At 35.3% G+C, this 72,089-nt stretch overlaps 2 protein-coding genes and 1 pseudogene across 27 annotated transcripts; 2 read left to right on the top strand and 1 right to left on the bottom strand.

The window, feature by feature from the left end:
• Nucleotides 1–19,854: 19,854 nt before the first annotated feature.
• On the top strand, nt 19,855–23,676 carry LOC122291138 (annotated as a pseudogene).
• A 26,088-nt stretch (nt 23,677–49,764) lies between these two features.
• On the top strand, nt 49,765–53,717 carry LOC122291137 (putative disease resistance protein RGA3). Its single transcript, XM_043098781.1, has 3 exons — nt 49,765–52,912; nt 52,988–53,068; nt 53,167–53,717. The coding sequence occupies exons 1-2, from the start codon at nt 49,765–49,767 to the stop codon at nt 53,026–53,028; spliced, it is 3,189 nt and encodes a 1,062-aa protein (XP_042954715.1). The 3' UTR covers nt 53,029–53,068; nt 53,167–53,717.
• A 910-nt stretch (nt 53,718–54,627) lies between these two features.
• On the bottom strand, nt 54,628–71,677 carry LOC122291590 (probable NAD kinase 1). 26 transcript variants are annotated; one of them, XR_006236698.1, is made up of 12 exons: nt 71,262–71,676; nt 71,124–71,156; nt 69,369–69,516; nt 69,135–69,254; nt 64,787–65,046; nt 61,376–61,545; nt 60,855–60,968; nt 60,093–60,185; nt 59,033–59,261; nt 58,095–58,168; nt 55,744–55,897; nt 54,628–55,245 (listed from the first exon to the last, which is right to left on the bottom strand). XR_006236698.1 is itself a non-coding variant. In XM_043099394.1 (11 exons), exons 4-10 carry the CDS (start codon nt 69,145–69,147, stop codon nt 57,128–57,130), a joined length of 672 nt encoding a protein of 223 aa, XP_042955328.1. In that variant the 5' UTR covers nt 69,148–69,254; nt 69,369–69,516; nt 71,124–71,156; nt 71,262–71,676; the 3' UTR covers nt 54,628–55,245; nt 56,692–57,127. The 26 variants fall into 26 exon arrangements, 13 of the variants coding, with proteins under 13 accessions (XP_042955328.1, XP_042955319.1, XP_042955320.1 ...); XR_006236700.1 differs by lacking the exons at nt 55,744–55,897; nt 59,033–59,261 and adding an exon at nt 56,692–56,770; XR_006236696.1 differs by lacking the exon at nt 55,744–55,897 and having other exon boundaries at nt 71,262–71,674.
• Nucleotides 71,678–72,089: the final 412 nt, after the last annotated feature.

Raw genomic sequence — 72,089 nt, 5'->3', positions numbered from 1 at the left:
TACTAATTGCTTGATACAAAAATAGGTATATAATGAAACTTATATGTTATAATAAGAATGGATGGGGTCGAGGCTTTAATTTTCCTAATGGTGGGGACAGGAACCCCTTGTTATCCCCAAGCAGAAATAAGGCAGTTATAGGCATGGTTCAACTTCGCAGGTAAGGGATCGTTAGACCCGGCCCTGCCACGCACTCTATTCCCACTTCCATGAAGACACCTATGAGCTACTCTAACAGTCACTCAAAGAGTGCCATGCAGAGTTGAGAGAAGAGTGTAAAGGTGAGCAAATTGATAGATCAGTGGCAAAAGCCGCTGCTTTGACAAGTTAAATTAGTTGCAGAACCATAGCCTCTTATATGGAGAATAGTTGTGTACCTGCTTACTGCTTCGTTCTGCAGTTATTATATTCCCTCTTTCAAAAGAGACAATGTAATGTTTGTGCTGATCACTTTGTTCACCTTTGCAGCACCATGAAAGTTCAAATGAAGCCTGTCTCAGAAAAATAATTATATTATAGTTCAATCCTGAGATTGGAGGCGTTAGTTGTGCTGAAATATTGTTGATTACTATCAAATGATCTTTACATCTATATGACCATGGAACAAGGGAGAGAAAATGAATAACCAAATTAACTCTAATAAATAAGAACAAAAACATAAAAATTATTATTTTTTTTAGAAAAGTAAGAAGGACAAATACATAAAAATTATTACCACCATGAAAAAGTAGATTGGGTTAAACATTCTCCAGAGAGTCTGCAAAGCTTAAGGCACATTGAGAAGTAGTAATAAATTTTTTTTTTTGGATAGATAATATGGATTTTATTCATAGTAAATAGGCATTGCCCAAGTACACGGGTAGTATACAAGAGAATAAACCTAAGTACAATCTAAAACAGAAACAGAACTAAAGAAAAACATTACAAAAGTTGATATCCCTTAAAAGATTATTCGCCCAAAAGTTTAAAGTGTTGAAGAAAAAGTCCCTAAGTTCCATCCTTGTGCGTTCTCGATCTTCAAAACACCTCCCATTTCTCTCAAGCCATAGACACCAGAATAAGCACAGCGGGATCATTCTCCACTCCTCTATACTTCGCCTACTTCCAGCTGCTCCTTGCCAGCAAACCAAAAAATCCACCACTTGAAAAGGCATGACCCAAACGATGCCTAGTTTGACGAATAACTCATTCCACAAAGCCGTTGCCATTTCACAATGAAGAAACAAATGGTTGACAGATTCACCATCATTTTTACACATGGTGCACCAGTCCATCACATAAAAGCCCCTTTTCCTCAAATTATCGGTAGTTAAAACTTTCTCAAGCGACACCAACCAGCCAAAAAACGCAACTTTACTGGGCACTTTAGCTTTCCAAATACATTTTCAGGGAAAAGTTATATTACCAAGGCTAATTAAGATCTTGTAATAGGATTTCACAGAAAATCTGCTTTTAGAATCATGAGTCCACTGCAGCATATCATCCCTGGTCTGATCAATCTTAGAAGCATAAAGGATAGCATAGAAATCAGCAGCTTCACTCACTTCCCAGTCCTGTAAGTCTCTAGAGAAATCCACATTCCAGTTTAGCATGTTATTAGTGAACAAGTAAGAATCCGCCACAGCAGCCCCTTTACATGTAGCAATCCTGAATAGGCGAGGGAATGCTAATTTAAGAGCTAGATCACCACACCATACATCATGCCAAAAAGAGATGTTGAATCCCATCCCCACTTTGAGATTAGTGTTTCTGACAAGGTCCCCCCATCCCATACGAATAGACTTCCATAGACCCACCCCAAACACCCCTTTTATTTCATTAGTACACCAATTCCCCCAAATCCTTCCATATTTAGCATCAACAATCTGTTTCCACAAAGCAGTATACTGATTTTTTATACCTCCAAAGCCACTTCCCAAGAAGAGCTTTATTAAAAATTTTCAGATTCCGCACACCCAAACCTCCACAAGACACCGGAGTAGTAACCTTCTTCCAATTCACCAAGTGAAGTTTTCTTTCCCCCCCTTTTCCATCCCATAAGAAATTTCTAAAAATCCTCTCAATAAGATTTACCACTCTCATTGGAATAGGAAAAAGAGAGAGGAAATAAGTAGGTAAATTAGACAAGGTGCTTTTAATTAATGTAACTCTGCCCCCTTTGGATAAATAGATCTTTTTCCAGCCAGCTAATCTCCTTTCAATCTTTTCTATCACCCCATCCCAAATGGAGACAGAATTATGGGGAGCCCCCAAAGGTAAACCAAGGTATTTCATAGGTAGAGAAGAAACTTTGCAGCCCATAATATTAGCCAAATCATATATATTGCTGACTGAACCCACTGGAACGATTTCAGACTTATTTAGGTTTACTCTAAGTCCAGAAACAGCTTCATAACATAACAATAAAGCTCTCAAGGCCCGAAGATGATCCTGGTTAGCTTCACAGAAAAGTAAAGTGTCATCTGCGAAGAGAAGATGAGAAACAGTGATGCAGCCCCTAGCAGCATCTCCCACCTTAAAGCCCGCCATATAACCTCCATCAATTGCCGACTCAATCATACGACTCAAAGCGTCCATGACTAAGACAAAGAGAAAAGGAGACAAGGGATCTCCTTGCCTTAAGCCATGAGAACTACTGAAAAAACCAGCCGGACAGCCATTCACCAAAATAGAAAACTTGGTCGTCGAAATACAATGAGTTTTCCAAGAACACCATTTCTCCCCAAAACCAAATTTTTTAAGCAAATAAAGAAGAAAATCCCAATTTACATGGTCAAAAGCTTTTTCCATGTCTAATTTGACTAAGATTCCAGATTGACCTGTCCTTATTCTGTTTTCCAAACACTCATGAGCAATAAGAACCGAATCAAGAATTTGTCTTCCCTTCACAAACGCATTTTGAGGCTTTGTGATAATTTTATCCATAACCATGCTGAGGCGATTAGCTAACACCTTAGAGAGGATCTTATAAACCCCGTTGACCAAGCTGATTGGTCGAAAATCCCTTATTTCAACAGCACCTGCCTTCTTAGGGATAAGGGCTAAAAAAGTAGTATTAAAACTCTTTTCGAATTTGCTGAAGGAGTAAAATTCTTCAAAGACTTTCATAACATCATCCTTCAAAATATACCAACAAGCTTGGAAAAAAGCCATAGAGAAACCATCAGGACCCGGAGCTTTATCCTTAGACATGCCCCTAACCACATCTAGCACTTCATCTTCCTCAAAGGGCCTCTCCAGCCAAGTAGCAGTTTGATTATCTATGGAGTCAAAAACCAGCCCCTCTAACTTGGGCCTCCAAGAGAAATCTTCCCGAAAAAGTCGTTCTAAAGTCGTTCAACCCCCGAACATTCCAAGAAATAATTTTAGGTTTCATAAAGAACATTAACAGCCCTCTCCTTACCTTTATCTCTAAAGGTACTCCCACCCTTGGAATTGTAATTAACCGTGCATTCCAACCTCTTGAGCTCCCTTTCCTTCTTAATTGCAGACCTTGCCAGGGCAGGATGCCCAGCTTCAATAGCCGTGAGAAGAGCTCTGAATTGCTCTTCATAACCCTCACAAGAAATACCAAGAAAACTACTAAGGTCTTCTGCCTTTCTTACAACCCAATCAGAAGGATTACTAGACCAATCAATACCAGGGCTAAAAGAGCATAAAGGAGCTATATCAAGGTCTTCATCGGATTCTAGTAATTCACCAGCTTCACCTAATGTAGAAACATCCCCACCTAATACCAATTGCAGTTCGGAATTAGAAAACTTGGAGCAAGGAACCCATGTATATACAGACCCTATTTCTCCCTCGGTAACGGCATCAATAGCTTCAACAGCATCCCCATCTGTTGAAACAAAAGTGGACTTCACAATCTCCACCTCTAGTGTAGATCTCGACTCCCCTGAGGAAATGCCAGCCTCTTCCTCTTCATTCGAATCTGCTTGTACCCCTAGCTGTTCCTCAGAGACAGCCTCCCAACTCGCTAGCGCCAAACAGGGATGGTCACCCGAACCTATCGGCAAGTTCTGTGAAGACAGAAGTGTAGCCGAGGCATTATTTTCCTCTTCCCGACCCTGCTGCTCGAACCGAGATTCAGGAACCCTACTAACTGTAGGGGTTTGGGACGCCGGAAAGCCTCCAGAGGGTTCGCCTGCAACCGCCGGCGACGTCTGTGTCAGTGAAGAGGCCGGAGCAGCCATCGGGTCACCTGGTACCGGACTGAGGTTTGGAGATGCCGAAATATCGGCCTGTCTGAGAATCGGCTTGATAGGAGTAGCCCGTAACCGAGGTACGGGGCTTGTAGATGGGCTCGCAGCCTGTGGATTTGAGGCCCGTTGGCCTGAGCTGGGTGTATGGTCTAGTGGGATGGGGTCCCGTGGGCTTGACTAACAGATATCAGAATAAAATTATGCATTCCAAAACAAACGGTATATTATAAAAAGCCAGGACTCATTAGCTGGGGGAGTACTAAGAAACTACCATCCTGACCATCTTGGAATCAAAATCAGTTTCCCCATCTTGAAGAACTTCATGCGAGCAAAGTCCATTCCTCCCGCAGCACTTTCCAAATTGCTCATTGCTTCACTGCACCACACTGGTTGGTTGACCAAGTTCCCCATTCTTGCATAATCAACATCACTACCATGCTCTGTAGCACAAGCCAGAAAATTCCTTGAATAAGGAGAGAGGTTATAAATTTAACCCAAATGTCATGGAAAAATCAGTGCATCAAAAAGTATCCAGTGAAGTAGACACAGAGAAAGAGAGGGAAAATCTTAGTTGTGACAAGATACATGGTAAACAAAAACCAAAAGGAATCACCAAAATATCAATTTGGGTTTCTTTTTTTTCTTTTTTCTTTTTTTTATAGGTAAACTAAGATTTTATGATCAAGTAAATAGGCAAATCCCAAGTACACAGGAAGTATACATGGATAACACCTAGTTAAAAGTCAAAAACTAGATATGGATACAAGAAAATCATGGAATCTAGTCCCATTGAGGACAATCATAGAAGCCCACAAAAATAAAGTAGGGAAGAATAAACATCTGAGATCATCCAACATGCATTCTCAATCTTTAAAACTCCAACCATTCCTTTGCATCCAAATACATCGCATGAAACAGAAGGGAATCATATTCCACACTGCAGCAATTTGATGATTACCTTGAACGCCTCTCTAACTTGCAAGGAGATCCACCACCCTCCTAAGCATTGCCTGCGCAAGTCCAGTCCTACTAATAATCTTATTTCATAAGACCTTGGGCACCTCATAGTGAAGTAAAAATTATCCACTATTTCACCACTTCTTTTACACATATAGCACCAATCCATAACAACAAGCTCTCGCTTCCTCAGTTGTCCATGGTCAGGTTTTTCCCAAGAGAAGCAGCCCAAACAAAGAAGGCAACCTTGGGAGCCACCTTGCTGCTCCATATACGCTTTCAAGGAAAATGATTAAGGTTATAATTTGTCAAAACCTTGTACAAAGATCAAACAGTGAACTTCGTACTCTCTGAATGAATCCAAATCATCTTATCCACCTTGTCCCTACCAATACTGGAAGCAACAACAAGTGGGAAAGCTAAAAAATAGGCCCAATTTCCTAATCCCGATCCGCTCTAGTAAAACAAACATTCCACTGAAAGGAGTGACCAAAGCTATCCAAAACCACTGAGGCCAAGAAATGCAATCTTGAGAGCTCTATCACCACACCAACGTCATGCCAAAACCAACCCTCCAAGCACTCTCATGCTTAGAATCAACAACAGCCCTCCACAATGGCTCTCCTTCCTGATGATACTGCCATAACCACATGCCAGAGATCTGGGAGCAAATCTTATCCCAATTAACAAGGTGAAACTTGGCCTCATCCCTGATTCCACCCAACAAGAAAGCACAAGAAATCTTTCCCAATACAGTACAGCACACTATCCAGTCTCCATGTAAACCAACTTAAGGCTCAATAACTTCACCACTGACAGGATTTTCTTACACCCATTACAGCACCCATGATTGTCTAAAAGTCTCCATATCAGAAAAGCAAAAACAAATTCTTCTTTCCAAAAAACAGTTTATGCAACTGGTTGTCCGAAAGAGAGAAAGTTGCATAAATAAATTCAGTGTTTCCTAGCAGCTTGATCATTTGGTACCAATTGTTTTGCACAAGAAACCAGGGCAGGAAATCTTATGTTTGAATCCAAAGATCTCCCACCTGGTTTTAAAAATTCCATTTGCCAACACATGGATGAATGGTTGAAGCCCATACGCATGAGAGGGTGTTGAAATAAATAGATTTATATCTTAGTAACCACTTGTGCATTTCGAGTAATGATTCTCAACAGAAGAAAAATGGAGGTTTTCAAACTTATTATGATTGTGGTCCATAATAGAAGGGCCTTGAAGGAATACCACCCACCTCACACCAAAAAAACAAACCACTTGTTTAGAAAGTTTTGAAAGATAGAAGTGTTTTCAGCCTTTATAAAACTGGTCCAAAGCCTATTCTACCAACCTTGGGTCAACATTTAGATTAAAGTTTTAGGAAATCTTTGAACAACGCCTTCTTTTTAAACCTTATGCTACCTATTTCAAGAATTAAAACAAAAGAAGGAAAATAAGTCATGTAGTGGAATTTATATAAATGCCTTTTTAAAAAAAAAAATATATATATATATATATATATGTGTCCACTTGAGCATCTTTTGCTTGATTGCAAGGTAGCCAGTGCTTTGCAGAAAACCATTTTTGGATTGTTCGGTCCTAATTGGGTTATGCCGTATAGAGTGGTAGCCTATTTGGCATGTTGAAGAGGCGGTTTTATTTGCTCTGAAAAGGCTAGTTTATGGACGCCAAACCCATTTCTGTTATGTCATGCATTTGGAAGAAAAGGAAGGGTTGGACTTTTGAGGGTGGTGAGAAGATTGTGACAAAAGTCAGGATGTTTTCTTTGGAATGATTGCCCAATCTTGTTTTTCCTTTTCTAGTTATCAGGATGTTTTTACCACTTTTCTTATTTTCTCTTAGGTTGTATATCACATAACTCCTTGTGTACCAGGATTACATCCTTTTTTATTCTCAGTAAAGTTTAACTTTTCCAGTTAAAAAACAAATAACTCAGAATTTGAACTGCAGAATATATCTTAGGAAAAGGAAATCAAACAATCAGGTAGGATAAACTATATATATAAACAAATAATAAAAGATAAAAGAGGAGGAACTTCTAGAGGCAAAGAGAAAACAGGATAGATTGAATGAAATGAAAATTCAATAAGATTATGGAGACACACTTCAGGGGACACCCACCCCGCCAACACCCCCCCCCCCCCCCCCCCCAAAAAAAAAGAGAAAATTTTATTGCAGACTTAATTAGCTGTCCATGAAAGCTAGTAAAATATAAGCAAATTCATAAGGAATAGAAACAAGAAGTTCGCCGCAATTATCATAAAACAGGATACATACTTGTATAAAGTGAACATGGGACAGAAGGAGAGATAACTATGACCAGAAAAGTTTCCAGAAAATTCAAAACTTGAATAAAAACTTCCCAATAAGCAATTAGAGCAACCCCAGAAAGGTAACTAACAAAACCAACTAGACCCCTATCCATTCCTAATCTCTCTAGTCTTCCAGAGAGATGTCTATGGTTTGCTAACCGTCCATTGTCTAAGTTTTGTTTCTGAGTTCAAGAGAATTCACTTTTTTAGAACCATGCAGTAAAGTATCCATCTCAACATATTTATGTGATTGTATAAATGACAAATAAACATCCAAAATGTTTCTGTCACCTTAAATGTTTTGGTTTCGTGCCAGATGAAGCTTGGCATACACCGTTTTCAAGTTTTGGAATAAGGTAATTTGGGAATCTTGTCTTCTTGATAACCTGTCCATATTTCTTACATGAAAGTATGACAAGTGATTCTTTGCAAGTTAGAGCAAGCACCTTCGGAAAATCTACTGTCCTGCTCTTCTCAAATTTCCCAGAACACTAGAAGGAAAGCACCAATCCCACATTTCCCATTGCATTATCTAGGGATATTTCCACCATCTACAAAAAAGTTTAGAAAATTCATGCCTGATGGGAAAACACCCATAATCTGATGACAAAGAGCCCAGATTTCATAGCAAGCTCACTGATTGGAAACAAATTATCCAAGTTTTCACTAATTGGCTAGCTACAATAGAAGAATCTAGATGCCAAAGACCTAAAAGTTCTCTTCAGCACTGTTGGAATACATATTGTAATTAAATGTATAGTGTGAGGGTATAATGGTCACTACTTGTATATGTATAGTTGATTACTCATTAATAAAACACAACACAGTTTTCTCTCTCTCTCTTGTTTATCGACTACATGGTATCAGAGAGGTGAGTGGTCGGTTGTGGTTGTACAACGGGTTAGTGGTGTTTTTCCGGCGGGTGCTGGTGGTTGTAGTTGGTTGTTGGTGGTGCTGTGAAATTTTTGGCTGAAGTTTCAGCCGGTAGCCCCTTTCGAAGTGCTTTTCCGGTGACATAAGGGGTTATCTCCGGTAATGGACACCGGAATCGAGGTCGCCGGCGTCCTCTGTCCACTCCGGTGAATTTTCGTCTCCATCGGCTGCCGGAAGGACTGTGCATCGCCGGCCGGAGGAACAGTCCAGGTATGTTTGGCTGCAAGTTTTTGGCTGTTCCTGGTGTGTTTTGCTATCTTATCCGTGGTTGTGCATGCCCCCAATCTGGAATAAGAACCTATTCCTATTTGGAATAGCACTTGTTTGGTATCAGGGTTAGGAATAACTTATTCCGGGTTCGGAATAACTTATTCGCGTTTTCTGATTCATTCTTGAATCCGATACGCCCGAATCCGGTACAGTGCCGATACAGGCCGGTTCAGACCGATACAGGGCCGATACAGGCCGGTTCATACCGATACAGGGCCGAAACAGGCCGAAACAGGGCCGAAACAGGCCGAAACAGACCGAAACAGGGCCGATACAGGGCGGTTCAGACCCGAAACAGGCCGGTTCAGGTCCTAATTCTACTTTTCCAGACTGTTTTTGACCCGTACAGATCCGAGATTTGGGTTGTTAAGCTGGTTTCTATTTTTCCAGCGTGTATTTGTTCGTTTTTTGATCCATATTCTCGTATTTTCCTCCATGGAAGCTAAGTTTGAGTCATTATCTATTGCACCAAACGTTAACATGCCTATGACTACGGTGAAATTGAATGGAAAGAATTACATACTATGGTCAAAATCTGTTGAAATGTTCTTGAAAGGTACTCGTTAACATGCCAGAACCTATTCTCTCTCTCTCTTGTTTATCGACTACAAGCACAAAAGAGAATTCAAGTTTCTCTAAGCAGGAGAAATTCTCCTAATGAAACAGAACAAGAAATGAGCATTTCCAGAAAATCTTAATAAAGGATAATAATGTGAGGGAAAAAATGAGAAAAAAAAAAACTCTCCTCAACAACTTTGGATAAGAAAGATATCCTACATTAATTGAGAAATTAGTTTCCATATAATTACAAGAATAGCACAAGACTGGCAAATATGGCAAAACAAGAAACGTTTGGAAGATATATCGGATATGATAAAGATACATATAGGCATATGACAGCCTAAATTACATAGGAAGAATAAATGGACAGCCAAAACTTAATACAATACAAGGAAAGAAAATTGGCACTGGAATGATGTATGGTGCATTAATATTTTTTTTTTCTTTATGTCGGGGAATCTCTCGAAGGAAGGGCCCTTCGGACATATGGTGCATTAAATATGACAGCCTGAGTTGGAGAAATGGATGGAAAAATAGGCTATATATGGACATTATGTTTGGGATGATTTTATTGAGTCCAAGGGGCAAAGTTTTTTGTCTATAAGTGAGTCTAAAGGGAATAGTCTAATTCACGGTTCTAAATCAGAAATGTATTTACTTTCTTCTATCCCATTAAGGCTTGCAAGTACATTTATAACGATTGCATTAGTTTGGATAATTACATTACATAAAAGGAAGGCAAAAATAAGAAAAATAAATGCAGCATGAACAGACCAGAAAGCAACATTTAAGAGATGAAAAGAATATTAGCCATATTATATCAACAAATATGATGTCAAAGTGATCAGGCTTATGAAGGAACAAGTATTGGCAGCCACTACTTCTCTTAAAATCTGTGAAATCACCACTTGTCCCAAAAGCTTAAACTAATGGGAAGAGTTAGATTTTAATATTTATTTTATATTTTAACACCTCACATGTGAGCCAGACTCTCCCTTAATGGGTGGCCCAACACGTGAAATATTTAATTAAATGAAATAAAGTGTAGAGTCAGGATTTGAACTTAGGACCTCTACTATGATACCATGTGAAATCACCACTTGTCCCAAAAGTTTAATCTAATGGGAAAAGGTAGATTTTATTATTTATTTTATATCTTAACAAAATCCATAACCCATATATAGGCTCACCTAATTATTGTCATTGGATATGGTTCTAGGATTTGCTTCCGAAATTATTTTTATTGTTGCTATCCCATGTCACATTTCTTATTTCGTCTCACAATTCCTCACAATTCTCATGGAAGAGCATTTGAAAGATAAAGGCCCCCTTAAAGGAATCATTTTTTGTATGGACAACTTTGGAGAAGATTCCCACTATCGACAACCTAAGGAAACATAGTATTGGATTGGTGTTGTCTGTGTAAAAAGAGCGCAGAATTCGTCGATCATCTACTAATACATTGCGAGATTGCCACGACTTTGTGAAATGACTTTTTTGCTAGGGTGGGTTTAGCTTGGGTGATGCAAAGAAGGGTTATTGACGTCTTAGCTTCATGGAGAGGCCTTCAAGGCACTTCTCAAATTGCTGCAATGTAGAAGATGGTTCCGATCTGCCTATGGTGATGTCTTTGGAGGGACTAGAACAAGCGAAGCTTCAAAGATTGTGAGCAGTCATTGGATGAACTTAGAACTTTCTTTTTTAACACCTTGTTCCACTGGTCGATTGTAATTGATTTTAATGGCATGACCATTCATGAATTTCTTGTATCACTAGAACATCACTCCTAGGCATTGCTATCGTACGTGACCCATGTACTTGGGTGTTTGCCTATTTCTATGATCAATAAAATCTTATTTACCAATCAAAAAACAATTCTCTCACAATTCAGCAATCATCAAGCAACACTAGCTACGGTTTGGTTAAAATCTGATTTGGCCCATTAAGAGCTAAGTGATCTTTCCACTCCTATTCATTCTACAACTCACTTGGAAGTTTGATTATGTTCCAAGCTGCAATGATCAACACCTCAGCAATACTAGTCTTAATTATTGTAGTACCAGTCAGCCATTCTTTGATTGCTAATCGTAATTTCAATGGAATTCTATTGAATCCCATGAATTGTGGTTTTTGAATGCTAAGTAGCACATAAGAGCTCTAAAGGAGACAAAATAAAGTTTGTAGCCCAAAAATATATAGCTTATTTTAGAAAAATATAACCGTTATAATCTGTTTATCAAGGCTTCATTTTCTATAAGACAATTGCTCCCCAGCGGCAACGTTAACGCATTCTTAATAGGAAAATTTTTTTAGACATGGTTGTCATGAGCTCTCTACCAGCCCACCATCTCATATGGTTGGCAAAAGCAAATGACCGATCCTCATATCTAGAGGTTTTTGGTATATAGTTACTCAATTCAATGCTTTCAATTGAGTCACTGGCGTATTTTTACGGTTAAGATTTCGTATAATCTAGATTTAGTCTTAATAAGTCAATAATGGCACACCAAGGGCAGATCTAAAGGGGGTAGGCGGTGGCAACTGGCCACTGAACCTCCCCCTCCCCCCCACCCACCACAAAACCGAAAAAAAGTAAATAAAGGAAATAACCCCTTTACGTACCCTTTTTTTTGAGAAAAACCCCTTTACGTACCTAAATATCTAAACAATCATATTTTTTCAAAATTTAACCCCAAAATCCAAATCTTACAAAATAATTGTTTTTTTCTTAAAATATTTCCAAGAATTATATATAGATATTAAAAAAATCAGTGCATAATTATTGTCTATTTTTCTTTGACTCCTCTTTATGTTTTACACTGTTGTCTTCTACTTTCTCTTTTCTATACATGGCTTTTTTCATTTTCCTTTGAGTTCTCTCAAAATGTTTCTTGAACTAGAATGGGAAGTTCTTTAATTATCTTTTATCCCATTGCAAGATTGCTAATGCTTTGTGGAGTGAAAAAATTGAGTTGGTTCGGATGGTCCCAAAGTGAATCTGTTTGTTGGCAATGTGGCATTAGTTCATTAGTCTACAGTAAAGATAAATGGTAAAGCTAAAACTGTAGAGAGATTTAGAATAAAAAGGGAATATTAGCAGGCAAGGCAATATGCAACCAGTGAAGATTTAATAATAAAAAAATACATAGTAAAGAAATTTGAAGACCAAAGATTTCCTTTTGTCATCTTAGATCAATGATGACAACAATGAAAATAAAAATGAGTTAAATTAACAGGATGATCAAGAATTTTCTTTCCCTGGAGGAGAACTAAGTTAAGCAATTTTGAGACATATCTCTTTAATACAGCGACTGTAAGGCTTGAACATTATATGGTGCCAAAATTTTCAAACCTGAAGACACATAATGCCCATTACAAGGAATATGAATCCACAAAAAATAAAGGATAGGATAAGTGATAGATGTAATTTCAATAAGATAAAGGTGACATGAATTATTAAACGGAGCCAACCATGATGAGAGGACAATGATGACCGACATCTATGATACTGTATTGAAGTGATACAGTATTCATGAACTATCTACAAGCAAAGGAACTAGTTTATAATGAATTTTCTGTGGAACAGCAGTGGCAAGATGGAAATGCGAACAAAAATCTTTACTTTTATATCAATATAACTTTACTTTTACTTATAAAAAAAATGATGGAAATTTGAACAAAAGAACAGCCTAGCCTTGAATAGCACCGAATCAAGGACAAGGACTGCAGTAGCCATCTCCAAATAATTTTTTATTTATTTATAAGTAAACGATATTATTAATAAGGATAGGCATAGCCCAAGTACACAAGATGATTTAGAACAAGGCTTCTTCTTTAATTTGAGTCTGACTAGCAATTCCTAATTTTAAAGACCTTTCTTTACATATTAAAAACAACACAAGAATATGTAATTAAATGTTGCTATTGCTCAACATTAGAAAACCTTTGCACTCCATTTGCAGATTTCATGCTCTCTCCAGTTCATATTTACGCTTCCATTCAGCTGCCTCAGCTTGAGCAGAAGCCTTTCTTTCCACAGCACGCCTTAAGGCCTTTGCAACAGCTAGAGATGAGATGGAAAAAAATATAAGCATCATGGTTTCAGTTTTAGACATGTGCAGAGCATGTGGTTATATTGAAGATGTACGTAACATAAAAGAATTCAACATGAGCATACTTCTCAAGGCTTCTGAGAACTCTACAAGGTGATCATCAAATCCCTGAACTGGAGATTGAAGAAGTTCATCAACTGCCTTTTCTGAGAAGAGAGAATATGAATTGGAAACACCATTCTCTGGCAGCGAACATGATATACTTGCCTCTCCCTACCCACAGCAAGTGTATCAGATAATACATGATGTCACAATGTAGAATGTGATGAGGTATCTTACCAAAGTAATGTAAGATAATGTTCCTCATCAATATTTAAATGCATAGTACACTTAGGTTAGCATTCTGCTTTGCCAAGGTAGTTGGAGCCTCAGAAAAAAGGACATTAAAAGAAGACATAAAGTGCTTGAAATGATGAAAAATTCATGTCCTTTTGACTTCTGTCTATGATAAATTCATTTCACAGGAAATGTTATACTTCCTAAGCCTTGTAGATATTGCAACAGACAACATAGCAAAAAACTACAGCAACAGGATAACCTCAAGTCATACACCAGAATGATATTTTACCAGCAGCACTTAAAGCTTAAGACACAAAGGGGGTCAAAAAGATCTTCCACAGTTAGAAGATGAGTTTCATCACCATGAAACTTGTCAGGAGCATCCACCTGACCATTATTAGTTAGCCCTCTACTGAAGGGAATGACCGTCCTCACATCTAATAATGAATCATCATTACGGGTGTTGCATAAGTCAAAGTTCACATAATTTTCATTTCCGCTTGTTTTTATGTCTTTAGCCGTACATGCACATGAGTTATAACCTTCTGATCTACTCTCCTTAGATTTTTTTCCATATAAAATAATTCGATTTTATTAAAGCCACCAAGGGACACAACCAACTGCACAAGGAGTATATACAAAAGAACACCCGACTAAAGAGGAGGAGGAATAATCTCATTAGATTATAACCAACCCAGGTAACAAACAACACGTATAAAATATTTGGTAGTAAAGGATTATAAGAAGTCACTGTAAATGCAAAACTGGTAACCCCAAGAATTTCACAATGTATTGATAAATCGTGAAGAGGTGCACCCCAGAAATGGTTGGCTCATAACTAAAAGTTAAGGATTACCCCACACGTCATCATTGTGCGGAAAACTTAGAACAAATATCATTATCCCAATTCTCGGCATCCTATGATTTGGCATTAGATGATTAGAGACTATTTATTATATTTCACTTGTAAACATATATCTAGTGTCACATCATGGGACGATGAGAGGATGGATAATGAATAGATTTTTTCAAATATTAATTACCCTAGTGCTTCTGGATAAGGTCATGTCTTTCAACAAATTTTGCATGAAGTTGCCACTGTTAAGACTCAACAGTGCTTCTGATGTAAGCCAATCTCATCCTTCTCTTTGTATTTTTTAAATTCTCATCACATAAATTATGGAAAATACTAAATGTGCTTAAGAAAAACTTACAAAGAATTTATTTCTTTACATGTAAGTTATTGATAAGCTAGAAATCATGAAATTTAAAATTTAAAATTTAAATTAAAAAAAAAAACTAACAGAATGGATCTTGTAAGTAAAATTGTAATAAAAATTTAAGTACATATGTACATGTAGCACTACTCATAAATTATATATCAAGATTCAAATTAAGATAACACGCTTTTTCAAAATATTTGTGTGCAAAAAAAAAAAAAATCCAAAAACAACAAAAATTGTGTGAACTATCGATCCTAAAGTATATGAGAAATGCTTTTTGTACTTAAAGAAAACGTACCAAAAACTTACCACTAATACCCCACACGTGATAGCTGACAATAGCTGCCAAAAAGAAGGAAATAAACGGCAAGGTTAAAAACGGAAAAGTGAAGAAAAATGGAGTAACAGAAAATCAAAGAAGCAAACATAGAAACAATAGACCCATCACCTCCGCCTCTTCTCCTCTCTCTTTCTCTGGTTTTATGCCGATTGATTTTTGGCATATGCATCCAAATTTTTATACTTTTTTTTTTTATGAATTCGCAAATGTTTGTGGACAGACAATAAACACCCAAATAGATTGAAGCACCAACAAAAGCCCAGACTCATGAACCATCTTCTTCTTCTTCCTAGAAATTATGTATAAAGCTGCTGTCTTCTACTACCAGCAAGAAGAGAACAAAAATAATTACGAATTCGCACTGTTATGTGCTACTTCCAGCAAGAAGAGGAAAAAAAAATCAAGAATTTGCACCGCTGTGTTCTTCTTCTAGCAACAAGAAAAAAAAAAAAAATTCGCATTGCTATGTTCTACTCCCAGCAAGAAGAGAATTAAAAAAAAAAAAAAAATTTGCATTGATATGTTCTGCTCACAGCAAGAAGAGAAAAAAAAAAACCTCGATGCTCCTGCGAGCAATGGCAAAGTTAGGAGAGAGAAACGGAAAGAAACAGAGGAGACGAAAAGTAAGATTTACTTCCCAATCTCTTACTTTCCCTCCTCCTTTTTACTTACTGTACCCACGTGCGTACGTTTTTCTTATGAATCGTTTGGTTACCGCAATTTAAATAAAATAAAGAGATATATTTTGTAAAAAATTAAATAAAAAATTATTATAATATAATTTTTTAATATTAATTTTATTTTAAAATTTAAAAATATTGAATTATTTAATATATTTCATATACAAATTTTAAAAAATTATAATGACAAAATGAGACTAGACGAGATATATCAATTGAGTGATGCACGCGTACTTAAAAGAAAACTTAAGATCCGTTTGTTTATTTAAATTTAAATTATTTCATCTCATATCATCTCATTTTATTATTATAATTATTTTAAATTTTTATATAAAATATAATAAATAGTTTAATTTTTTAAAATTTTAAAATAATAATAATATTTTAAAATAATATTTTAATTTTTAATTTTCATCTCATTTCTTTTCAACTTATCATCCAAACCGCACCCCGAGATTGAAGAACCCCTACCTAACCAATGTTATGATGATGATACTTTACGTCGAATGCTTCTCTAATGTTGCCCGTTCGTAAAGATCAAGCTTCCTTCCTTGTCATTGGTACTGTTGATATAAAAATAAAAAGTTATATCTTAAATCGGTTTACGAGATCAATTTATATTTTATCACATTAATAATATGCATTATATACTTTCCACACGACTTGTAAATAAAACTATAAAAAATTTGTCATTTTACAATTTAAATAATATTAAAATTATTTATTTAAATAATTACTTTAGGACAACTACATGTGTTTATATTAGGAAAGAATCACAATTATAACAACCTCTAAAATAGTTCAACAATGGAAAATGATTGTGTAACAACTCAATAAAAGCTTTTAAGTCCAGATTTCAATGACTTCACCTTAACTGTTGAGGCCAATGAGAAAGATTTTCTGACTGTTGCATCAAAATATACACAAATTTAATTTGTGAGAGGTTTTTGCCATTCTTTTTTTACTTTGGGTTGAGGAAAACTTCATGACAATCCTAGTGACTGCAGAGACACTAGCAGCAAAATTAGCTTTCAAAATAGCAGAACATCTCAACTATCCCTTCATCTCTCTAGTGGAGACTCTCAGTTAGTGATTTTTTCCATTTATAAAGAGAAAGTGATCTAGCAAATATCCTCAATCTTGGACGACATTACAAACTCGTTGAAATCTCACAATGGCTGGAGTTTTAACAAGATAGATCGATTCCAAAATCGATTTGCACGTTCAGTTGCATAATGTGCAACTACAAACTCTTTGTTTTGTAACATTTCATTAGATATTATTCCTACTAGTATTTTGTACATTGACAGTAGGAAAAACTGTCCTTAGATGTTTGTAACACTCTTTTAGTATATGCAAGCTTGTTTAGAAATAAATAAATAAATAAATGTTATAAATGAAGTTGTTAGAATTAATATAAAGGCTATTAATTGCAATATCATTTATAATTATTTAAGGAAAATATTGGTCATGATTATTAGTGAACTTATTTATAAGAATTTCTCTCTACTTCAACAATATAAGATCTTGCATGCATGCCAAGTCCTAATTCATATTTCATCATCCTTTCATACATTACAAGAGCATTATTTTTCTATTCCTATCACGTTATATTGATGTGACATTGTTTGTCAATCATGAAATAATTTTTTATTTTCAAAATGATAAATTCAAAGATTGACGTACAATACCATATCAATATATTGACATAAAAATTATATGAAAATATATTAAGTAGCATTTTGAATTTTTATGCTAAGCACCAAGTATTGGGTGAAGACAACATTCAATCTAAAGAAACTATCAAGTTTTTCACTATCTCCCCCTGTATACTAGAGCTTTCCATGCAGATCAGAATGTAGGTTGCTTGATTCAGATGAAACTTAGTAGACAAACTTTTCATATTTTCCTGCAAATTTGAATCCAGAGCGACAATGTGTTTTGTTTTAGCCACATAAGTTGCTAAACTTTCCTACTTATTGTTTGAATTTAGGGATGAATTTCTAAGGGGAAAAAACAAATTGAAACCAACATTATCATAAAGTCACTGACTCTCTTTGGCTTTGGTTTTGACCAGAAAAAATTACACAATCCTATGCAATGCATAAGCAGCTTGAGAATACCAAACAGCAACTACAGAACTTTTTAAAATTTTTTAACATTTCTCAACTTTTATAGTAAGTTCATTCACAAAAATTTTTCAAACACAAAAGATTTTTCTATTTCAAATTTTCAGCTTTTCATATGACCATTGTCTGATCATTAATCAAACATAAAAATTACTACAACTTTTACAAACTCTCAAATAAATTACCAAAGTTCTTAAATATTTTCAAACATATTTTATAACCAAACATGACCACTTGGGTGTTGGTAGAGACCGAATTTGAGGGATCCAAAAAATAAAAAGAACATAAAAGAGATATTCTCATCTTAATGTTTTGTTTTTGCCCTCACGTCCAAGCCAACAAGAGAAGTAAATTTATAAAAATATTGGATGAAAATAAATTTATAAATTGATATAATTTTATATGATATATTAAATCTATATTATAATAAAAATAATTTTACAATCTAACATATCATATCAAATTACGTTAGTTTATAAATTTATTTTTTGTGAAATCTAAATCTGTCTAGAACATTTTTCAACTAACAAAGAAAGGAAGTCACATTTTACATTTTACTCCCTTAAAATACCATTATTTTTGTGGCCAGTAGCATGACCCTCGAATTATAAAAACTATCACTTAGTCCCTCGAATGAAACATAATTCACAATTTATTTCAGCCTTTTAGATCTAATAATTAAAATAGATTTAAAAAATAAGTGAAATGACATAATTTTATGAACTATATCTCAAATGAAGAGACATATTATAAAAGAAGCGGTAGTTTGAGGCATAAAGGGATAATTTAATAGTTTAAAGGTCATATTATTGAATGAGTACTACTTTAGGAGAGTAGAGTGTAAAGTTTTTCGGGAGAAATGATATTTTTCGTTAGTAAAGTATCAAGTATATTTTCTACCATTATAAAGAGTTTCAACCAAAAAACAAAAAAAAACCTTGATTTAATATGATATGTTAGATATATTTTATTATAAAACATATTGTGAAGGAATTTTTCCTCTCGGGCTGAAGACCCAGAAGACAAGCCTAAAAATGGGGAGCTCGGCCCGACTAGGCAACTCCTAGGCCCATTAGAGGCCAGCTTATAACCATAATCACACAGGAAGACCCCCAAAATGCAAGGAAGATGGAGACACATCACCTCGACATTCCCCTACGATGCCTAGCCTTAGATAGCAATGTGCAAGCAAGTGAGCGGGAAATGCGGTGAGCCCTTGATTTTTTGACAGGTAAAAGAGGAGGAGCGTAATGGTGTGCATCCATAGGATGGAAAGGGCAGGGAGCCATGTCGTATTAAAAAAAATTTACTTAAGGAAACTGTTGAGAGGACATATCCACTAACACAAGATATGGGCAGTTGATCTCTAGAATCCTAGTATAAAAGCCAATCCCTAAGTACAAAGAACTCTCTCTAATTCATTTACTCTCTCACAAAAATTACTAAAAGGATATTGACTTAGGCATCGAAGACTCTCTGGTCTCTACCAAGGCCCCCGACTCTTTGTGTTTTTTGTGTGTATGCAGACCCAAAGTCAAAGACCCAAGTCACTGAAGCCTAACTTAAAGATGTGCCAAACACGATGTTAACATATATCATATTAAGACACTTAGACACATCAATTTGTGAGTTCAATTTGTGAAATCTTTTTATAGGTATAATATTTCTCGTTTCAATTTGTAACTCAAGTTATAAACTTTTTCAATTTAGAACATACATACCTATATTTCTCAATTTATACCGAATTTGAAAATTAAAAAAAAAAAGAAAAAAATTGAAATTTTTAGTATCTTATTATGAAAACAGCACATTATGAATAAAAATTATAATTTAAAGGAAAAAAGCTTGCAACAATTCCTATAAGAAATAACAAAAAAAAAAAAAAACTAAATAGAAAGTTGAAAAAGCCCAATAGGCCTCTCAGCCCAACTGCTAAACAACCCACAAAGACCAAAGCTACAAAAATCGAAAGCCCAATTGAGAGTACTCGGACTGCGTTCTCACTTTCTCCTCCACTGTTGATCTCCGACTCTATCCTCAGAAGCAAGCCACCAACGAAAGTCGGAGAGAGACTGAGTAGAATACCCCTACTCACTCCAAAGTTTAAACCCATATGCCATGGACTCCCTTCAAGCCACCTACAGAGAGATAGATGACGAAGTGGACGAGTCCATAAATCCCACCACCAGCGAACCACCACCTGGCGATAATACTGCCGCTGAACCCCTAAACGACGCGAAACCAGAGCCCATGAGCTCCGACTTCGACGACCCACCTTCCTCTGACACCAACAAATCCCCCACATCCACCCCCAACAGTGCCGCCAACACCAACGAGAACGACAACGATACCACCACTACTAACACTACAAACAACAACAACGACGAAGTCGAGGGCAACGAAGAAGATGACGAGGAAGACCCTCCTCCCAAGAAGCAGAAACCTCTCTCATCTCTCACTACCCCGCCTCTAATCCTAGGTAAAGCTGCCCCAATGGAGGCCATCCCGAACCCTGTACGACAACGACACCACCAACAACTGGGACCACCGTGAAGAAATATAAGAAGAAGAACAATAACGTGTGGGTTACAAAGTCGACCCACAAAGGCAAGAAGAAGAATGAGTCGAATAGCCACCACAACACCCCGGCCTAGGAAACCGTTCTCATTACCCCGATCCAGAATTTCCCAGACAGGTCAGATGACACCCAGGACATGAAAATCTGCCTCTTGAAGATTTACAAGGCCGAGAAAGTTGAACTGAGCGATGACAGATTGAGTGCAGGGAGCACCAAAGGGTACATGATGGTTAGAGCGACCAGAGGGGTCGTGGAGGGCACGTGGTACTTCGAGATTGAAGTTGCAAGTTTGGGAGAGTCAGGCCACACTCGCCTCGGGTGGTCCACGGAGAAAGGGAACCTCCAGGCCCCTGTTGGGTATGACGAGTACAGTTTCGGGTACAGAGACATTGATGAGAGCAAGGTGCACAAGGCGTTGAGGGAGAAGTATGGGGAAGAGGGGTATTAGGAAGGTGATGTTATTGGGTTCTACATTAGTTTTCCAGAGGGAGGTTTGTGCAGGCCGAAGCCCTCGCATTTGGTTTTGTATAAGGGGCAGAGGTATGCATGCGCGCCGGATGCCAAAGCGGAGGCCCCAAAAGTGGTGCCTGGTAAGCAGTTCTTCGTCCTGTAACGTGTACTATATAAATTTCTGGAAAATCTATATTTGTAAGTTGTAAGCCAATGAGGAGGCCACGCTCTCCATAGCTGACATGAAAATATTTGATTCGCAAGAAATCCCTGTTTCTAGCTATTGTTGGTGAGCATTTATGTGCATTCAGAAAGATTTCTACTTCATTTTGATAATATTTGTTGGCTGTTTCTTGGTTATGCTATTGTCAATTAGTGTTGATTGGCCATATCTGGGAGATCAAGGCTATAGTTTAGTCATTGTTTGCCAAAATCTTGTATTCGAATGTATTGCATCATGCTAAGAACTGAATCGAGCTTGAGATCAAGCAAATAGCTAGGTAGCAAATAGAACATGGCATAATTTTAATCATGTTAAAGTTGGGCATGAAGAGCTTGTTCATGTGGCATGGGAAAAGGTTGGTGATTAGGCGTATATGGTAGTTTTGGCACTTGGTTGTTTGATGTTGGAATTTCATTGAGTACTTTATTAAATGAAGCCTTAAACATCAATCAATTGGAATTGGCTACATCACTGTATATCTTCTGGTTCTTTCTAGGCATGTACTCTGGCCGTATATCTTCCAAGCTATCAAATATTGCCTTCATCTAAAGCATTCTGCACTAATTTTAAGGAATTGTGACAGTAAATATAAACTAGGAGGAAAAGGTAGGACATAAACTTGGAATTTTTGAGATTGAACCAATCTAATGGTTTTGGAATAACATAATTTTTTTTTATTGGCATTGGGTGTCTGAGAACAAAGTCTCGATGAATCCCGGGGCTGCATTGGCCCTCGGCAAGGAGTTTCCTACTAGTGCACCTCGTGTAATTCAAAGTTCGACTAGAAATTGTTTGCACCCAAGAGGATTTGAACTTTAGACCTAGAGGGAGCATACCACCAAGGCCAAGGCTTTTACCACTTGAGCCAACTCCTAGGGGTTGGAATAGCATAATTCAGAACTGAATTGACCTTTTATCAATCAAAGAAAATACAGAAAAGTATTTTTGTAGCAAATTTGAAGTCTGAGGATGGAATGTATACCTTGTTTGACAACAAATGTAAAAATCATTATAGCGATGGATTGCATGAAACCATGATTTAGCCATGTGGACAACGCACATACATATTCTTTGTAGAGAGAGTTTATTTTTTGCTGCTTCTGTCCTTAAGTTCTGCTTGTTTCCTACATATTTTAAGTGCTGCCTTCCACTTCCTTTCCTTATTCCTCTTAGTTTTGTATGCGTACCTTCTACATGTTCTCAAAATGAGTGCTTGAATATATGGTATTTATTATGGAACTTTATTTATTTTACTTTTACATGGTGAAGATTTGCTAGAGCCTTGTAATATGGCTTCATCTCGATTGATATAAATATTTAGTCGTGTGATTAATTTTTTAGAGAGAAGCATGTTAGCTTGATTCATATATGGTTTTCACATATTATGGAACACATATGTTCCGCTCATACTGGGAACATAGGGTCAGGTAAGCAGTTGACTGGAAATTGCTTTAATGGCTACTTTTGTGGTGGATTGATTGTGGCTGGAAATAATCCACAGGTTGACTGCACCTACTTGTTGGTTTGCACTTGTTATTTAGCTGTATTGAACAAAATCTATATGTTGATTGCCCATACGGTTCATTCAATCCCAGGCATATTTCCTATTCCCTTTTTCTTGCAAAACTGGAACCATAAGGCTTGCAGTAAGAATGAGTGGAGAAAAGAATTGTGGTTTTCAACACGAGGTGCACTACAAGAGCCCAAACATGCTACAAACTTTCAAAATTCAAGTTTGGTTTTAATCTAATTAGGTTGTTTGAAATAAATAGTACTTAAACTTTCGGCATCAGAGGAAACTAGAGCTTTGCGTTGCTGTTGGGAGTCTGGTGGCAAAGATGCTCGAATCTGATCCAAGAAACTGGCCTTGGTGAATGGCAATTGAAAAAACCCAACTTTAGTTGAGTGTGAGCACCTCTGGCCACGAGACTTTTTCATATGCAAAATTGCTGCCTCCTTGACTGACTATTACATTAAATATTATTTCAAATTTGTTCAGCATTGTTTTAACTTTGTGACACAATAAGCATGTTTGATTTTTTTTTTCTTTGTTAAACTGAGGATGTTAATATTTTAACTATATTTTATCATCAGAACAGCCTGTATTCACTTTGCATGAAAACATTGTCTCTTTTGTGCAGGAAGTGATATCTTTCTTCAAGAATGGGATCTGGCAAGGAGTTGCTTTCAAGGATCTATGTGGCAGTTGCTACTACCCTGCTGCTTCAATGTACACTCTTCCAAATCAGCCAAATTGTGTAGTCAAGTTCAACTTTGGCCTTGATTTTGAATTCTTTCCTACAGACTTTAATGAACATCCTGTGCCTAGGCCCATGGTTGAAGTTCCTTATCATGGGTTTGAGAACCGAGTTGAAAATGGAGTGTCAACTGAGAAGAATCATTAGCCGGCAAGCGGCACGTTTCAACCTTAACACTTGCAGAGCTGGGAGTTGGATCTGAGTTTAACATTCTGTTGTAATTTATTTTTCGTTAAATTACGAATGAAAACATTATTCGATGACATTGTAAACTTGACCTTTCAATGGAAGAGAGAAAACCGGCATGTGAAATATATTTATGATATTGCTTGAGCCCAATGACATGTTGATAGTTTTCTTGTAGTTCTAGTGGGAGATTTTGGTTTTTCATTGTTGTGATGTCGCTCTATAAAAGCATGTTATAATTAATATTATTGTTGTAGTTCCTCAAGGATAGATTGGGTTGATTGCTCAGTCTAAGTGATGGCAATCCATCTGTTTCACAAATTATGCCGTATTAACGTTCAAATGTTCCTTTTACTTATTTAAAATATTTCCCTTTTCTTCTCAGGAGTTATAATCTTTTTTGGTGTGTTGTGGTGGTGACATGATGGGCATCTCGCTTCAAAATAGACAGTCGTAGAGATCCCGCTCACATCCTTCTTGTTCTTCTACTTGCTGCCAACGCTGCTACAGGGAATTGACATTACTACATGTATGTGGGGATATTATAAGATGTGCTGATTCACAAAAGGATTCCATAAAAGTAAAATTTATAAATTGATGTGTTTAGATGTGATAAGTTAGATCTTCTTTTAGTAAGAAGAGTTTTACAATTTAACGTATTACTACAAATCACATCAGTTTGTAAATGTTACTTTTATTGAAATCTCTTTGTGAACTACGTGTTTCTCCAAATGCATCATAGATATATATATACACACACACACACATATCCATATGTATTATATACCTTAGGCCATGTCCGGGGCCACAAGTGACATTAGAGATGGTGATATGGATTGTCCCTTGTCCAATGGAAATACAATCATCTCCGGTTCAAATTTTGCTTTTAGCCTTTTCTGGTTTCTAGTTTCTATTTAGGTGTTTTTTTCTTATTTACTTCTTGTCTACTTGGGTTATGTCTATTTACTTGATAATAAAATTCTCTTATTACTTGTAAAAAAAAATTTGTTGTTGGATACAGTGAGTCAGTGACAAGACTATACCTTCTGATATGCATGCCATCCATTTTGGAGCTACTAGATGGAGCGATTATACTGAGGTTTTGGGCGGTGAAGTTTTGGCAGTTAATGACATGCGTGTGGAACAATTTGCTATTAAGGGAAGCGATGCCACGAAGTTCAGCGTGGACCACAGAATAATTTAATTGACTGCATTAAAAACATGCAACATCAGTCTTAGTGCAAGAGCTCAAGTCACTCATCATGGTTGAAAGAAATTGATGTAAGAGCTCAAATTCAAGATACATGGTTTCTTCCCATGCTTGACTGCTGGTATGTGAACTTAATCCCTATTTCATCATCTTATTTACTTTTTGACATAAAAGCTTATAATCAGAACAGTGTTAGATGCTGACTCTAATAATACATCAAGGAGTTGAGATGTTGTGAAGACAATGAACGGAGAGGTTGGTGCCTCTTGGAAGGAAAATGTCATGTTTTCCTGAACGATTGAGATGTTGTAGAGTTCACTTCGTGTAAAGTGATGGAAGGCAAGGTGAAGCTTTCTCCTTGAACTTTAGGCTGGTAAAGAAAAGGAATCTACAAAATATGAGAATGACTACAACAGTTCTAAGTCCCATCACTTTGACTGATTCAGTTGAACACCAAGCTTGCCAAAGTAACGTAAGATAATGTTCCTCATCAATATTTAAATGCATAGTACACTTATATAGGCATTCCACTTTGCCAAGGAAGTAGTTGGAGCCTCGTAAAAAAGGACATTAAAAGAAGACATAAAGTGCTTGAAATGATGAAAAATTCATGTCCTTTTGACTTCTTCTATGATAAATTCATTTCACAGGAAATGTCATACTTCCTAAGCCTTGTAGATATAGCGACAGGATAACTTAGCAAAAAAACTACAGCAACAGGATAATCTCAAGTCATACACCAGAATGATATTTCACCTGCAGCACTTAAAGCTTAAGACACAGGGGATCAAAAAGATCTTCCACAGTTAGAAGATGAGTTTCATCACCATGAAACTTGTCAGGAGCAGCCACCTGACCATTATGAGTTAGCCCTCTACTGAAGGGAATAAATGTCCTCACATCTAATAATGAAACATCAATACTGGTGTTGCATGATTCAAAGTCCACATAATTTTCATTTCCGCTTGTTTTTATGTCTTTAGCCATACATGCACATGAGTTATAACCTTTGGATCTACTCTCCTTAGATTTTTTTTCCATATGAAATAATTCGATTTTATTAAAACCACCAAGGGACGCAACCAACTGCACAAGGAGTATTCCTTCATCTAATTCGATTTTATTAGATGGAGGAATACTCTCGTTAGATTATAACCAACCCAGGTGACAAACATCTCGTATAAACTGTTTGGTAATAAAGGATTATAGGAAGTCATTGTAAATGCAAAACTGGTAACCCCAATAATTTCACAATGTATTGATAAATCGTGAAGAGGTGCACCCCAGAAATGGTTGGTTCATAGCTAAAAGTTAAGGATTACCCCACACGCCATCATGAAAACTTAGAACAAATATAAAGTAATAATAGGTTGTCAGAAAGTTAAAATTGTGGCATCGATACTGTAGGATTATATCTCAAACGATCGCCACACAAAATTACTCCTGTGCATGCAGTTCCAACAAGGTTGCATGCCACATTATCAACAGGCAGATTGAACCCCCTACACTAGCCAGAGAGCCTCCGCTGTGTACAAGCATAAATATTAATTATCCTAGTGCTTCTAGATAAGAGCCTGCCTTTCAACAAATTTTGCAAGAAGTATCCACTGTTAGGACTCAACAGTGCTTCTGATGTAAGTCAATCCCATCCTTCTCTTTGTATTTTTTAAATTCTCATCGGATAAATTATATATCAAGATTCAAATTAAGATAAAAAGCTTTTTCAAAATATTTGTGCTCCTAAAAAAGACCATCAACAATTAAAATTGTGTGAACTATCGATCCTAAAGTATATTCCACCCTCAACCCGGATTTTTAACACATGAAATCCATACTTCAAGAAACCGAATCCATCCCACATTCAAAAACTAGGCAACCCAAAATCTTAAAAATTTCAACTTGCACAAACTGAACGCACTGTTGAGTACTATCAAACTTTATTCCCACTACTTGATCATCACTAAGAGGCAAGGAATACACTACCAACCCAGCAACCCAAAGTCAGAGCTCCATGTTCAACAAGTATTGAAAAAATCTAAATTCAAAGAACACAATAAATCCAAGCTTTACTAGACACCATAGAAGAATAGACACAATCAACATCTGAAAACCCAAAAGAAGAAGCACAGATAATATATAGAAAAAAGAGAGAGTTTTGATTTTAATAAAAATAATTTTATAATTTAACATATTACATCAAGTTACGTTAATTTATAAATTTATCTTTAATAGAATCTGTTTGTGGCTAAAACATTTCTTAGCTAACTAATAAAGGAAGTCATATTTTACTCCCTTAAAATACCATTATTTTTGTAGCCAGTTGCACATTAGGATACTACATGTTGTGATTTCATTTTGTGAAATCTTTTTATAATTAGAGCATTTCTCTTTTCAATTTGCAACTCAAGTTATAAACTCAATTTACAACATAGATACCTATATTTCTCAATATATTTACAATATATGAAAATTACAAAAAATACATGAGAAATAATTGAAAATTTTAATATCTTATGATGGAAAGTAAAGAAAAGACAACAGATTATCAATAAAAATTATAATTTACTTGGCAAAGGAAAAAGGCTTGGAACAATCTCTATAAGAAATAACTAAAAAAAAAACTAAATAGAGAGTTGAAAAGGCCCAATAGTTTTGTACGCGTACCTTCTATATGTTCGCAAAATGAGTGCTTGAACATATGGTGTTTATTATGGAACTTTCTTTATTTTACTTTTACATGGTGAAGATTTGCTAGAGCCTTGTAATATAATATAATGTGACTTAAAAAAAAAAAAAAACTTTTTGTTGGAATGAGGCACTTGATCTTTTATGCCAACCAAAATCACGGATTGTCCAACCCAAGAAAAACAGTCGCATGGTCGAAATCCACGATGTAGGGCACAACATTTTGAGCCATTGGGCCCCCAAGAACAACCCATAACCGTCGAAAGGAAGCATAAAGAGGTTCGCCTTGAAGACCAAGTTTTGTTTTTAGCACTCAAAGCTACTCATTTTCTCCTTTGACTTGACAAGAAACGTTCATGCTTTTACCACCAATCGTCTGCAAATCTCTTGCACGAATCAAAACACTAACAAAATTGTGAGTGATACTCGTATCGAGCAAAATAAAGGTGGAAATGCTGTCCACGAAAACCTAGAAGATTTCAGGTAGCTTGATCACTATTACGTGTTATGGAAATATTGGTGGATAATGAATGCAACGTTTTAAGTACTTATTATTTTATAGATAACTGAAAGCGGTGTATATTGAAAGTTTTTAACATTAAATAAGTAAATGAATGGCATTGAAGAGGGGTACATAAATTTAGAAGATGAACAATACCCCCAATTATATTAATGATCTTCACTTGTGACGGAGGAGAACCGTGATTATTAAAAAAAAAAATTAGGATTATAAAAACTCCGCAACAAGGCTTTAAAATGGAGAAAGAAAAGTATATCATGCATTAATGATGCATGTACAAACTAAAATTTCTATAACTATACAAAAAAAAAACTACAAGTACTAATGAAACACTGTCAGCCTGTATTTTAGCTAGACATAAGCCACAAAATTACTTTTCCAGTAAGAATGTTGAAGAGAAAATGATAAAATTTGTTGAAAAAGAATATCTCATCTCAAATATGGCTAGAAATTATGAATTAAAAAATGATCAATTGATAAATGATTGAATCTGATTAAAATATCACTCCTTAAAGTTACTTGAATCTGATAAATGACATCCACACTTCTTATTATAGACTTCAAATGATTTGAGTGCTTTCTATGTAATATTTCAATTTTTAACATTTTTTAACACATACATTGCCACGCGTATATCACATGACTAAATTTTCTGTAGGATTCCCTCTGCTCTCTTTCTCCTCTACTGAACCATTGTTGCATCTTCAAAAATAAGTTAGAAACAAGTTCACCAACTTGACAGGTCCACACGCGCGTTGCCCAATCTGTGCTGCTTTTTGACGTGCTGGCGTGTTTTTCACTTCTGAATCTTTTCTGATCTCGGTCTCTCTGCTTCATCCCACCGCGAGTGTAGCAGAGACATGGTAGGGGTGTTAGAAAAATGAAAAATCGGTTGAATTGGACTAGATTTGGTCCAGTTTTTAACCGATCCTAACGCAATTTGAATACTGATTTTTATATTTTGAAAACTGGTTTGAACCAAGCTGAACTGGTGTATATATATGTTTTTTTAATTTTTTTATATTATAAATAAAATATTTTTAATATAATTTTTTTATTATATTATATACTAAATTGTTAATTAATATAACATAAAATTTTAATAATATCTTATTATGTGATAATTAATACAAAATAATGTACTTATACTAAAATATAAATAGACAAATAGTATTGTATATGTAAACATCATATCATCACTAACATACATAATCAAGTATAGAAATAAGTTAGGCGCTCGTTTAATAACATGGAATTAGACATTATGATATAAGTCTAATATAGAAATAAATTAGACACTACTTACTAGTATAAAAATAAGTCTAATATAATAAGTTAATTTCACTAATTATACTACACTAAGTTAATCTCACTAATAAGTTAGACATTACTTATATTATACTAGTATAATTAGATACTAATGAACTAGTAATTGATAATAATAAATATTAAATTTTAACAATTAAATTTAGGGTTGAAAAAATTATAATGCTAAACTTATGTAGTGCCACATGTAAACGGTAAATTGGAAAAAGCGGACCGGACTGAATCGAAATTGAAAAAAATTGAAAGTCTCAATTTTGGGAATGAACCAGTCAGTATCGGTTCTTAATTTTCAAAACAGTTGTGTACCGGTTCGATTCCAAAATTTGTCCAAAACTGGACCAAATCAGACCAATTACAACTTTATAAGCTAGCTCTACGTTCCTCCAAAAATCCACCAGCGACCCGAACTGCCCGATTCGAACTATCTAACTATGTTACAACTTTTCCTAATAGAAAATCTAGGAGAAAAATACATGAGGATCTTTGTCAATGACTCCCCAAAGCCTAAATGAATTAGCTTGCTAAAAAAAAACATAAAAGAAAAAAGTGAAAGGGAAAGAAAAACTTCTAGTCATGCCTTGAGATTTTATGTTTTCCTTGGACACCTATATTGAAATTTTTCTTCGTTATCACACAACTCTTCCTCCACTGCAAATTAGTCACTAGCTTCTTGGTGCTGACAACTAAGAAGCACTTCACCATTTTTTGTTGTTCCTGCCATAACCCCTCCCACCAGATTAGTCATTGATGAACCTATCATTTCTTTTGCTGCTAGACAAGTTGTAGAAAATTTATAAATTATCATTTTTCATTCTAAATTTGTACTACATATTTACGAATTGCTCCCAATGTGCGTGGAAGTATCCATTTGCTTGATAGAAGGATGAATAATTAGGAAAAACAAGTAATGGATTCTAAACTGACCTATGATTTTGAGGAGAGAGAGAGAGAGAGAGAGAGAGAGAGAGAGAGAGAGAGAGAGAGAGAGAGAGAGAGAGAGAGAGAGAGAGAGAGAGAGAGAGAGAGAGAGAGAGCTTGAGTCTATTGTAATAATGTGAGCTTTCTCACGTGGTTGTGTTGGGGGTGTAAATATTGCCAAAACAATGACAATAAAGAAAAAGTAAACAAGAAAATAATCAAACAATCAATCACACAATATAGATTTTTGTGGTTCAGCAACTTGCTTATGTCTACGGAACTGTAAAGAATTTTATTAGCTGAGGAATCACTTCTGTTTGATCTTTGCTTGAGCTGAAGGTCGAGCGAACTTTCTATTTTGCCATTTCTTGAGTAAAAAAACAGTGCCTATCGGCCCAAGCATATGCTCCATGGCATAAGCCTCATTGAAAATCCACTCAAAAACTATAACGAATTATTGTTGGGTCGAATCAATAAATAGAGCCACCACAACAATATTCCCTCCGGCCTAAAGAGATCGTATTGTTTAAAGCGGTACTAGCCACTGCAATTCAATACCCAATAAATAATGTGGGAGAGGAAAAAAATTTTGAGTGGTGAAGAGGTCGTAAGGTAATTGATACGCAAAGACCTTAATACCTTCAGGAGTAGAAGACTTAGTAGAAGAAAGCTGCAGGTTTAGGATGTGAACCATCTTGGGCCAATCCTCATCTCTCTCCTTTATGCATCTTTGTAAAACATTGGGCAAATAGCAATTTTCAAAGTTTTCAAAGAAGTTAGCCTATGCATTGCTTCAAGCAGTGATTTCAAATTGTAGCATCTAGAAATTGTAAGCAGCAGAAGTGATGTACGTTCAGTTGCCGATCCATTCTGGTATATCCATCCAGTTCAAACAATTTGAATTTTGAAGTCTTGTAGGGTGGTAACATGTTGAAGTCCCAATGGAAGAGACACCAACTTTGGGAGATCCAAAAATGTTAGAAATATGAGGTTCCAGAAATAAGAAATATGAGTTAGATATCTCAAAACCTCTTAAAAATGCATTCTGGTTGGGGGTTCGAAGACTTGCGAGCTGCCACTACCAAGAGGTTATATTTGAATCTCTTTCTCTGTTTTGATGTTTGTGTAGAAAACAGGGTCATGAGGAGAGCAGGTGTGGGCGTCGGAATCAAGCTGATAAAAATGGAGCTGTGAATGGTGTAAAAGAAGGTGGTGGTCGTGAGAAGGCCAAGAATAGGTGAAAGGTAGTGGGGAATAAAAGCACGGAAGTATCGGTACCAACGGCGAGGATTGAAAGGGAGGTTTTTTTTGCAAGCCGTTGGGTAGCTATACTGAATGGTATTAAGAAGCGTCGGTGTGCGGTGGAGATGGAAGCAATGGAGGTTTTTTATGTGGATTCGAAGGGTGAGGCTCTTACTCAGAGACAATTTGAGGAAGAACTTGATGGTGGAGGTTTGGTGGGTGTTGTTGCCAATTTATTTGGGGGGCGGGATGCTGACGAGAGTAGTGAGTATCAGGACAATTCGATTAAAAAAGTCTAGGCCAATTGGTTTGAAATTTCTGAAGAGGTTTCAGATACTGAGGCAGCTTTTGAGTGTTTGGAGGATATGAAGTTGTTGCCACAAAATTCGCTGAAAGTGATGGATCAAGCATTGGAATTTGAATTGTCACGGCTGGCAACGGTAGGGGCATTACACGAGGATGGCGGTATTAACAAGTGGTGTTCTTTGTTTGAGGGAAAACCGGATGAAGAATTGGAGGAGTTCACAAGCAAGTGTTTTGATGACTCAGAGTTGAATGTTCCTTTAAAGAAATTAAGGGAAGCGAAGAAGAAAGAACCATTGGCTGTCCTGGATAGGAGGACAAGGTCCAAAAAACTTTTTAAATTTTGATGAAGATTCTTATATGGAATATTAGGGGAATTCTTTCGTCAAAGAGTAGATTTTGACGCCTTATGAATAAAAAATGATCGTTGGTGGTGGCATTGTTATGACCTTTTCTTTTTTCTAATAAATGTCGGAGATGGGCTAGGTGGTTGTACCTACCAAACTTTTTGAATAACGCTGAAGTAGGGGCAAAATTTGGTTGTTTTGGGATGCTAGTCTAGAGTTTGAGCTCATTTCCATGTCAGATCAAGCCTTGTCTGGCTGGTTTGTTTGTGATAGTGTGCGGGTATTGGTTTCCATAGTGTATGCAAGTTGTTTTCAGAGGAAGCGTAGGGAGTTGAGGGAATATTTGTGTGCGCGCTCTTGATGTGGGCACTTGGCCATGCTTTGTTGGTGGTGATTTTAATATTGTTCGTTGTGATGAGGAAAATGTGGGAGGTTTGTTGAGTGCTTATCAGGCAAAAGAGGAGTTCAATACTTGTATTCACGATCGTGGTCTTATTGAGCTTCCATCTGGGGGAAAAAAAATTCTGTGGTGTAATGGTAGGCTCGTAGAGGAGATTTGGGCTAGATTGGAAAAGGTCTTGGTGAACTCGTTATTCCTCAATGTTTCTGAAGATGCGCGTATGGAGTATCTTCCACGAACTTCTTCAGATCTTTGTCCTATGTTAATTTATTTGGAGAAGGAGTAAAGGTGTGGGGTACAATATTTTTCAGTTTCAATGTATGTGGGGGACTCATGAAGGTTTTTTACCGTTGGTTTGGGAGTGTTGGAATCAAGGGGTTGAGAGTAGTGCTATGGTGAGGGTGAGTTATAAACTGAAATGTCTAAAGTAGGTTTTGAGGAAGGGGAATATTGAAACTTTTGGAAGAGTTGAACTGGAGCTTAAAGGCCTTGAATCCTGAATAATGGAGCTAGAAGAAGTCCTTAGTTCTGAATTTTCCCAGGATTGAGAAAGTGAACTGCTAATGTGTAAGTAGCGTCATATGCAATGGCTTCACCGTGAGGAGATTTTGGGGTGTCAAAAATCACGTATCAAGTGGTTAACTAAAGGAGACTCAAACTCGGCCTTCTTTCATGCCTCCTTGCATATTAAAAAAAGAACAAACTGATTGAATGCTTGAAGTTGAGTGATGGGACTTTGTTACGATCAACAGAAGAGGTGCATGAAGCGATAGTGAATTTCTTCCAAGACTTACTCTCGGCAACACTAGTTAATGTGAATGAGGAGAGTTTCCGTTTGCTGACTCCTGTCATTATTGAGAGTGATAATTCTTTGCTGTGTGTGGCCCCATCTCTAGAAGAAATAAAATCAACTTTGTGGTCTATTCTGTAGTATAGCAATCCTGGACCTGATGGGTTTTCACCAAGCTTTTTCATCCTTGCTTGGGAGGTTGTGAAGCACGACCTGCTTGATATGGCACGGAAGTTTTTTTAAGGTATTCTGCTTACTACTTTTTTTGTGGCAACTAACATTGTTTTGATTCTGAAGGTAGATGTGCTGGAAGACTTTGATCATTTTTGGGCTATTAGCTTGTGTTCGGTTGTCTATAAAATCATGGCTAAAATCATGATTTTTAGATTGGCACAGATTATTGGGGGGATTGTTTCGTCGGAGCAGGCTGCGTTTATTTGTGGTCGAAGTATTTTAAACAATATGTCTCTTGCTCAAGAACTTGTTCATGGCATGAATCGGAAGACTATAGGGGGTAATGTCATGATAAAAATTGATATGGCTAAAGCTTATAACTGTGTGAATTGGAGCTTTTTGTTGGAAGGTCTACGTTGGCTGGGTTTCTCAGAGAAATGGAGGTCATTAATTTTTAATTATATTTCCTCTCATTTTTTCCAGTCATGTTGAATGGTAGTTGCAAAGGTTTTTTTAAGTCTTCACGTGGACTTCGTCAAGGTGACCCTCTATCACCATATTTTTTCATCTTGTCAGAAGGATTGCTTTCTCGTATGCTCCATCATGAATTTCAGTTGGGGAGAGTGAAACATTTTAATTCAAATGGGGGTGCTCGGGTTTCTCATTTGTTATATGTGGATGATTTGTTAATTTTTACAAATGATGGAAAGGCTTCCATTCGGAATTTGATTGGGGTGATTTGTAAGTATGAAAGATTATCGAGACAGCTTGTATGTCCAAATAAGTCTTCTATTTTTTTCTCCACAAATATTCCCTATGATCGGAGGATGCAATTAAAGCATATTTCGGGGTTTGCTAAAGGCGTCTGGCCTTGTGTGTATTTGGGGATGCTGCTTCACGTAGGGAGAACCTTTGTTGGCAAAAGTGCAAAAGAAATTGGCGGGTTGGAAGAGTAAGGTACTTTCCTTTGCAAATGATTCTTATTAAACATGCACTTAATAGTATGCCCATTCACTTGTAGTCTGTGATGTCTCCGCCTAAGGGAATTTTTGCTAAGATGAAGAAAATTTTTTTGAACTTCCTTTGGGGATCAAGTGTGGAGACTAAAAACAGGAAATGGGTCTCTTGACAGCATATTTGTTTGTCGGTTGAGGAAGTAGGTTTGGAGATTCGAGATCTCGGAGGTCGAACAATCTTTGTTTATGAAGTTTGTTTGGAAGTTAATTATGGGTGGATCTCATTGGTCATAATGTTTCAGGAAAAAATATGTAGAAGATGAGCACGTTGCATCAATGGGGTGGTGTTAAATTTTTTGAAAGAAGTTCTACAAGTGATGCCTTTGATACTAAGAAACTCGAGATGGCTAGTTTGAGACAGTGTTTTAAATTTTTTGTATGATAATTGGCTAGGAGATGGGTCTATTGCAGACTCTTTACCGATTGTGGGGAATTCCTAATTGCTTGTTCAGGATTTATGGGCTGGGGTGGGTTGGAATTGTGATGAGATTCGGCTATTGGTAGATGAGGCAATGTTTTAGAAAATCATCCACTCAAATGTACGTGTTTCGGGGGAGGAGGGGGGGGGAATGATGTGCTGGTTTGGAAGCACACGGTGGATGAGGTTTTTGCTATGAAGTCGGTTTGGCAACTTATTCATTCCTGTCGTAGTGTTTGTCCTTGGAAGAAGTGGTTATGGCAGGATCATGTTCCTAAGAAGATGTATTTTTTGTGTTGGCGGGCACGTCAAAATGCTGTACCCTGTTGATGTTACTATCCAACAGCTTGGCATTCCGGTTGTTTTTAAGTGCCATTGATGTGTCGCTAACAATGCTGAGACATTGGATTATGTCTTTGTGATGGGGAGGGGCCGAGAAGGGTTTGGGATTTTCTTGTGGCAATTTTTGGTGTTCGACTACCACATACATGCTTGTGGACTGATGCTTTAAATGTATGGTGGTGTCGGGCTTCTCTATCCTCGCAGTCTGTTGGCTTCGTGGTATTATTCATATTCTGATTTCTTGGGCTCTTTGGAAAACTCGATGTGTGGCTCGTATGGAAGATGTTAAATTTGATTGGAAGGGTATTATTTGGATGGTAAAAAGTTATATCTTGGATATCTTGGGGTCCATGAGATCGTTCAAAGTAGTGGGGGAGCATAATTTGAGAGTATTGAGGGAGCGAAACTGCCCAGTTGTGCCAACTATAGTTAAGGGGCCGAAGTTAGTTGCTTGGTCTCCACCGACATGGGGGTTCACAAAACTCAATGTAGATTGTGGGTCACATGGAAATCCTAGGATGGTTGGCGGGGGGCCGTTGTCCGGAATGTGCAGGGGTGGGTTCTTGGGGACTTTGCCCATTGCTATGGTCAAGTTACAAATATTATTACTGAATGTAGAGCAGTTCTTGATGGGCTTTATCTTTGTCAACAGGTGGGGTTGAGAGATGTGTTGGTTGTGTCAGATTCTAGTGCAGTGATGGGATGGTTTATCTCAGGAACTTATAAATATTGGTATTTATGGATTTTTGGGAAGAAATTCAATCTATTATTTCTTCTTTGAACTCTTAGTTTAAACGTGTTTAGAGAAGCTAGTGGTAGCGGATTTTTTTAGCAAAACATGGGGCGAAAGGCGGAACTTGGTTTTTTTGGCTAAGACTTTGGTTCGGGTAGACTTAAGGGTCTTATACATACGGATAGGTTGGGTATTTCTTATGTTAGACGTTAGAGGCGTTGGTTGTTGATTGTGGTTATTCTTGGGTTGTCGTGATGTAATTATAGTGATCCCTCCACCTGATTGAGGATTTTTTTAATAAATGTGGAGGTGCCGTCTTTTTTTTTTTTTTTTTCTTTTTTTCTTTCTAAAAGCCCTTCCCATTGCATGCCATCCTCAACATCGCCTAGATCGAGCTTGAAACAACTTTGAAGATCCAGTTCGTGAAGTGCAATTAGATATTTTACACCTTGGAACTTGGAAGAGAGATTTCAATCTAGCGCAGTTCTTTATGACAAAATGCTGGACAGAGGTGAGATTCCGAAGCCCCTCTGACAATGTTTCTAGATCCTCGATATCTTCAAGGTGTAGATGCTTCAAATTGGAGACTAGGAGAGAGGAGTGCATGAAAAGGTGACAAGTGTAGAGGAGGAGGAGGAGGAAGGTGAGGTTGTTGTCGTTTCTGATAGATTTTGTGGTGCTGCCACATTTGTCATCATCAGGGTCTGTTGCACTGGCCCTCGACAGGTCCAACATTTCAAGATTTAGAAACATTGGCAGTGAAGCCAACATGGGGCAATTTGATATGTTTTGAAAGACGGGTAAGAAACAAAGGGAGTGAAGGATGCTCTGTCGTCTTCATTGATGCATCCGCTGCACTATTGACATCCACAGCAGAGTCACTCCTCTTCCTCCACCAACCCTTGAGATTATGGCAGCGAATGAGTTGGATTTCATCCAGAGATGGTAAGAATGCTGCTACAGCTGAAGACGAAGAAGAAGAAGATAGGAAATCGTAGCTTTGAGGCTTGACCGCCCTAGTCCGATATGTATTGCAAAGCATCCAATTCTTTAATATAAAGATGCTGAAGAGGAGACAGTTGACTCAGCTATGGCAAATATTCCAGTTTCTTACACCTCCATAATACTCTACGTAGAGCTTCTTAAGATTTGGGCGAAGTTGGAAGCTTTCCAATGCCAGCATTTCATCACCCTTGTCTTCTTTCCTCCGTTGTAAATACAGAGCTTGAAGAAGATGTTTCTCCTTTAAATTTGCAGCCTTATAATCTGATGCAACATCTTTCCTGCCCCTCATACCTGTGACTTTTAGTGTTCCTCTCAGATTATTTAGTTCGCTTAGCCCACCACTATGCTTTAAGGTAGAAGTATCCAAGTGGACCACAAAGCTAGATAATGTTTGAAGATTAGTCAACTTCCCCAGTCCACGACGTATATGACTCAAAGCTTCACAATTGTCGATAACAAGATGCCCGAGGTTGATTAATTTTTCTAGTTCCCTAGGGGCAATCAATTCTTCCAGCCAAACACAATCAAGGAGTACCAATATATGCAAATTTTGCAACTTTGTTATAGAATTCGGCAACTTCTTGATATTAGAATTTCCATACATATCAAAATATCTTAAAAGCTTCAACTTTTTTATAGATTTTGGAACATGACCAACCCATGTTCCATGCAGATCTAATGTGAACACTTTCTCACAAGAGGAAAATAATTTATCACAAGTTGACTCAGATATATGTCATAATCTGTAAGGAAATGTCCGTATTCTAGTAGCTTTAGAAAATGAAGTTGGAACCCCATAGGAAAAATATTTCTCATCAACAACTGATGCATGACGATTTTTCTCAATAATGATTTTCATATCATAATCTACTGTGGTGATCAATGAATTTGCCACTGATACCGGAAGATCATGCATGAGGCCGTGCATCTTAAAGTAAATTATGTTGCCCAAACCATCCATTCTAGCTTCTTGAAAGAATGATCTCCAATATAAATCCATGAAATACTCATGGCCGACCTCTTCTAAGCATTCATCTTGATCTGATAACTTAATGGGTTTATTGGAGATGAACTAGAACGGGTTTATTGATCATGCAGTCTTTTGGAAATAAACTACAATAAGCTAAGCATTGCTTCAAATGTGACGGGAGTTGATCATAACTCAACTTGAGAGTTGGTAAGACGTATTTTTCTTTTATTTTTTAGAGTTTATTGTTCTTGAAAAACAACCACTATGTTTCTGAACTTTGCAAGCAAACCAATGTCCTTCAATTGTTCTTATGGCAAGTGGAACACCTACACACTTTTTTAGAATCTCCTTTCCAATTATCACAAGTGTTGAATTTCTAGGCTCTTGTCCATCCCTAAATGCCATTTGCTTAAATAAGGACCATGAGTCGTCTTCCAGTGGCAAATTCATAGGTCCACCGTGCGTGTAAGATCTGCCACCATTTCATTGCGTGTGGTTATTTATATGAGCAATGCTGTGTATAGTTCCCATTTAGAGACTGCAATATAGGCCTAAGCAATTTTATCCTTAAAAATGTTTAAAATTATAAAAATATCTCTCCTAAAATGATGTTTTTTCTTATTTAATAAAGGGCCTACACATGCAGTCCCCACTTAGGGACTGCAAATAGAATTTCTCTATTTATATTCTACTGCCTCCGGCACTACCCATCAACAATTTTGCACATTAACTTAACTTAATGCACATTAATGCTAGTTCCACACAAATCCTGTTTTATAAGTTTGCGGATTGACGTAACTTAATATAATACGTAAAATCTACTTTTTAATAAAAAGAATTTTACAATCTGATTATAATCCATGTTAAACCATTTTAATTTTATGTGTAAAATTTCTGTATGGATCAAACATCTATCTCTCTTTCACGATTTATTGCTCTTTCTAAATTATTGTCATTGGACTTCATAATTACCTTCTTAGCATCTCTCACTACCACCATTTAATTTTCTTTGGACAGCGCTACACCCACCAAGGGTGTAATTGGAGAAAAGTCACCGAGATGGCCATTAGTTTTTTTTTTATTTTTTCATGTATTTTTCAAGTCCTCTTAAACATTAAAAAAAAAAAAATCACAATATCATTAAAAAAAATTTACTTAATCACTAAATAAATATGTGTCGGGATCCATTATCGGGATGCTTTGTCAGACACAAAGCATATTCCATTTTCTTTTTATTTCAAGAGCTATACCAAGGCATGATAGGCGCCTTTATTCTTCTTCTCCACTGTCGTCACTGCATCATGTGCTATATGCCCGCTTTACTGCTTTAGAATAATTTGTATTTAGAAACGACACATTCTTAATCAAAGGCTTGTTAGTGGTGATTGAATATGAGTAACTAATATTTTACAAAGACGTTGTATCAGTTTTTATATAGGTAATAGATATGCTTGTGAAACAAAACTATATAGCATCAACTACAAGTGTTTTCAGCCTTTATAAAGCCTATATATTCTACCACCAACCTTGTGTCAACAATCATAAAATAAAAGCTAAGCTTAATTCTTTACCAAAAGATTTTGTTGGTCACTAAAATAATTCAGAGGCAGTTTTGTGAAAGAGTTGGGAGACAATGTTATGCAAGTCAGAGCACCATTAATGCAAAATTCTGGAATTTAATGCCCAGAAGCTAATTAATGTTGCATTTTTTAAAATTTGATTGAGTTTTTGTATGATGCCCTTTTCCCAGTTCACAGTTCTCTTTCAATGGACTGGCAAAGTAATCCGGTAAAAGAATGGGTTCAAGAAAAGTATCGAAAAATAGGAATAATAAGAAAAGCATCTTTAAAATGTGAAAGTAACATATTAACAAAGTGTTATTCTTCAACCAATAGGTAAAGGAGAGCTTGACGCAGCACTCAAAGGCATCTCCCAGAAATAAAGAGAAATGATAAGGAAAAAAAAGGAACAATAGTAAGGAGAGCATCTTCAAAATTGTGTGGATAACAAGAAATTCCAAGCAACGAACAAAGTGAAAGCTTTCCCAATAATCAAAGATTTCCCAGATTTCAAGAATATCAAGAATCCAACATTGCAGAAAATTCAAGTCATGTGTCCATGAGAAAAAAACATAGAGCATCTTCAAAAGTGATAAGATAATTTGATGAATTTTGGAAGTTCGGAAAAGGCAGTAAGCAAAGCATCTTCAACAATTCAGTACCCACACGGCAGCTTTAGTTTGAATAAAACCTGTTTAGATAGTTAAAGTGTTTCATTCCATCTCTATAATTTTTCTAAATTTTTACACAAAATATAATAAACAATTCAATTGTTTCAAATTTTAAAACAATAATAATATTAAAAAATAATATTCTAATAATAGTTTATTCAACTTTCATCTTAATTAATATTATCTCAACTCACTATTTAAACTGTACCTAAGAAACAAATATATATGAATTTCTTTCCTTCCCCTTTAAAAGCAAAGGTGACATTAATAATATTTACTAATATAGAGTACGCAAGTATCATATTTTTCTTTTCTTTTCTTTTCTTTTTAAGAAAAGTAAATAAATATATATAGAATTTATATAAAAAATAATAATATTTTAATAGTAGATTTCACTTTTTGTAAAAGTCATTTTAAAAGGGAGTGTGGCAATATAAAAATCAGGAATGCCTTCATTATTTTCCTGGATCCCTCTTAATTGGGGAGATGATTAATGTGAGAATCAGCGCATGATTTCCATAGTCGAACACGTGTGTGGTACCAATCGGTAGTTCTTGACATCTTGTGGCTTGATAAAAAACAATTCTTTATATTTGCCAATTAGTGCTACCAATTGTTCTCTAGTCCCCAACTTGTGGGAATGAGGCTAGACTTGATCTTTTGTTGGTCGACTTACTAACATCAACCAAAATCATGGATAGTCTCGTCTAGCTAGGGGTGCTACCTGCATCTAAACCCAGATCGATTGAGATCCGAATTGTTATTGTTAGTCAGGAATGACTCATTCTCCCTCTTCAATATGTCCACACAAATCCTGTTTTATAAGTTTGCGGATTGACGTAACTTAATATAATACGTAAAATCTACTTTTTAATAAAAAGAATTTTACAATCTGATTATAATCCATGTTAAACCATTTTAATTTTGTGTAAAATTTCTGTATGGATCAAACATCTATCTCTCTTTCACGATTTATTGCTCTTTCTAAATTATTGTCATTGGACTTCATAATTACCTTCTTAGCATCTCTCACTACCACCATTTAATTTTCTTTGGACAACGCTGCACCCACCAATTAAGCTGGGTGTAGCTGGAGAAAAGTCACCGAGATGGCCATTAGTTTTTTATTTTAATTTTTCATGTATTTTTTAAGTCCTCTTAAACATTATAAAAAAAAAAAATCACAATATCATTAAAAAAAATTTACTTAATCACTAAATAAATAAATAAATAAATATGTGTCGGGATCCATTATCGGGATGCTTTGTCGGACACAAAGCATATTCCATTTTCTTTTTATTTCAAGAGCTATACCAAGGCATGATAGGCGCCTTTATTCTTCTTCTCCACTGTCGTCACTGCATCATGTGCTATATGCCCGCTTTACTGCTTTAGAATAATTTGTATTTAGAAACGACACATTCTTAATCAAAGGCTTGTTAGTGGTGATTGAATATGAGTAACTAATATTTTACAAAGACGTTGTATCAGTTTTTATATAGGTAATAGATATGCTTGTGAAACAAAACTATATAGCATCAACTACAAGTGTTTTCAGCCTTTATAAAGCCTATATATTCTACCACCAACCTTGTGTCAACAATCATAAAATAAAAGCTAAGCTTAATTCTTTACCAAAAGATTTTGTTGGTCACTAAAATAATTCAGAGGCAGTTTTGTGAAAGAGTTGGAGACAATGTTATGCAAGTCAGAGCACCATTAATGCAAAATTCTGGAATTTAATGCCCAGAAGCTAATTAATGTTGCATTTTTTAAAATTTGATTGAGTTTTTGTATGATGCCCTTTTCCCAGTTCACAGTTCTCTTTCAATGGACTGGCAAAGTAATCCGGTAAAAGAATGGGTTCAAGAAAAGTATCGAAAAATAGAAATAATAAGAAAAGCATCTTTAAAATGTGAAAGTAACATATTAACAAAGTGTTATTCTTCAACCAATAGGTAAAGGAGAGCTTGACGCAGCACTCAAAGGCATCTCCCAGAAATAAAGAGAAATGATAAGGAAAAAAAAGGAACAATAGTAAGGAGAGCATCTTCAAAATTGTGTGGATAACAAGAAATTCCAAGCAACGAACAAAGTGAAAGCTTTCCCAATAATCAAAGATTTCCCAGATTTCAAGAATATCAAGAATCCAACATTGCAGAAAATTCAAGTCATGTGTCCATGAGAAAAAAACATAGAGCATCTTCAAAAGTGATAAGATAATTTGATGAATTTTGGAAGTTCGGAAAAGGCAGTAAGCAAAGCATCTTCAACAATTCAGTACCCACACGGCAGCTTTAGTTTGAATAAAACCTGTTTAGATAGTTAAAGTGTTTCATTCCATCTCTATAATTTTTCTAAATTTTTACACAAAATATAATAAACAATTCAATTGTTTCAAATTTTAAAACAATAATAATATTAAAAAATAATATTCTAATAATAGTTTATTCAACTTTCATCTTAATTAATATTATCTCAACTCACTATTTAAACTGTACCTAAGAAACAAATATATACGAATTTCTTTCCTTCCCCTTTAAAAGCAAAGGTGACATTAATAATATTTACTAATATAGAGTACGCAAGTATCATATTTTTCTTTTCTTTTCTTTTCTTTTTAAGAAAAGTAAATAAATATATATAGAATTTATATAAAAAATAATAATATTTTAATAGTAGATTTCACTTTTTGTAAAAGTCATTTTAAAAGGGAGTGTGGCAATAGAAAAATCATGAATGCCTTCATTATTTTCCTGGATCCCTCTTAATTGGGGAGATGATTAATGTGAGAATCAGCGCATGATTTCCATAGTCGAATACGTGTGTGGTACCAATCGGTAGTTCTTGACATCTTGTGGCTTGATAAAAAACAATTCTTTATATTTGCCAATTAGTGCTACCAATTGTTCTCTAGTCCCCAACTTGTGGGAATGAGGCTAGACTTGATCTTTTGTTGGTCGACTTACTAACATCAACCAAAATCATAGATAGTCTTGTCTAGCTAGGGGTGCTACCTGCATCTAAACCTAGATCGATCGAGATCCGAATTGTTACTGTTAGTCAGGAATGACTCATTCTCCCTCTTCAATATGTCCACACAAATCCTGTTTTATAAGTTTGCGGATTGATGTAACTTAATATAATACGTAAAATCTACTTTTTAATAAAAAGAATTTTACAATCTGATTATAATCCATCAAAACAAAAAGAAAAAGAAAAAGTTTTGAGTTTTTTATGTAAATTTAAAGGAGTGTATCCATAAATATAGCAGATGAGACGATAAACTTCATTTTAGTTGCAAATGCAACAATAAAAGGAAGCTCAAGGGTGCCAAATTATATGGATGAAATGAATCGGACTAAATGGTTTTTTTTCACAAAAGTGATGTCAGGGATTACGTATATTAAAAAATCCTTATCAATAATGACAATACATTGGATAACTGGTATTAGACGTGTGGATGGAATTGTCCTTGAAAAGTATATGACAAGTCCTTATTCAATGTTGGTCCCGGCTTGTCCTCTATGTTCAAAGCAAACATATCTTCCTTCTATCCCTTTAGTGATGATCTCAATATATAAAATATCTACATGATCTAAATAAAACAGCCAGGAAAATGACGTATATGGATTACTAAAACATGCACTTCCTTTTCAGAGATCTATCAACCTTGATTTTGTTGCTAAAGGCTTTCTTTCTTTTGCTCCATTAATTGAGGCTGCGTGCAGGCCTACTTGTTTCTCATCGTGTGAATGTGTTGAAGCTTGAAGATGCTGGGGGAAAGTCACCTTCAATAACACCACTACTGCATTTTAATTAAGAAATAGTCAAAGCAACCAAGTTAATTCGGCTAGAGAAAGATATATAATACTAAATAATGAGTACATTTATTCTTTCGATTTTCTGGAATATATTCCACCCTGAGCATACTAAGCAAAATTCATTTTTCCATATTCTTATAGGAAGTCTCTGTCCCTTCTAAGTAATTGTTTAACTTTCGATAAAGTCAGAAGACGAAATACAATTAAGGTATTTTTGTTTTTATATTGAAAATGATATAATTGTAATTTTGAGTAAAAAAAATTTAACGGGTCACTAACGGGTTAAGCAGGTTGACCCATTAGTGACCCCTTAATAAATTATGTCTTAGTGGGTTAACCCGTTAACACTAAACTCAAACCCACTAATTATGTTTCGTGTCTTGTTCGTATTGGATTAACGGATCGTGTCACATATTGACATCCCAATAAATAAGACCATATTGCAAATATTAATAATAAAGGAAAAGAACATTAAACTAATTTCTTTAATGCCTATCTTTAGGAGTAGTACTGTGTAGGTCCATCACTTTCCTGTATGGTTAGGGGATCATTGGAGCAAATAGTATGGTTGTTTGAGGTGATTATGGATATTTTTTCCAAGGATTGGGCTACGGCAGCATTTGTTTTTTCTTTTCATATTTTTTAAATATTTTTAAAAGATAATAAAATATATCAATATACTTAAAATCATTTTTTTAATTATTAAGTACAAAAAAATTTGACCAGCGGTCAACAAGGACGGTCAAGCCCAAGTGGCATACAAGCTTTTCGCTTTTTCTAAATTCTCATCTATAATAATAATAATAATACTAAAACAACATAAAAATCAAGAATTTTATTTATCATACCTGGTGATTAGGCTGGCACCTGTTAAAACAGAGGCTTGCTTTAACCCATGTTTGATAGAGATTATATTGCTTTATACTAGAGTTATTATTATTATTATTATTTTATCTATAGTAGATACTTGTTTTTAATTTCTTCTCAGACATATAAAATTCTTCATCTCAATCTATATTACTTTTTTCGTTACAACATATATTAATTTAAATTAGGAAAAAGGAATCAACTTTAAAAAAATTAAATTAAATTAATTATAATTTTTTAAATTAAGAAATTTATTATTTAAACAGGTTTTAAAAGTGGGACTGAAATTTCTACAAAAACAAAGAAAACTTTTATCTCTAGTCCCTATATATCCAATATTCATAAACATTTGATCAATGGCCATATAGCAAATATTAATAATAAAGAAATATAAAACAAGAAAGATGACAACATACAGAGCATCAAGAGGACACTTCAAAGTATAGCTAGTTGTGGGACCTAATTGCAAGGATCCTTTCTTTATATATATTTAATTAGGGATAAGTATGATTTTGTAAGTATCAATATAATTAATAATTGGACCTTTTATTCCAATAATTCGATCTCATGGCAAGACAATGCCTCCCACAAATCATGCATACAACTATATCTAGCATTCACTTATACTTTTAATACCATTAATATATTAATTTGACCATATATGGGATTTTGGTTGGCTTCCACCTTACAAATCAGTACCCACACGACAGCTGTAGTTTGAATAAGTCTAATTTGTGTAGTGAAATTATTTTATTTTATCTTATTTTATTATTATAATTTTTTTAAATTTTTACATAAAATATAATAAATAATTTAATTTTTTAAATTTTTAAATAATAATAATTTTAAAAAAATATTATTTTAATAATATTTTATTTAAATTTTAATTTTTATCTCAATTAATATCACATGAATTTACGTACCATTCAAACGCACCTAAGAAACAAATATACATGAATTTCTTTCCTTCCCGTTTAAAAGTAAAGGTGACATTAATAATATTTATCTATATGGAATGTATAGATATTATACATATTTTATAAAAAAAAATATAAAATTTATATAAAAAAATTAATTTTTTAATAATAAATTTTACGCTTTTTAAAAAAATTACGCGGCAATAAGCCGGAAAGTTAGCAAGAAGTTCGGTGTAATTGCCAATTTGCCACTATTCTTCGCATGATTTGTGGCCGAGACAAGACGACAAAAAAGAAAAAAAAAAAGAAGATTTAGAAGAAGAAGAATACGATGCAAACATGATCTTGAAAAGTAATAAAGATAACTTGAATGAATTTCTAAAAAGAAAGTAGAGGAAAAGGAGGAGGAAAAGCATCTTCTACAGTAACAAGACATTTATCACGTAACAGGTAGCTCATGCACAGGCAAGATTAATAACTTATAGTACTAATTCATCAAAAGCCGGTTTTAGAATTCCTTCACCAACCATCGATCAAGAAATGGCGGAAGGGTTTCTCAATCTTCAACATTGCTGAAGTTACTATAACATATAATGTTTTTAAAACGAAAAACCAATCTTTCAAATATCTAAAGAGTAATAATCTAATCATCTACAAGTTTGAAGGTAATTCTCTGAGTGAGATAACTAGTATTGAAAGTTAAGCATCCAAATTTGTGAGGAGCGAATTAAATACACTATCCAACGAAGGGAAACCACCAAATTGGAGAAGTCTTTGTTTGGCTCATTAAAAAATTCTATTATGACTGGTGTAAATATAAGTAATTTTTTTTCTCGATTGTATGAAAGAGCAATTACAAAAATATGAAATTTTGTACATGATTATATGAAGATTGTTTAGTTTTGTTCTGTACTCTGTTATGATATGATGTTGTATATGAAAACATCTGGCATAACTTTTTGTTTATGTTTCTATCCTCACTATATCATGGGTGTAAAACTGTGGCCTTTGTTTTAATGTTAGTACTAACATTTCTATTTTTTGTGTATCCACTTGGGAAACAAAGTAGTTTTTTGTGTGGTATTTCTTATGTGCACATTCGAGATTCTGAGAATAATAAAGAAAAAATTTATATTATGTTTCTACTTAGTTAGCCGTCAGATTTGCACAACCCCTATTACGTGGGTTAAATATGGAATACGTTATGTTATGATGTTATTCAGATATTTTTATACCAAAGGATTTTATTTGTTTTAGCACTGCAAATAAATATTTTTCTGAAGTTCACTTTGATAATCTGTTTTGTTTTTCATTCTATACTGACTCATGTTTACATATTAATATATATTTACTATTTACTAAGTTGTTGATAGATCACTAAATTATATTAAATATTTTTAAATAATTTTGATAGTTCAATCGGGAATCAGGAATAAGAAGCATGGGCAGGATTAGTTGAGTATAGTGGATTTAATACTTAAGGATACTGTGATTATTCGAGGATTTTATTCAATAGATTAAACCTTATTATGTTGATTTGGTTTATTGAGATGTTGATAATTTATTGACACTTGTGAAATTATTGATTAATTATATTGAGATTCTTGTAGAGGAACATCTATGTTTAGTATGAGCAAATGAGTTTATATTTATAAAGCCTTTGGAGTATATTATGTCGAGGTCATTACTTATTAAAACAAAAAATAAAAACAAGAGGGTATATTATGTTGAGGTCATTGTAGATGAACATCTATTGTAATTTGTCCTTCGTTGTGAATTAAGCGTACTACTGTCGTATCAAACCAAATTAAAAAGCTAATTTACAAAAAATTTATATACGAGAGGATGATGGTAAGGTTTTGAGGTTGTCTTTGAAATTCACGAGCAAGGTGGTTTTTCAAGATTAATTTTACTTATTATACGGCCGGTGATTAGGTATGCACTTGTTAAACTTTAGTTTGTGTTTATCCAAAGCTCAGCTTAAAAGAACACTCTCCATGGAAGTTATAAAATAGAGGTTTTTTTAAAATATAAAGAAATTTGATCTAATAGATATTATAAATCATCTTTATATTTCAAGTAGCTACAGTAATCCTTTTATACTTATAAAATATTTTTAATTATTTCTCTCTCCTCTAAATTATTTAATCCCTTTATCGTTTTTTCAACTACAATACATGAATTTTTCGTCATTCCCTTTTCAATTTCCTTATGGAATGATATAATTTTTTAAGACTTTCATATCTGAAAGGGCTCATATTTTTTTTTATAAATAATTTAAAATATGACATAAGTTTTTTCTATTTTTTATTATATTTGAATCAATGTCAATTTTAATTTGATTTAAAATAAAATATAATGATATGATATTATATATAGGAGGATATTGTAAATATTAAAAGATATAAAGATATTATGATAATTAGAGAAAATATTTAAAATAAATTAAAAATATTAAACATTATAATATTTAAATAATATAAAAAAATAAATAAGTTAATATATGGTTTACTATAAAATTTAATATATAAAAAAAATTTAGGAAAACTAACATTTGAGAGTGTAATAGAACAGTTGAGGTTTGCCCACGAATCATGCTCCAGCTCACGACAAGACAATGCATACAGCTGGAATTTTGGTCGGCTTCCACCCTATAAATAAGTGATAAGACCATAAAAAAATATAGAATGAGAAAAAGTTTGAATTTTTATGTAAATTGAAGGAGTGTAAAAAGTTTGGATACTTTGGAATATTTTAAAATTTTGTAAATAGTAATAAAATAGTTTAAATTAAAATATTTTATTAAAATTTGAAAAAATAAAGAGAAAAAGTTGAATAATAATATTATAAAATTAAAATATTATTTAAATATAACTTTTTAATATTAATTTTGCTTTCAAGTTTGAAAATTTTGTATTGATTTTTGTGTTTTATTCTAAACTTTATAAAAGTTGTATTAATTTTTGTGTTTAGATAATGATTAAATAATGATTGGATTAAAAAAATTTAAAATTTAAAATTGATAAGTATTTTATATTTAAAAAATATTGAGAAATAAAATTATGAAAAATTTTAAAAATTTCATATCTCCACTCTATGTCCAACCGTCTCCTAAATGATAGTCACACACCAGCCAACATTTAAACATTTAAAAATACTTTTTTTTTAAATTTCTAAAAATTGATAAAAATTGAAAAGTTGAAAGCTTACAATTACATGCATGCATGGTAGAGCATGCAAGAGGATACTTCAAAGAAATATAAAACAATTAAGAAAGCTGATAACATGCAGAGCCTCAAGAGGACACTTCAAAGAAATTGCTTGTTGAATTGATTTGTTTGTATTAAACTAATTTCTTTAACGCGTCACTCCCCAATAGGAACTTTCCTTGCAGGTCCATCCCATGCAAGGCCTTATAAAATGTTGGTCCTGCCTTGTCCCCCTGTACGTATTCAAAGCAAACATATCTTCCTTCTATCCCTTTAGAGATTCCTCAAGAGCCCTTTTACCATTCCTTCACCAACCATCAACAAATGGCAGAAGCCATTCTCTTCAAGGTTGCTGCAGGAATCACTGAGAGCTTGGAATCCCTGGCTCTCAAAGAGATCGGACTGCTTTGGGGTGTCACAGATGAGCTTGAGAAGCTCAAGAACACCTTTTCGGCAATCCAAGCCGTGCTTCTTGATGCTGAACAGAAGCAATAGGCAAAGGACAGCCATGGAGTTAGAGATTGGCTTGAAAAGCTTGAGGATGTCGTTTATGATATAGACGACTTGCTGGATGGTTTCAACACTGATTGTCGGTTGCGAGAGATGAAGACTGGAGATAACATGTTAGAAAAGGTACAAAACTTCTTCTCCAAATTAAACCAACTTGTCTGTGATTTTAAAATTGGCCATGAGATTAAGGCGATTAGACAGAAGCTAGATGCCATTGCAAATGATAGCAAACTCCTCTGCCCTGTGGCGATAGGAGTCAGCGCTAGGGAGAGGGACTATACTCATTCCTTTGTACTCAAGGAAGAAGTTATTGGGAGAGAAGATGACAAGAAGGAGATCATAGATAGACTTCTTTCTGATTCCAATGTTGAAGGGAATGTAGGAATCCTTCCGATTACTGGCATCGGAGGATTAGGAAAGACCACACTAGCTCAACTCATATTTAATGATCTGAAAGTAGATGCACATTTTCAGCTAAAAATGTGGGTGTGCGTCTCTGATAATTTTGTTGTTAGAAAAGTTGTTGAAAATATCCTACAATCGGCAACAAAAAGGAAACAAGAGAGTGTTGAAATGGACACATTGGTGCATCGTCTTCGAGAAAAAATTGGTGGAAAGAAATACTTACTTGTGTTGGATGATGTGTGGGATGATGTTTGCAACCAGGATGTTAGAAAATGGCATGAATTGAAAAAACTATTGATGAGTGGTGCAATTGGGAGTAGAATACTATTAACTACACGTAGTGCACAAGTTGCAAGAATTACCCAATCAATTGAACCATACTCCTTACAGTGCTTAGACAGCCAGAAGTCATGGTGTTTATTCAAGCAAGTGGCATTTGTGGACGGGCAAGAGCCAGTGAATTCTAGAAAAAAAGTCGAAGTTGGAAAGAAGATTGTAGAAAAGTGTTCAGGTGTCCCTCTTGTCATCAAAACAATTGGAAGTTCACTAATCTTTAAAGATTCTGAAGAGTGGGTTAATTTCGAAAAAAATAAACTGGCAAAAACAAAAGAAAATGAAATCATACCAACTCTTAAGCTGAGTTATGATCAACTTCCATCACATTTGAAACAATGTTTTGCTTATTGTAGTATATTTCCGAAGGATTACGTGATGGAAAAATCAAAATTGATAAATCTCTGGATAGCACAGGGGTTTATCAAGCCATCCAATCCAAATGAATGTCTTGAAGATGTTGGTCATGAGTATTTCATGGATTTACTTTGGAGATCGTTCTTTCAAAAAGCTAAAATGGATGCGTTTACGATTAAAATGCACGACCTCATGCATGATCTTGCAATGTCAGAGGCAGGATCGTTGATCACCAGATTAGAATCTGAATCTGGGAAAATAATCATTGGTGATCAGAAAACTCGACACGTATCAGTTGTCAACAATATAGATTTTTCCTTTCTAATTCCAACTTCCTCGTCTAGAGCCAGTAGGATTCGAACACTTCTTTGCCTTGGTGGATTCAAGAATCCGTTCGAGTACTCAAGTACTTCATGTAAAGCAATCTTTTCAAGTTTGAAGTTCTTGCGAGTGCTGGGTTTACGTCGAAGACGGCTTGATATGGTACCGAATTCCATATGTAAGTTGAAGCATTTAAGAGATCTTGATCTTTCGGAGAATTGGAAAATCGAGAAGCTGCCCGATTCCATAAGTAGGTTGCAAAATTTGTATACACTAAGACTCTCTGGTTGCGAGAGGCTGAAAGAATTGCCTACAGGAATTACGAAATTAGTCAACCTCAGGCACCTTTACAATGATGGAGGTGGTAGATTGACTTACATGCCACGTGGATTGGGGCAATTGAAAAATCTCCAGACATTATCTAAGTTTGTTGTTCACTCTGATTCGGCGCCAGAGGATAGTGGCCGGTTAAGCGAGCTAAACAGACTGAATAGCTTAAGAGGAGAATTATTGATTTCGGGTTTGAGACATGATGGGGATGACTTCGCATTGGATTGTAAGGGTTCAAACCTAATGGAGAAAGAAGATCTTCAGGATTTGACTTTACGTTGGAGACCACGGCTACCACGAGAAAGTGAAGAAAATGTTATTAATGCACGTGATGAAAATATGGCATTGGAAGGCCTTGAACCTCACCCAAATCTTAAAAAGCTGCGTATAGATTGGTATGAGGGTGTGAAGCTTTCGGAAGGTTTTTCGACACTCACAAATCTTGTTTATTTGAAATTATGGTGTTGTAGGAAATTGAAATATTTGCCACCATTGAGTCGACTACCCTCTCTTAAGAGTCTTCGACTGGACTCCCTAGCTAAAATAGAGTACGTATCAGATTGTAGTGACAACAATGAGTTATCTTCTTTTTCTTCATCAGCATTAATCTTCCCATCTCTGGAGGTAATTGATTTCAGTTGGTGTCCTAATCTGAAGGGTTGGTGGAGGAGGAGTGATTCTTATAATGTGGATGTCAATACTACTGATCATGCTTTACTGCTATTTCCTCGTCTTTCAGAATTAATAATACACCGTTGCCCTTTGTTGACTTCATTGCCAATGTTTCCACATCTGCAAGAACGGTTAGTCCTAGACAATGCCAGGTGGAAGCCAGTGCAACAAACAATAACGAATGCCTCCTCCTCCTCCTCCGCTTCCTCCACACCCATTGCCTTTTCATCTGCTCCTCTCTCCAAATTGAAGAGAATAATCTTACGTCAAATTGAGGATCTAGAAACACTGCCAGAGGATGGGTTGCAAAACCTCATATCTCTCCAGTATTTGACGATAACTTACTGCCCTAAATTAAAGTCTCTCTCCCAAGGTGTACAATATCTCACTGCGCTTCAAAACCTGGAGCTTACTGATTGTCCTCTGCTTGATCTAGGCAACGATGAGCACCAGATGCAATGGAAAGGGCTTAAAAGCCTCATCTCTTTGGAGTTTCAGATTATTCCGAAAATGGTGTCTCTCCCATTGGGGCTTCAATATGTAACCACTCTCCGACAGCTCGTAATCTCAAATTGTTCAAGCTTGATGGCTATACCAGAGTGGATTTGCAATTGGGCATCACTTGAGCGGTTCACAATTAATACATGTTCTGGTTTAACATCACTGCCTGAAGCAATAAGTAGGCTAACCTCTTTGAAAAAGTTGGAAATTCATGCTTGCCCCATCTTATTACGAAGATGCGAACTTGGAGGTGAGGATCGGCCCAAGATTGCTCACATCCCAAAGCTGGACTTTCGTCTTCGTGCTTACTTGGCTGATCGAGGTATTTTTCTACCAATTTTATCTTTATCCCCGCATCCACCTTCTACACCTTCAACTTATAAAATTCTATTTGCAGAAACGACTTCAAGTGAAGAAGAAACAGGGGAGAGCGATTGAGAGTTGGTTAAAAATATCTAATGCACTGCGACTTCTACAGGTAAATAACTTGGTTACGGTTACCTCGCTTTCTTTGTTGTTTTATCCTTTCCTATTTAAATAAGAAATATCACCATATGCATGATTCTTCACGTCCAGGAGAATAGTAAGGAGGCGGAAGAAGAGCAAAGGGAAGAAATATAGGAAGGGGTTGCGGAGGAGATCCAGGACTGGAATCCGGGGGCCGCAATGTCGAGGCTGTGTAATTTCACGACAACAATTTCAACAAGGCCTGCATGTTTCTTAGAATGAAAAGTGATGGCAATTTGATTTTTCTCAAGACTATCTCATATGTCTAAACTTACAAGGATGATTTGGTTTGCATGTTGGAGCACATGTATATCTGAAGTTGATCATAGCTACATGATGGATGATGCGGCCAATTGCGCGCTTTGAACTTCTTTATTTGTGCATGGTCTCCAAGGACATTTTCTTCCATCAATTATCTTGCAGCTAGTTGTTGCACAGGATATGGCAGCTTGTAACATATTTTCTTTCATTCTGAACGGATTAATAACTCATGTTTGCAGTGTGGTATTGGAGTACCTAACTATTATTGTGTTATCATTTGATATTATAGAGGAGGCGTCCATACTTTATGTGAATTTTATATAATTCTAGCAATTTTAGTATTATTTCATATTGAAACATTCAAATTGTTGTCTCACACTTTTTCTCCTTTGCATTACCCTTTCTTTTTCTTCTATTTCCATTATCAATAATTCGTGCGGTTGGACTTGATCTTTTGTTACTCAACATATTTACACCCACCAAGGTAATGGGTTTTCGACTAATATTAGGCAACAAAATATTCTGATTTTTTTTTTTTCAGATGGGAAACACATCTGGGCAGTTGCCTACCTAGGTTTTGGCCACTTCAAAGTCATCGGTACTTGAATTTTGCCAGTTTTATTCAAAGACTTTTAAGGCCATCCGCTAACTTGGTTTGCTTTTCTAAAGATATGGAAGAAACAAAATTCTAAAAACTCATCAAGATATCAGCTAATCTACTTGGAATTGTAGTCGAAATGTGTCATTTGAAGAAGGATTGTCGCTTTTAGGGGTGTAGTCCAAGATATAATCATGAGGTTGATGGAGGAGCTGTTTAAACTTGACGGAGATATTTTATAATTCCAATCCCAGACTGAGAAAAATTCTTGAAAGATATTCCTTGGCATATGCAAATTTTGTTGATCTTCCCAATTCATAGTTTTTATGTTGTTTTGTGTGGAAATCTTTAGATATAAACATCCATTCGCTAAGCCTGGCTACTACCATTTGCTGCATATATATGGATATCTCCTTAAGATTACAATTTATATACGATTAGAACGTGTAATTTTCTACCTCGGACAGGAGCATTATGATTAGAATAAGAAATACTAATCTTGGATATCTTTCTTTTCTCTTCTTCTTGAATGAAAGAAATGGAAAGAAACATTTCAATTGAAGCTTCAGAAACAGTTTTGAAAGCTCCAAGTATTGTATAAAAATCACGCAAAGGAAGTGAGGAGGCAGAGAAATAATAGGCCAATAGGCCAGGCATGTTAAAGAGATAACTAGTGCAAACCTTCAACAATTTTATATGCCCAGATATATTCATATAGTAAACAAGTGAAACCCTACAAGTTTGTCTTTGACAATTAAAACGTTGGTCCTATAACAAACACTTTCTATCTTCTACTTTTCATCATTACCTGCTGACATTCAGCTGTTCATATGGGGGATAAAACAATAAGAAAAGGAGCAAAAAAAATTAAGTTACATCCCCCTAGGCCCCTTCTACGATCACACTATGCAGTGCGTCTCAGAAAATAAGTAAATACCATCTACAATTTCTTTCTTTCATCTGTAATAAACTAATGGAGAGAGAGGAAATTATGAATCTCGAGGACCATCAAAAGACTGGGTCTTTCTTAGATTCCAGTGGAGGTCCTCATGGATGCTGCATAAGAACTCACTTGTGGAATCAACTAGACAAGCTGTGGGCACAGGCCAAGGCGCCATGCTGCACACAAGAGCATTTCCTGCAGTTAGCTGTTTCCCATCCTTCCCATCGAATGATGCCCATGCATGGCCTCTGCTATTGAAAGGAACTTGCACCCGCAGCGTCACATGCTCAGTTAATATCAGAGGCCGGAAGGACAAGGAATGTGGACAGATTAGGATACCAGGGACCTGCAATTGTTGAGATGCTTCAAGAATCAAGAATAGGGTGTTAAAACTTAACTTTATGATCTCATGGAATGACTTCCAAACCTAGCTAATGAAAGACAGGATCATCTTACAGAATTTCTCTGCAAAACACAAACCTGTGCAAATCTAAACGAGTAACTTTCAACTTAAGAATGCACCCAACAAAATAACTTCTTTGTCAAAACATGAGAACCATTTAATGTTTGGGGTTTATTTTTCACTCCCCTTAGCCTCCGTACCTAACATTTATAAACTTACATCTTAAGCTTACACAGTAACCCTCTCCTGTAATCAAGCCAAAACCCTATAGTTTTGCGGAAGATTGTGGCCAACCGGGTAATGATAAATCACATTATCCCTTTTTTATTTATTTATTTATTTATATATTTATTCTTTGCACTTCTACATGTCAAACACACACTTCCAAATTAATATTCTTATGAGCTTTCTAAATCAGTAAAAGGGACAGCCAGGAGATACCGTATTTCATGTTGGTTTTAGATTAATAGCAGCCAGGTACATGCAATGCACACACATCAGACTGTCAATGCCAACAGAGAATTTCTGCAGCTGAATGTTAAAAAATTATGTGCAGAAGGAAGGTGCTCATCTGCAGTACCCTCAGTTCTCTTTCCTGTTTGTGATATATATTAGGAGATATTATATAATAATGTCATTCATAAAAATAACCAAAAACTGTTATGCCGTTGCTGGCTTTTTCCCCTCTCTTCGTATTACTTAGATTCATTTTTCATTTTGGGTTTGGCTTCATGTTAGTACTACAATCATTTTCTTGTTGAAAAATCACATATAGAGAATTTATGCCACGATTGTAAAAGATTTTCCCAGAGCAATTACACATACCATCGCACCATTAACATGCTTTCAATGCTAATTAAACAGCTGCCATCTGTATGTTTCAAGCATCTTGCACCATAAAACATTTTGTTTGATCGTATCTATATGGTGTGCATATGTTGCTTCCCCTCATAAGAGGAAAATAAAAATATTTCCTAGGTGAAAATTATGCAAATAGTATTGTTCATCAGCAGGTACAGCTAAAACAAAGCTACACAAGTTGCGGTAATCATCTTTAATATTCCAATGAAAGCATTATGGATTACATACGCATAATAACTACACACATTATGTGTGCACTACTAGCAGTCAAAATTTAAACTATTTTGCTAGGCAAGAGGCTTTTTTTATTGGTAAACCATCCAATCACTATAGGCTTTCCACTTGCAAGATTACACAAGGAAAATTCAATATAGCCTTCAATTATAAGATATTTTCACTTGAGTATCTTTTTGGATAATAAGCATGAATTACCCTATAAAACCCAAAGAAATAAATTTCCTTGTAAGATTACGTGCCTAAATTATATAACACTGTTCTTATTGTAAGATATGGAGGCAAAAACATAACTGTGGATGGACCATTGATCCTCCAGCCGCCAACAAATATGCAGTACTGCCCGAGGTTGTAGATAAAATTAACCCATCCCCTTGGACAGAAGTGACAAAGGAGTCGTCACAATAGCATTCCAAATTTGTAAGGTATGATGATATTCCACAATCAATTGTAACCTCATTCAAAACAAGTATTGGTTCTTCAGTATCATACTCATTTTTAGCACCATCCCTAATAACGTGACACTGCAAACGGTGTCATAGTGTGATACTAATTGGACCCTTAAAAACAGAGTCAAGGCATTCTCTGTAATTTTCAGAGTCTGAAGAATATTAAGGACCAACTTCCAGTCAGATAGGAGAAAGCCAACAATTATATGAAAGATGTCATAAAAAGGTGTGGGTTGTATAAAGTTGTGTCATTAATCAAATTGTTAGAGAAACAGACGCCTTTAAACAAGGAGGAGAATATGGAAAGGGGTCATAAAGCCATGAGACCCTAAAGAAAATGGGACGATGGGAGGAACTGGTCCTTTGAACATGGATGCTGCCTGAAAATCAGTTGATAATAATTGCCAAGTACAGTCTGAAAGCAAAAGAATCTGAAATAGATATCATTGCCTAGCATGAAATTCAGTTGATGCAGATTCCAGGGTTTTAGACTTCATTTCCAAGAATAAACCCACTCTTACACTGGATTAAACAAGCATTATGCATATTACCTTAGGGACAATTAATGAAAAAATAATCATATTTAGAAAAGCTTACTTGCAATGATTGTAAAATCTGGAAAACCAAAAAGTAAAGAAAATCATGAAAAACCAAAAAATGCAGTATTCAAGTTGACAATTATACTTCTATAAATATTAAGCACCACTAGAGATTTTACATACAAGATTATAGAAAAATCCCACGGTTCCTTAGTTTTCTACACATGTTAACCATCCACTGATCTAGGCCGTTCATTTCTTTTGGGTAAGTTACCTGGTGTTAACATTATAGACACACAGAGCACCCCTCCCCCCACCCCCCTTCCTTCCCTCCCCCCCCCCCCCCCCCCCCCCCCCCCAAAAAAAAAAAAAAAAAAAAACCGCACATAGGAGTGCCAAACAGAACAATCTAATTTCAAAGTGCATTGCAAATATATTTGGCTAACATATTGGTAAATGTGATGCATATTGGAAAACTAATGCCTCACGTTTACCATATGTATACCCTCTTCTACCTTAAGACCGTAAGAGGACTATGTTATTAAATTAAATCTAGCATGGACAACTTTCACTAACAGGTACCACACTGAAGAGTCACTATAAGGTAATTACCCTAATTTAATACAATTTTATAAGTGCCCTAAATTAATATTTTAATTCTATAACACGTTCTAATTCATTCAATACAGCTAAAAGTAAATGCACATACCCAAAGGACTGTTCCATCCCCACCAAGAGTTACCACAAGGTCAACTTTTATATGCAGGAGCAAAATTTCCTTCTCTGAAAATAATAAGAAAGTCGTAAAGGGTAAGATTATAACCATGCAGCAAATGCAATTATAACTGGAAGGAATAATCATCATACAGGCAAATTAATTGGATACTGTATAATTTTCAAGTGACATTCATATGTTACACGATTATCAAAACAGATTTGACTTTTAGATCCATGGAAAATTTCCAACTAATTATCAGTGGTTGTCAAAACCACAAGCATATGATAAACCATCCACTTAACTTGGGGGCTAAAACTTATTATCAGGCCCCTTTATTGGAACATAAGCAATATTAAACATAGACTTTCACAGATATATATATATATATATATAAGAACATATAAACTTACACAGATATACAAACATGCAGTTGGGTGCATTTATGTATTAATAATAATCAGTGCATGTGTGTGTATTGTATTGCGCTTAAAGTTGGGTACACCATCAACAGATGTGATAACCATGACAATGACCAGAAGAGCTGTGAGAAAAGGTTTTAATTATCTATTGTATGCAAGGTTTTTCTATACATTGCAACAACAAATAAACAAAGTTCCATGTTTTATAACTGGGGATCCAATGAAATGTTCCACTGCTCACCATCTTTCCATGTTTGTACAAAACTGAAGTAAGATGATCCTGCAAGAAGTTCAACTCGCATGCGTGGCTCAATATATATGTCCAATTTTTTCTGTTCCCTCAACCATTGGGGAAAGAGGAAAAATAATATAATTTGAAACAAGATTTTTTTTAGAAAGGCAGATCTAAAATTAGACACCAAAATGATACAACAAAGTCTTTTAGCTTAGAGAGAGAGAGAGAGAGAGAGAGAGAGAGAGAGCAATAGAAAGACCAATGACATAACCCACCGGTCAGCATGTCAGTTATATATTAAATTATTTTCAGTGTGTGCTTGATGTTAATCACATGAAAGCTCGCTTGACTAAGAGGTCTTTAGTTACAATCGTGAAACTCCCATTCGGTTATTTCTTCGGTTCTGCACGTACAAGGACCAATCCATAATTACTGGGCAGGCTTGTGCATGGGTGTGTGTTTGATACACTTGCTGATAGCTCAAGCTTTTGGAATTTAAGGCTCCTAACACAAATTTATGCTAGTTAGATGCATTCAAATGGTCAACAAAGGATTAACAAAAGAAATTACATAACATAAAGTTTATATGGATGGAAGCCAATCAGATTGACATTTGTTCCAAAAACACATTTAGCTTATTAACATGGAGCACATTTTTTACTTATCAAAAAAAAAAAAAAAAAAAACCATGGAGCACATTTAGAAAAATTCTACAACATCACTGAGTGATGATTGCTGCCAAAGAATATATGAAGTTTTTAAATATCCATGTCTAAAATTGTTTCTAGAGAGAGAGAGTGGGGGACAACATCCTCATCGCTCTCTAATTTTCAGTCAGTCCCTTTAAGAGCTTATGTAATGCGTAGATTCTTACCCAGTTATTTCCTCTTCTTTTTCTTAATACATGAATAGTACAAAAAGTCTCCTCAAAGTTCATTAAATTACCTTTTTAGTTGCAATTTTAGTGATTAAAGAGCAGAACGCATACAGTAGCAGTTACAAAAGAGAACTTGTAGCAGTTGTAAGATGAGGGTATCTGTTTTTTTTTTCTTTTTTAATGGCACCGGGTGCCCAAGAACAAAGTCCTGACTAATCCTGGAGGTGCACAGGCCCTCAGCAAAGAGTTTTCCGCAAGTGCTCCTTGAGTAATTCAAGAATACCTGGTTTAATTTAAACTCAATCCTAAACAAGTATAATGCCTGCAGGCATTTTACAAAGCTCAAATCTGATTGTTCTACTACCACATTTACCTGTTATAAAAATATTGCATAAAGAAATTGCAGAAAATAGCCCTTGGAAAAAAAAATATAGGAGATCATAATTTTGTATTCAAACCTGACCATTTCTGCACAGAACTTGGACAGAAATTGAATTCGGTTTGGTCAAAATAAGCACAATTTGTGGGTGTGATTTCCACCTCAAAGAGATCTGAAAGAAAAAGATGAATGACCCCAAGATTCTGTTCATTGGTATGTTCATTTATGCCAATTAAGCTGGAAGCCAACACACCCCATGAGGCTTTAATTACACAACAGATTACAGACTAAAAATTGTGTTACCCCTCTCCCCCCCCAAAAAAAAAAAAATCAGTCCCACACATCACACTAGGTATCCTCCATATATTTTTTTTTTTTATAGGTAAGTATCCTCCATATTTTTAAGGTAAGAAAAATCAATCTATAAAATATTTGTTAACTTGTTTGTACAACTTTTATAAATTTACTAATTGCTTGATACAAAAATAGGTATATAATGAAACTTATATGTTATAATAAGAATGGATGGGGTCGAGGCTTTAATTTTCCTAATGGTGGGGACAGGAACCCCTTGTTATCCCCAAGCAGAAATAAGGCAGTTATAGGCATGGTTCAACTTCGCAGGTAAGGGATCTTTAGACCCGGCCCTGCCACGCACTCTAGTCCCACTTCCATGAAGACACCTATGAGCTACTCTAACAGTCACTCAAAGAGTGCCATGCAGAGTTGAGAAAAGAGTGTAAAGGTGAGCAAATCGATAGATCAGTGGCAAAAGCCGCTGCTTTGACAAGTTAAATTAGTTGCAGAACCATAGCCTCTTATATGGAGAATAGTTGTGTACCTGCTTACTGCTTCGTTCTGCAGTTATTATATTCCCTCTTTCAAAAGAGACAATGTAATGTTTGTGCTGATCACTTTGTTCACCTTTGCAGCACCATGAAAGTTCAAATGAAGCCTGTCTCAGAAAAATAATTATATTATAGTTCAATCCTGCGATTGGAGGCGTTAGTTGTGCTGAAATATTGTTGATTACTATCAAATGATCTTTACATCTATATGAACATGGAACAAGGGAGAGAAAATGAATAACCAAATTAACTCTTATAAATAAGAACAAAAACATAAAAATTATTTTTTTTTAAGAAAAGTAAGAAGGACAAAAACATAAAAATTATTACCACCATTAAAAAGTAGATTGGGTTAAACATTCTCCAGAGAGTCTGCAAAGCTTAAGGCACATTGAGAAGTAGTAATAAATAATAACTGGACTAACAGATATCAGAATAAAATTATGCATTCCAAAACAAACGGTATATTATAAAAAGCCAGGACTCATTAGCTGGGGGAGTACTAGGAAACTACCATCCTGACCATCTTGGAATCAAAATCAGTTTCCCCATCTTGAAGAACTTCATGCGAGCAAAGTCCATTCCTCCCGCAGCGCTTTCCAAATTGCTCATTTGCTTCACTGCACCACACTGGTTGGTTGACCAAGTTCCCCATTCTTGCATAATCAACATCAATACCATGCTCTGTGGCACAAGCCAGAAAATTCCTTGAATAAGGAGAGAGGTTATAAATTTAACCCAAATGTCATGGAAAAATCAGTGCATCAAAAAGTATCCAGTGAAGTAGACACAGAGAAAGAGAGGGAAAATCTTAGTTGTGACAAGATACATGGTAAACAAAAACCAAAAGGAATCACCAAAATATCAATTTGGGTTTCTTTTTTTTCTTTTTTCTTTTTTTTTTTATAGGTAAAATAAGATTTTATGATCAAGTAAATAGGCAAATCCCAAGTACACAGGAAGTATACATGGATAACACCTAGTTAAAAGTCAAAAACTATATATGGATACAAGAAAATCATGGAATCTAGTCCCATTGAGGACAATCATAGAAGCCCACAAAAATAAAGTAGGGAAGAATAAACATCTGAGATCATCCAACATGCATTCTCAATCTTTAAAACTCCAACCATTCCTTTGCATCCAAATACATCGCATGAGACAGAAGGGAATCATATTCCACACTGCAGCAATTTGATGATTACCTTGAACGCCTCTCTAACTTGCAAGGAGATCCACCACCCTCCTAAGCATTGCCTGCGCAAGTCCAGTCCTACTAATAATCTTATTTCATAAGACCCTGGGCACCTCATAGTGAAGTAAAAATTATCCACTATTTCACCACTGCTTTTACACATATAGCACCAATCCATAACAACAAGCTCTCGCTTCCTCAGATTGTCCATGGTCAGGTTTTTCCCAAGAGAAGCAGCCCAAACAAAGAAGGCAACCTTGGGAGCCACCTTGCTGCTCCATATACGCTTTCAAGGAAAATGATTAAGGATATAATTTGTCAAAACCTTGTACAAAGATCAAATAGTGAACTTCGTACTCTCTGAATGAATCCAAATCATCTTATCCACCTTGTCCCTACCAATACTGGAAGCAACAACAAGTGGGAAAGCAAAAAAATAGGCCCAATTTCCTAATCCCAATCCGCTCTAGTAAAACAAACATTCCACTGAAAGGAGTGACCAAAGCTATCCAAAACCACTGAGGCCAAGAAATGCAATCTTGAGAGCTCTATCACCACACCAAACGTCATGCCAAAATCTGAATTTGGATCCCTCGACAAATCCAAAGTTAGTTGCAAAAACCCCCCATCCACTCCTACTATTTTTCCACAACCCCACACAATGTGAACCTCTCACTTCCTTCGAACACCAACCCTCCAAGCACTCTCATGCTTAGAATCAACAACAGCCCTCCACAATGGCTCTCCTTCCTGATGACACTGCCATAACCACATGCCAGAGATCTGGGAGCAAATCTTATCCCAATTAACAAGGTGAAACTTGGCCTCATCCCTGATTCCACCCAACAAGAAAGCACAAGAAATCTTTCCCAATACGGTACAGCACACTATCCAGTCTCCATGTAAACCAACTTAAGGCTCAATAACTTCACCACTGACAGGATTTTCTTACACCCATTACAGCACCCATGATTGTCTAAAAGTCTCCATATCAGAAAAGCAAAAACAAATTCTTCTTTCCAAAAAACTGTTTATGGAACTGGCTGTCCGAAAGAGAGAAAGTTGCATAAATAAATTCAGTGTTTCCTAGCAGCTTGATCATTTGGTACCAATTGTTTTGTACAAGAAACCAGGGCAGGAAATCTAATGTTTGAATCCAAAGATCTCCCACCTGGTTTTAAAAATTCCATTTGCCAACACATGGATGAATGGTTGAAGCCCATAGGTATGAGAGGGTGTTGAAATAAATAGATTTATATCTTAGTAACCACTTGTGCATTTGGAGTAATGATTCTCAACAGAAGAAAAATGGACGTTTTCAAACTTATTATGATTGTGGTCCATAATAGAAGGGCCTTGAAGGAATACCACCCACCTTACACCAAAAAAACAAACCACTTGTTTAGAAAGTTTTGAATGATAGAAGTGTTTTCAGCCTTTATAAAACTAGTCCAAAGCCTATTCTACCAACCTTGGGTCAACATTTAGATTAAAGTTTTAGGAAATCTTTGGACAACGCCTTCTTTTTTAAACCTTATGCTACCTATTTCAAGAATTACAACAAAAGAAGGAAAATAAGTCATGTAGTGGAATTTATATAAATGCCTTTTTAAAAAATATATATCTATATAAGTGTCCACTTGAGCATCTTTTGCTTGATTGCAAGGTAGCCAGTGCTTTGCGGAAAACCATTTTTGGATTGTTCGGTCCTAATTGGGTTATGCCGTATAGAGTGGTAGTCTATTTGGCATGTTGAAGAGGCGGTTTTATTTGCTCTGAAAAGGCTAGTTTATGGACGCTAAACCCATTTCTGTTATGTCATGCATTTGGAAGAAAAGGAAGGGTTGGACTTTTGAGGGTGGTGAGAAGATTGTGACAAAAGTCAGGGTGTTTTCTTTGGAATGATTGCCCAATCTTGTTTTTCCTTTTCTAGTTATCAGGATGTTTTTACCACTTTTCTTATTTTCTCTTAGGTTGTATATCACATAACTCCTTGTGTACCAGGATTACATCCTTTTTTATTCTCAGTAAAGTTTAACTTTTCCAGTTAAAAAACAAATAACTCAGAATTTGAACTGCAGAATATATCTTAGGAAAAGGAAATCAAACAATCAGGTAGGATAAACTATATATATAAACAAATAATAAAAGATAAAAGAGGAGGAACTTCTAGAGGCAAAGAGAAAAAAGGATAGATTGAATGAAATGAAAATTCAATAAGATTATGGAGACACACTTCAGGGGACACCCACCCCCCCCCCCCCCCCAAAAAAAAAAAAAAACATGAGGAGAAAATTTTATTGCAGACTTAATTAGCTGTCTATGAAAGCTAGTAAAATATAAGCAAATTCATAAGGAATAGAAACAAGAAGTTCGCCGCAATTATCATAAAACAGGATACATACTTGTATAAAGTGAACCTGGGACAGAAGAAGAGATAACTATGACCAGAAAAGTTTCCAGAAAATTCAAAACTTGAATAAAAACTTCCCAATAAGCAATTAGAGCAACCCCAGAAAGGTAACTAACAAAACCAACTAGACCCCTATCCATTCCTAATCTCTCTAGTCTTCCAGAGAGATGTCTATGGTTTGCTAACGTCCATTGTCTAAGTTTTGTTTCCGAGTTCGAGAGAATTCACTTTTTTAGAACCATGCAGTAAAGTATCCATCTCAACATATTTATGTGATTGTATAAATGACAAATAAACATCCAAAATGTTTCTGTCACCTTAAATGTTTTGGTTTCATGTCAGATGAAGCTTGGCATACACCGTTTTCAAGTTTTGGAATAAGGTAATTTGGGAATCTTGTCTTCTTGATAACCTGTCCATATTTCTTACATGAAAGTATGACAAGTGATTCTTTGCAAGTTAGAGCAGGCACCTTCAGAAAATCTACTGTCCTGCTCTTCTCAAATTTCCCAGAACACTAGAAGGAAAGCACCAATCCCACATTTCCCATTGCATTATCTAGGGATATTTCCACCATCTACAAAAAAGTTTAGAAAATTCATGCCTGATGGGAAAACACCCATAATCTGATGACAAAAGCCCAGATTTCATACCAAGCTCACTAGTTGGAAACAAATTATCCAAGTTTCCACTAATTGGCTAGCTGCAATAGAAGAATCTAGATGCCAAAGACCTAAATATTCTCTTCAGCACAAAAGAGATTTCAAGTTTCTCTAAGCAGGAGAAATTCTTCTAATGCAACAGAACAAGAAATGAGCATTTCCAGAAAATCTTAATAAAGGATAATAATGTGAGGGAAAAAATGAGAAAAAAAAAACTCTCCTCAACAACTTTGGATAAGAAAGATATCCTACATTAATTGAGAAATTAGTTTCCATATAATTACAAGAATAGCACAAGACTGGCAAATATGGCAAAACAAGAAACGTTTGGAAGATATATCGGATATGATAAAGATACATATAGGCATATGACAGCCTAAATTACATAGGAAGAATAAATGGAAAGCCAAAACTTAATACAATACAAGGAAAGAAAATTGGAACTGGAATGATGTATGGTGCATTAATATTTTTTTTTTCTTTATGTCAGGGAATCTCTCGAAGGCAGGGCCCTTCGGACATATGGTGCATTAAATATGACAGCCTGAGTTGGAGAAATGGATGGAAAAATAGGCTATATATGGACATTATGTTTGGGATGATTTTATTGAGTCCAAGGGGCAAAGTTTTTTGTCTATAAGTGAGTCTAAAGAGAATAGTCTAATTCACGGTTCTAAATCAGAAATGTATTTACTTTCTTCTATCCCATTAAGGCTTGCAAGTACATTTATAACGATTGCATTAGTTTGGATAATTACATTAGATAAAAGGAAGGCAAAAATAAGAAAAATAAATGCAGCATGAACAGACCAGAAAGCAACATTTCAGAGATGAAAAGAATATTAGCCATATTATATCAACAAATATGATGTCAAAGTGATCAGGCTTATGAAGGAACAAGTATTGGCAGCCACTACTTCTCTTGAAATCACCACTTGTCCCAAAAGCTTAAACTAATGGGAAGAGTTAGATTTTAATATTTATTTTATATTTTAACACTCCCCCTCACATGTGAGCCAGACTCTCCCTTAATGGGTGGCCCAACACGTGAAATATTTAATTAAATGAAATAGAGTGTAGAGTCAGGATTTGAACTTATGACCTCTACTATGATACCATGTGAAATCACCACTTGTCCCAAAAGCTTAATCTAATGGGAAAAGGTAGATTTTATTATTTATTTTATATCTTAACAAAATCCATAACCCATATATAGGCTCACCTAATTATTGTCATTGGATATGGTTCTAGGATTTGCTTTCGAAATTATTTTGATTGTTGCTATCCCATGTCACATTTCTTATTTCGTCTCACAATTCCTCACAATTCTCATGGAAGAGCATTTGAAAGATAAAGGCCCCTTTAAAGGAATCATTTTTTGTATGGACAACTTCTTTGGAGAAGATTCCCACTATCGACAACCTAGGGAAACATAGTATTGGATTGGTGTTGTCTGTGTAAAAAGAGCGCAGAATTCGTCGATCATCTACTAATACATTGCGAGATTGCCACGACTTTGTGAAATGACTTTTTTGCTAGGGTGGTTTTAGCTTGGGTGATGCAAAGAAGGGTTATTGACGTCTTAGCTTCATGGAGAGGTCTTCAAGGCACTTCTCAAATTGCTGCAATTTAGAAGATGGTTCCGATCTGCCTATGGTGATGTCTTTGGAGGGACTAGAACAAGCGAAGTTTCAAAGATTGTGAGCAGTCATTGGAAGAACTTAGAACTTTCTTTTTTAACACCTTGTTCCACTGGTCGATTGTAATTGATTTTAATGGCATGACCATTCATGAATTTCTTGTATCACTAGAACATCACTCCTAGGCATTGCTATCGTACGTGACCCATGTACTTGGGTGTTTGCCTATTTCTATGATCAATAAAATCTTATTTACCAATCAAAAAACAATTCTCTAACAATTCACCAATCATCAAGCAACACCAGCAATCATCAAGCAACACCAGCTACGGTTTGGTTAAAATCTGATTTGGCCCATTAAGAGCTAAGTGATCTTTCCACTCCTATTCATTCTACAACTCACTTGGAAGTTTGATTATGTTCCAAGCTGCAATGATCAACACCTCAGCAATACTATTCTTAATTCTTGTAGTACAAGTCAGCCATTCTTTGATTGCTAATCGTAATTTCAATGGAATTCTATTGAATCCCATGAATTGTGGTTTTTGAATGCTAAGTAGCACATAAGAGCTCTAAAGGAGACAAAATGAAGTTTGTAGCCCAAACATATATAGCTTATTTTAGAAAAATATAACCGTTATAATCTGTTTGTCAAGGCTTCATTTTCTATAAGACAATTGCTCCCCAGCGGCAACGTTAACGCATTCTTAATAGGAAAATTTTTTTAGACATGGTTGTCATGAGCTCTCTACCAGCCCACCATCTCATATGGTTGGCAAAAGCAAATGACCGATCCTCATATCTAGAGGTTTTTGGTATATAGTTACTCAATTCAATGCTTTCAATTGAGTCACTGGCGTATTTTTACGGTTAAGATTTTGTATAATCTAGATTTAGTCTTAATAAGTCAATAATGGCACACCAAGGGCAGATCTAAAGGGGGTAGGCAGTGGCAACTGGCCACTAACCCTCCCCCTCCCCCCCACCCACCACAAAACCAAAAAAAAGTAAATAAAGGAAATAACCCCTTTACGTACCCTTTTTTTTTTTGAGAAAAACCCCTTTACGTACCTAAATATCTAAACAATCATATTTTTTCAAAATTTAACCCCAAAATCCAAATCTTACAAAATAATTGTTTTTTTCTTAAAATATTTCCAAGAATTATATATAGATATTAAAAAAATCAGTGCATAATTATTGTCTATTTTTCTTTGACTCCTCTTTATGTTTTACACTGTTGTCTTCTACTTTCTCTTTTCTATACATGGCTTTTTTCATTTTCCTTTGAGTTCTCTCAAAATGTTTCTTGAACTGGAATGGGAAGTTCTTTAATTATCTTTTATCCCATTGCAAGATTGCTAATGCTTTGTGGAGTGAAAAAATTGAGTTGGTTCGGATGGTCCCAAAGTGAATCTGTTTGTTGGCAATGTGGCATTAGTTCATTAGTCTACAGTAAAGATAAATGGTAAAGCTAAAACTGTAGAGAGATTTAGAATAAAAAGGCAATATTAGCAGGCAAGGCAATATGCAACCAGTGAAGATTTAATAATAAAAAAATACATAGTAAAGAAATTTGAAGACCAAAGATTTCCTTTTGTCATCTTAGATCAATGATGACAACAATGAAAATAAAAATGAGTTAAATTAACAGGATGATCAAGAATTTTCTTTCCCTGGAGGAGAACTAAGTTAAGCAATTTTGAGACATATCTCTTTAATACAGCGACTGTAAGGCTTGAACATTATATGGTGCCAAAATTTTCAAACCTGAAGACACATAATGCCCATTACAAGGAATATGAATCCACAAAAAATAAAGGATAGGATAAGCGATAGATGTAATTTCAATAAGATAAAGGTGGCATGAATTATTAAACGGAGCCAACCATGATGAGAGGACAATGATGACCGACATCTATGATACTGTAGAGAAGTGATACAGTATTCATGAACTATCTACAAGCAAAGGAACTAGTTTATAATGAATTTTCTGTGGAACAACAGTGGCAAGATGGAAATGCGAACAAAAAAACTTTACTTTTATATCAATAAAACTTTACTTTTACTTATAAAAAAAAATGATGGAAATTTGAACAAAAGAACAGTCTGGCCTTGAAGAGCACCGAATCAAGGACAAGGACTGCAGTAGCCATCTCCAAATAATTTTTTATTTATTTATAAGTAAACGATATTATTAATAAGGATAGGCATAGCCCAAGTACACAAGATGATTTAGAACAAGGCTTCTTCTTTAATTTGAGTCTGACTAGCAATTCCTAATTTTAAAGACCTTTCTTTACATATTAAAAACAACACAAGAATATGTAATTAAATGTTGCTATTGCTCAACATTAGAAAACCTTTGCACTCCATTTGCAGATTTCATGCTCTCTCCAGTTCATATTTACGCTTCCATTCAGCTGCCTCAGCTTGAGCAGAAGCCTTTCTTTCCACAGCACACCTTAAGGCCTTTGCAACAGCTAGAGATGAGATGGAAAAAAATATAAGCATCATGGTTTCAGTTTTAGACATGTGCAGAGCATGTGGTTATATTGAAGATGTACGTAACATAAAAGAATTCAACATGAGCATACTTCTCAAGGCTTCTGAGAACTCTACAAGGTGATCATCAAATCCCTGAACTGGAGATTGAAGAAGTTCATCAACTGCCTTTTCTGAGAAGAGAGAATATGAATTGGAAACACCATTCTCTGGCAGCGAACATGATATACTTGCCTCTCCCTACCCACAGCAAGTGTATCAGATAATACATGATGTCACAATGTAGAATGTGATGAGGTATCTTACCAAAGTAATGTAAGATAATGTTCCTCATCAATATTTAAATGCATAGTACACTTAGGTTAGCATTCTGCTTTGCCAAGGTAGTTGGAGCCTCAGAAAAAAGGACATTAAAAGAAGAGATAAAGTGCTTGAAATGATGAAAAATTCATGTCCTTTTGACTTCTGTCTATGATAAATTCATTTCACAGGAAATGTCATACTTCCTAAGCCTTGTAGATATTGCAACAGACAACATAGCAAAAAACTACAGCAACAGGATAACCTCAAGTCATACACCAGAATGATATTTTACCAGCAGCACTTAAAGCTTAAGACACAAAGGGGGTCAAAAAGATCTTCCACAGTTAGAAGATGAGTTTCATCACCATGAAACTTGTCAGGAGCAGCCACCTGACCATTATTAGTTAGCCCTCTACTGAAGGGAATGACCGTCCTCACATCTAATAATGAATCATCATTACGGGTGTTGCATAAGTCAAAGTTCACATAATTTTCATTTCTGCTTGTTTTTATGTCTTTAGCCGTACATGCACACGAGTTATAACCTTCTGATCTACTCTCCTTAGATTTTTTTCCATATAAAATAATTCGATTTTATTAAAACCACCAAGGGACACAACCAACTGCACAAGGAGTATATACAAAAGAACACCCGACTAAAGAGGAGGAGGAATAATCTCATTAGATTATAACCAACCCAGGTAACAAACAACACGTATAAAATATTTGGTAGTAAAGGATTATAAGAAGTCACTGTAAATGCAAAACTGGTAACCCCAAGAATTTCACAATGTATTGATAAATCATGAAGAGGTGCACCCCAGAAATGGTTGGCTCATAACTAAAAGTTAAGGATTACCCCACACGTCATCATTGTGCGGAAAACTTAGAACAAATATCATTATCCCAATTCTCGGCATCCTATGATTTGGCATTAGATGATTAGAGACTACTTATTATATTTCACTTGTAAACATATCATCTAATGTCACATCATGGGATGATGAGAGGATAGATAATGAATAGATTTTTTCAAATATTAATTACCCGAGTGCTTCTGGATAAGGTCCTGTCTTTCAACAAATTTTGCATGAAGTTGCCACTGTTAAGACTCAACAGTGCTTCTGATGTAAGCCAATCTCATCCTTCTCTTTGTAATTTTTAAATTCTCATCACATAAATTATGGAAAATACTAAATGTGCTTAAGAAAAACTTACAAAGAATTTATTTCTTTACATGTCAGTTATTGATAAGCTAGAAATCATGAAATTTAAAATTTAAAATTTAAATTTAAAAAAAAAAAAAAAAAAACTAACAGAATGGATCTTGTAAGTAAAATTGTAATAAAAATTTAAGTACATATGTACATGTAGCACTACTCATAAATTATATATCAAGATTCAAATTAAGATAACACGCTTTTTTCAAAATATTTGTGTGCAAAAAAAAAAAATCCAAAAACAACAAAAATTGTGTGAACTATCGATCCTAAAGTATATGAGAAATGCTTTTTGTACTTAAAGAAAACGTACCAAAAACTTACCACTAATACCCCACACGTGATAGCTGACAATAGCTGCCAAGAAGAAGGAACTAAACGGCAAGGTTAAAATGGAAAAGTGAAGAAAAATGGAGTAACAGAAAATCAAAGAAGCAAACATAGAAACAATAGACCCATCACCTCCGCCTCTTCTCCTCTCTCTTTCTCTGGTTTTATGCCGATTGATTTTTGGCATATGCATCCAAATTTTTATACTTTTTTTTATGAATTTGCAAATGTTTATGGACAGACAATAAACACCCAAATAGATTGAAGCAGCAACAAAAGCCCAGACTCATGAACCATCTTCTTCTTCTTCCTAGAAATTACGTATAAAGCTGCTGTGTTCTACTACCAGCAAAAAGAGAACAAAAATAATTACGAATTCGCACTGTTATGTGCTACTTCCAGCAAGAAGAGGAAAAAAAAAATCAAGAATTTGCACCGCTGTGTTCTTCTTCCAGCAACAAGAAAAAAAAAAAAAAAAAGAATTCGCATTGCTATGTTCTACTCCCAGCGAGAAGAGAAAAAAAAAAAAAAAAAAAAACCTCGTTAGAGAAAGAAACGGAAAGAAACAGAGGAGACGAAAAGTAAGATTTACTTCCCAATCTCTTACTTTACCTCCTCCTTTTTACTTACCATACCCACGTGCGTACGTTTTTCTTATGAATCGTTTGGTTACCGCAATTTAAATAAAATAAAATGATATATTTTGTAAAAAATTAAATAAAATATTATTATAATATAATTTTTTAATATTAATTTTATTTAAAAATTTAAAAATATTAAATTATTTAATATATTCCATATATAAATTTTAAAAAATTATAATGATAAGATATATTTTGAAGAATCCCTACCTAACCAATGTTACGATGATGATACTTTGCGCGTCGAATGCTTCTCTAACGTTGCCTGTTCATAAAGATCAAGCTTCCTTCCTTGTCGTTGGTATTGTTGATATAAAAA

Source organism: Carya illinoinensis, chromosome 13 (assembly GCF_018687715.1).
Source record: "Carya illinoinensis cultivar Pawnee chromosome 13, C.illinoinensisPawnee_v1, whole genome shotgun sequence".
Taxonomy (NCBI): domain Eukaryota; kingdom Viridiplantae; phylum Streptophyta; class Magnoliopsida; order Fagales; family Juglandaceae; genus Carya; species Carya illinoinensis.
The sequence above is the reverse complement of the archived record's forward strand: the minus strand, read 5'-3'. Positions and strand labels throughout refer to the sequence as shown.

Bases quoted from the DNA above. Each gene is read 5' to 3' on its own strand.
- LOC122291137 (XM_043098781.1), top strand. From the start codon at position 49,765: ATGAAGACTGGAGATAACATGTTAGAAAAGGTACAAAACTTCTTCTCC. The intron at 52,913-52,987 runs GTATTTTTCTAC...TTCTATTTGCAG, and splicing joins TGCTTACTTGGCTGATCGAG to AAACGACTTCAAGTGAAGAA.
- LOC122291590 (XM_043099381.1), bottom strand. From the start codon at position 62,267: ATGGACAATCTGAGGAAGCGAGAGCTTGTTGTTATGGATTGGTGCTAT. The intron at 60,186-60,854 runs GTACACAACTAT...TTTTTCTTTCAG, and splicing joins CAGAACGAAGCAGTAAGCAG to ATCTCTTTGAGGTGGAAATC. The intron at 55,246-60,092 runs GTTTGAATACAA...CAACAATTGCAG, and splicing joins TTCTGTGCAGAAATGGTCAG to GTCCCTGGTATCCTAATCTG.